Source organism: Dendrobates tinctorius, unplaced genomic scaffold (genome assembly GCF_039654945.1).
Source record: "Dendrobates tinctorius isolate UK_male_01 unplaced genomic scaffold, ASM3965494v1 ptg000456l, whole genome shotgun sequence".
Taxonomy (NCBI): domain Eukaryota; kingdom Metazoa; phylum Chordata; class Amphibia; order Anura; family Dendrobatidae; genus Dendrobates; species Dendrobates tinctorius.
In genome coordinates, this window is record NW_027362118.1 from 541,104 (window position 1) to 613,192 (window position 72,089).

The window sequence follows — 72,089 nt, forward strand, 5'->3', positions numbered from 1 at the left end:
GGATTCTGCCAAAAGATGCAGATTCCCCACGGAAAATTCCGCAACGTGTGCACATCCCATTGTTGTCCTGTGATGTTAGGTCTGATCCAGGGTTGTGGTCTTCAGGAGGTCTGAGGAGCACATTCCTTCATTGATGGAGCAAGACATAAATCCACGCGACACATTCATTCCAGCTGTCACAGGTCGTCAGAATTTTGTAAGCCATTAGTATCTAAAAAATAAACCGTGAATATTGCCTAACATTACAAAGATATTTTTCCTCTGGAAAATCTACCATCGCCTGTCCCATCAGTGGTGACAGCAGCAGTCAGACCCTCAGAGAGGAGCAGCTTAAGAAAGAAAAAACAATTATGGACAAAAAAATACAAAACATACAGCTGGTCCGGCTGTACGGGCTCCATGGAAGTGCGGGTCTGGTCTACTGGTGAGGACTTCCCTGCAGGTAGTTCCCCCAATAAACCGCAAGGTGTGGACACAGCCCGATACAGATCCAACTGCGGTTACTGGATTTTTCGGAGAAAAATAAGGAAAAAATATTTTTTAATAAAATGGTGGTGCTTCTTAAAATCCATGCGTCTTATTGCTTATCGGGGGGTGGTGGCTGCGATGAAGCGGTGTCCCAGGGTCACTGCTGGAGGAGGCAGGAGTGGGGTGATTCTGCAGATCGCAGGCAGGGATGAGGGGGTGCTCCGATGTGCGGCGCTGGTGCGGGGGTCTCCGGTGGTTGCTGGCCACTGCTGCTGGTCTCTCCAGTGCCCAGCGGTGCTGCGTGGGAGTCCAGCGTTGCCCGGAGTTCTGCCAACACTTTGCGACATGCCAGAGCCCCGATACTTCCACGTTTCCCTGTGCGTGGGCAGTGGACTCCGATAATTTGTATGCCGCCGCAGTGGCGGCGCATGCGCAGACGGTGATCTCGGGACCAATATCTTGAGAGAGATTTCAGCGCTGAGAGCTCATCTCTCGAGATCTTGGTCCTGAGATCATTTTCTGCGCATGCGCCGCCGCCGGCTATATTCCCGGAGTACACAGCACACGCACAGGGAAACATGGAAGTACTGGGGCTCTGGCATGTCGCAAAATGTCGGCAGAACACCGGACACCCACGCAGTACCGCTAGGCACCGGAGACACCCACAGCAGCATCCAGCAACCGCCAGGCACCCGGACACCCCCCTCATCCCAGCTTGCGGCCAACACCCACAGCATCGGTAAAGCATGTACGCTTTGTAAGACGCACCCCCATTTTTCCCAAAATTTTTTTGGGGAAAAAGTGCATCTTACAAAGACTAATGTCACACCGAGCTTTATCATTCTAGAAATGAAAATTCAACTCGTATCTGTCACACTATTTTATTACAAGTCAAATAGTTAGAACTAAAATATTTAAATCTATGCATACATACAAATGAATGATAATGAGTTTTTTAGAAATCAAAACAATGAATTAACCCCTTTACCCCCAAGGGTGGTTTACATGTTAATGCCCGGGCCAATTTTTACAATTCTGACCACTGTCCCTTTATGAGGTAATAACTCTGGAACGCTTCCATGGATCCCGGTGATTCTGACATTGTACTTCATGTTAGTGGCAAAATCTCTTTGATATGAAATTTGGTGAAAATTTCGCAATTTTCCAACTTGGAATTTTCTTAATAAGTAACATTTCCCACATGTTTACTTTACATCAGCACAATTTTGGAACCAAAAATGTTTTTTGTTATGAAGTTATAAGGGTTAAAAGTTGACCAGCGATTTTTCACTTTTACAACACCATTTTATTTTTAGGGACCACATCACATTTGATGTCACTTTGAGGGGTCTATATGATAGAATGGTGTCACTTTTGGGTATTTTCTAAAAACTGCACCCATCAAGGTGCTCAAAACCACCTTCAAGAAGATCATTAACCCTTCAGGTGCTTCACAGGAATTTTTTGAATGTTTAAAAAAAAAACAAAAAAACATTTAACTTTTTCACAAAAAAAATTACTTTAGGTCCAATTTTTTTAATTTTCCCAAGGGTAACAGGAGAAATTGGACTGCAAAAGTTATTGGGCAATTTGTCCTGAGTACGCTGATAAGTGATATGTGGGGGGGAACCACTGTTTTGGCGCATGGCAGAACTCAGAAGGCAAGGAGCACCGTTTGACTTTCTCAACGCAAAATTGGATGGAATTGAGATGGGGCGCCATGTCACATTTGGAGAGCCCCTGATGTGCCTAAAAAGTGCGAACGCCCCACAAGTGACCCCATTTTGGAAACTAGACCCCCCAAGGAACTTATCTAGATGTGTGGTGAGAACTTTGAACCCCCATGGGCTTCACATAAGTTTATAACGTACAGCCATAAAATTAAAATTCTTTTCACCCCCAATTTTTATTTTCCCAAAGGAAACAGGACACCAATAGTTAGTGCAATTTGCCCTGAGTATGCTGATACCCCATATGTGGGGGTAAACCACTATTTGGGCGCATGGCAGAGTTCAGAAGGGAAGCAGCTCCATTTGACTTTTTTTGGCTGGAATGGAGATCGGACCCCATGTTGCATTTGGAGAGCCTCTTTTGTGCCTAAACAGTGGAAACCCCCACAAATGACAGTATTTTGGAAACTAGACCCCCCAAGGAACTTATTTAGATGTCTGGTGAGCCCTTTGAACCCCCAAATGCTTCACAGAAGTTTATAACACCTGGGTGTGAAAATAAAAAAATTATATTTTTTCCACAAACATGATCTTTTAGTCCCCAATATTTTTATTTTTCCAAGGGTAACAGGAGAAACTGGACCCCAAAAGTTGTTGTCCAATTTGTCCCGAGTAGACTGGTACCCCATATGTAGGGGTAAACCACTGTTTGTGCGCATGGCAGAGCTCGGAAGGGAAGGAGCACCATTTGACTTTTTCAGGGAAGAATTGGCTGCAATTGAGATCAGACGCCATGTTGCGTTTGGAGAGCCCCTAATGTGCCCAAACAGTGGAAACCCCCAATTCTAACTCCAACCCTAACCCCAACACACCCCTAACCCCAGCTCTAACCGGAAAATGGAAATACATTTTTTAATATTATTTTTCCCTAAGGGGGTGATAGCGGGGGGTTTGATTTACTATTTATGGCGGTTTTTATTTTTGGCAGCTGTCGCACGCTAAAAGACGCTTTTTATTGTAAAAATAGTTTTTGCATCACCACATTTTGAGAGCTATCATTTTTCCATATTTTGACCCACTGAGTCATGTGAGGTCTTATTTTTTGCGGGACGAGTTGACGTTTTTATTGGTATCATGTTCGGGCATGTGACATCTTTTGATCGCTTTTTATTCTGATTTTTGGGACCCAGAATGAACAAAAACCAGCATTTCATGAATTTCTTTTGGGGGGGTGCGTTTACACCGTTCCACGTGCGGTAAAATTGATAAAGCGTTTTTTTCTTCGGGTCAGTACGATTACAGCGATACCTCATTTGTCTTTTTTTATGTTTTGGCGCTTTTATGTAATAAAACCAATTTTATATAAAAAAATAATTGTTTTTGCATCGCTTTATTCTGCGAGCTATAATTTTATTATTTTTTCGCTGATGACGCCGTATGGCGGCTCGTTTTTTGCGGAACAAGATGACGTTTTCAGCGGTACCATGTTTATTCATATACTTTCTTTATCGCACGTTATTGAACTGTTTGTTCAGTGGTATGATGATAAAGCATTGTTTTTTTGCTTTGTTTCTTTTTTTTTTAAAGGGGTTTACCAAGGGGGTTAACTAGGGGGACAGTTTTATAGGGCGGGTCGTTACGGACGCAGCGATAGTAAATGTGTGTATTTTTATTGCTTTTTTTTCCCAAAAAGTGAATTTATTAGGGATTTTTTTTTTATAAATTAATTTTACACTTTTTTTTTTTTAACTTTATTACATTGTCCCGGGGGGACATCACTGTCATGTGTCTGATCACTGATCTGACAGGCACTGCTGCAGGCTTCCTCCGTGCCTGCACTCCGCAGGCACTGAGGAAGCCGCCTCCCTGCAGGCCCCCGCGGCCATATCGGATCTGGAGGCTTGCAGGGAGGAGGACCCTCGGAGCGACGCAGAACATAGCATCGCTCCGGGGGTCTCAGGGAAGCACGGATGGAGCCCTCTCCCTGCACGCTTCTCTCCTATGTCCCAGTAAACTGCGATCATGTTTAATCACAGTGTGCCAGGGGTTAATGTGCCGGAGGCGGTCCGTGACCACCCCTGACACAGTGCCGAGTGTCAGCTGTGATAATCAGCTGACACCCGGCCGCCATAAACGGCGCTCCCCCCGTGAGTGCTGCTGATCGCGTTAAATGTACTATTCCATCCTTGGGACTTACTGTAAGTCCCAGGTCAGATGGACGGAATAGTACATCTAATGTAGGAAAGGGGTTAAGGCACATTAGAGATTAATGAGAAAAAAAAAACGTTTTGTACCAAAGTCCCCTGTTCTTTAGCTGAAAAAAATGTATTGAGGTACTTAACACAAAATTCCTCTCTCATTGAATCCACTATAGGACACGAGGATGGGTAAAGGGAAGAGGACCTGTTGTGAATTCTCTCGCTGGCTTCCCTCTGGTGATTACTGAAGATAGTGGAGCTGGTCAGATTGACAGAGGGGTTGCGAGTTCTTTCTGGATTTCCTCTGGTGGTTTCTGGAGGTAGTGGAGCTGATCTGATTGACAGAGGCTTGCCACCTGATAATGAGGAAGACGACTAGAGATCTGGAGTTTCTGATTGGGATTTAAGATAGCTGACTCCCTCTATCCCTGCTGGTGATTTTCTTCCTGTGCCTCCTGAGGTCTGATGTCTCCTGCTCTTTCCCTGCATGTTCAGCCAAGTGGTTTATTTGCTATTCTGTTTACATTTGATCTGGTTTTGTCTATCTCAGTTTTGTGTGGGTCAGCCAGCTCCGGCTGGGGCTGTGCTGAATCACCGCCCATATGTTACTGCATGTGCCAGGTCTCTTTTGCTTTGCTTTCAGAATATACCAGAGTGCTGATATAGTGGGGGCGAAGTTGTGCGACTTCAGTGTTTTTGTGCATCAGAAGTGTTGGACTTTTTGCAGGGTTTTTTGCGTGATTTCAGACAGGGTCTTTCCTGTCTAGTCAGTGTGGGCCCCATCGTTTGCACAGTCTATTTTTCTGCCTGCGTTTGTGTTTTCATCTTGTGTCATCAACAATATATGTTTGGGGGCTAGCTATTCCTTTGGGGTCTGCTCCAGGGCAGTTTAGATTTCCCCTTTCTTGCTTTAGGCTTAGTTAGCTCTCCGGCTGTGCTGAGGCGTCTAGGATCATCGTAGGTACGCTCCACGGCTACTGCTAGTTGTGTGGATAGGATCAGGGGTCTGCAATCCGCTTAGTTACCAACCTCTCTGGTTTTCTGTGGTTTAGCCTGGGCCTGCTATCCTCCTCGGTGACCCATTCATAACAGAATCACCAGCCTAACTGTAGACTCTACGGTACTCTAAAGAAGGAAAGAATTAAAAAAAAAAAGTGTCAGAATTTTTTTTTCATATATTTTTTCCTTTTTTTCTGGGCCGTAAGAGGATATTTTTTGTCTCAATGGAGACTAAGCAATTGTCCTATCATGTTGAGCAGCTCGCTGCTGAAGTGCGGGGAATTTCTGCCTATCTCGCTCAATCTTCTGCTGTTGAACCAAAAATCCCTACTCCTGATGTGTTTTCTGGGGAGCGGTCTAAATTTCTGAATTTTAAAAATAATTGTAAATTATTTCTTGCCTTGAAGCCTAACTCCTCGGGGAGCTCGGTGCAGCAGGTTAAAATTGTGATCTCCCTGCTGCGCAGCGATCCCTAGGATTGGGCTTTTTCTGACACCTGGAGATCCTATTCTGGCTAATGTGGATACATTTTTTCAAGCCTTGGAGTTGTTGTATGATGAACCTAATGCTGTTGATCAAGCTGAGAAAACCTTATTGGCATTGAACCAGGGTCAGGATTCTGCAGAGTTATATTGTCAAAAATTCCAAACGTGGGCGGTCCTTACTAAATGGAATGACGATGCCCTAGCGGCTCTCTTTCGGAAGGGTTTGGCAGAAACCGTAAAAGATGTTATGGTGGGATTTCCTGTCCCCTCTGGTCTTGACTCCATGTCATTGGCCATTCAAATTGATCGGCATTTACGTGAACATAAAACTACACGAGAGGCGTTGCCGCCTTTCGAACGAACTTCTGAACCCATGCAATGTGATAGGGTTTTGCCTAGGGCGCAACGTCAGGAGTTTAGAAGGTGTAATAAGTTGTGTTTTTTCTGCGGTCACGCCTCTCATACTATTGCTGTCTGCCCTAAACGAGAAAAGCGTTTTGCTCACACATTTGCGGTGGGCAGTGTACAACCTAAGTTCCTTTTGGCGATTACCCTGATCAGCTCCTTGTCTACATTTTCCGCTAAGGCTTTTGTAGATTCAGGAGCAGCTTTGAATCTGCTGGATTTAGACTTTGCTAAGCGTTGTGGTTTTCCCATGATACCCCTGTGGACTCCTATCCCTTTGAGGGGTATTGATGCTACTCCTTTGGCGGAGAATAAACCTCAGTTTTGGACCCAGGTGATAATGCGGGTCATCCCAGACCACCAAGAAAATTGAAAATTTTTGGTGTTGCACAATTTGCATGACACTATTGTTCTGGGTTTCCCTTGGTTGCAAACTCATAATCCTGTTTTAGATTGGAAATCTGTGTCTGTGGTGAGTTGGGGTTGTCAATGTGTTCTTAGTGACACTCCTGTTTTCTCCACCTCTCCCCAGTCTCATGATATTCCTATTTGGCTGATTTTTCTGATGTATTCAGTGAGAGTAAAGGGGGTTTTACACTAAGCAATATCGCTAGCAATATCGCTAAATTGTCACTGGTTTTGTGACGTTATAGCGATATTGCTAGCGATATTGCTAGCGATATCGCTATGTGTGATACTTACCAGCGACCGGCTCCCCCGCTGCTCATCGCTGATCGCGCGAGAATGTCCGGCTCCATTTCTCGTCGGGCGCTTCCTGCTGTGACGTCCAGCGACGCGTGGAGGCGGGCGGGAGGACGCAGGATCGCTGTGTGTGAATGGTAAGTATCGTGCGCTGCGTCGCTGCTGCATCGCTGTGAGATCTTTCTGTATGAAAGCTCACTAGCGATCATTTAGCGATGCACCAGCGATCCTGACCGGGTCGGATCGCTGGTGCATCGCTAAATGTAAAAGGGCCTTAAGTCTGCGTGTTTGCCTCCTCACAGGAGTTATGACTGTGCAATTGAGTTAATGCCCGGGTCTAAATTTCCCAAGGGTCGGCTTTTCAACTATCGGTACCCGTACATGATGCTATACGATCTTATATCAAGGAGTCGTTGGAGAAGGGTCATATTAGACCATCCTCTTCACCTTTAGGTGCTGGCTTTTTTTTGTGGCCAAGAAAGATGGTTCATTAAGGCCATGTATGGACTATCGTTCCCTTAACAAGATCACTTTTAAATATCAGTACCCGTTACCCCTGATTTCTGATTTATTTTCCAGAGTTAAAGTGCCTGTTGGTTTGCCAAGCTTGACCTCAGGGGGGCGTATAATCTTATTCGCATAAAGCACGGGGATGAATGGAAGACAGCATTTAATACTCCAGAGGGACATTTTGAGTACCTGGTGATGCCTTTTGGGCTAATGCCCCTTCTGTCTTCCAGTCTTTTATGAATGATATTTTCCGGGACCTTGTGGATAAGTTTTTGATCATTTGTCTGAATGATATTTTGATCTTTTCCAGTGATTGGGATTCTCATGTGGAACATGTCCAGATGGTGTTCCGGATTTTGAGGGAAAATTCTCTGTATGTTAAGGGATCAAAGTGCCTCTTTGGTGTACAGAGGATTTCATTTTTGGGATTCATTTTGTACCAGTCTGCTATTGAAATGGACCCGGCCAAGATACAGGCCATTTATGATTGCGTTCAGCCTACTTCTTTGAAGGCTCTCCTGAAGTTTTTGGGTTTTGCTAATTTCTACCGTAAATTTATAAGTAATTTTTCTGGTATTGTTAAACCACTGACTGATTTGACCAAAAAGGGCGCTGATGTGGTGAATTGGTCTCCAGAGGCAGTTTTGGCATTTCAGAAGCTTAAGCGGAGATTCACTTCGGCTCCAGTTCTACGGCAACCTGATGCCTCACTCCCATTTCAGGTGGAGGTAGATGCTTCTGAGATTGGTGCAGGAGCCGTTTTGTCCCAAAGAGATCCGGTGACTTCTAAGATGAATCCCTGTGCCTTATTTTCTCGAAAGTTCTCCCCATCTGAACGCAACTATGACGTGGGGAATCGGAAATTGTTGGCCATGAAATGGGCATTTCAAGAGTGGAGACATTGGCTGGAGGGAGCTAGACATCAAGTTGTGGTCCTCACTGACCACAAGAATTTGATTTATCTTGAATCAGCCAAACGCTTGAATCCTAGACAGGCTAGGTGGGCCTTGTTTTTCACGCGTTTTAATTTTGTGGTCTCTTTTCTTCCGGGCACTAAGAATGTTAAAGCGGACGACCTTTCTAGGAGTTTCTTTGCAGATTCTTTTGATGTGACCGAGCCTACTACCATTCTAAATGAGGGTGTAGTTCTTTCCGCCATCTCACCCGATTTGAGACGTGCCCTGGAGGAATTTCAGGAGAACAAACCTGAACGTTGCCCTATGGGGAAATTGTATGTCCCTGACCAGTGGAGGAAAAGAGTAATGTCTGAAAATCATTGCTCCGCATTGGCTGGTCATTCAGGTATTTTTGGTACCAGAGATTTGGTGAGTCGGTCTTTTTGGTGACCTACCTTATCTCGTGAAGTCAGGAATTTTGTGCAGTCCTGTGGGACTTGTTCTCGGTCCAAGACCTGTTCTCATTCTAGTGGGTTGTTGATGCCCCTGCCGGTGCCCAGGAGGCCATGGACTCATATCTCAATGGATATTATTTCTAATCTTCCTGTCTCTCAGAGAATGACTGTTATCTGGGTCATCTGTGATAGATTTTCTAAGATGGTCCATCTTGTACCACTCCCAAAGTTGCCATCTTCTTCTGAGTTGGTGCCCTTGTTTTTACAACAGGTGGGTTCGGTTGCACAGGATTTCTGAGAACATTGTGTCGGACAGAGGAGTCCAGTTTGTTTCCAGATTTTGGAGAGCTTTTTGTTCCAAACTGGGAATTCAGTTATCTTTTTCCTCTGCATTTCATCCTCAGACCAATGGGCAAACTGAGAACACAAACCAGACTTTGGAATCCTATTTGAGATGTTTCCTATATGCTGATCAGGATGACTGGGTCTCATTTTTGCGCTTGGCCGAATTTGCGCTAAACAATAGGGCTAGTACTGCCACTTTGATGTCGCCCTTTTTCTGTAACTTTGGGTTTCATCCTCGATTTTCGTCAGGGCAGGTGGAATCTTCGGCCAAGTGTGGATTCTGTGGTAGAGAGAATGCAGCAGATTTGGGACCAAGTGGTGGATAAGTTGTCCCACTCAAGAAAAAGGCCAACGGTTTTCCAACTGGCATAGGACTTTTGGTCCCAGGTTTAAAGTGGGTGATATGGTTTAGTTGTCTTCAAAGAATATTCCTATGAAGGTTGCGTCTCCAAAATTCAAGCCAAGATTCATTGGACCTTATAAGATTTTGGAAATCCTTAATCCCGTTTGGCTCTTCCAGTTACGTTTAAGATTCATAACGTGTTCCATAAATCCTTGTTGAAGAGGTTTGTAGAGCCAGTAGTTCCAATGGTGGCACCTCCTGACCCTGTATTGGTTAAAGGTAATTTGGAGTATGAGGTAGAGAAAATATTGGATTCTCGTTTGCTAGACGGAGACTCCAGTACCTGGTCAAATGAAAGGGTTATGGCCAGGAGGATAATTATTGGGTCTCTGCTTCTGACATTCATGCCGAAAGATTGGTTTGTGCTTTTCACCGGGCCCATCCTGACCGGCCGGGTGGCGTGGATGAGGGTTCGGTGACTCCTCCTCAAGGGGGGGTACTGTTGTGAATTCTCTCTCTGGTGATTACTGAAGATAGTGGAGCGGGTCAGATTGAGAGTTCTCTATCTGGGCTCCCTCTGGTGGTTACTGGAGGTAGTGGAGCTGATCTGATTGACAGAGGCTTGCCACCTGATAATGAGGAAGACGATTGGAGATCTGGGGTTTCTGATTAGGATTTAAGACAGCTGACTCCCTCTATCCCTGCTGGTGATTTTCTTCCTGTGCCTCCTGAGGTCTGATGGCTCCTGCTCTTTCCCTGCATGTTCAGCTAAGTGGAACATTTGCTATTCTGTTTGCATTTGATCTCGTTTTGTCTCTGCTTTATGCGGGTCAGCTAGCTCTGCCTGGGGCTGTATCACCGCCCATATGTTACTGCACGTGCCAGTTTGTTTTGTCCCCTTTTATATTGGTCTCTTTTTGCTTTGCTTTCAGAATATACCAGAGTGCTGGGCGAAGTTGTGCGACTTCAGTGTTTTTGTGCATCAGACGTGTCGGATTTTTGCAGGGTTTTTTGCGTGATTGCAGACAGTGTCTTTCCTTTCCTGTCTAGTCAGTGTGGGCCCCATCGTTTGCTCAGTCAATTTTTCTGCCTGCGTTTGTGTTTTCATCTTGTCTCACCAACAGTATATGTTTGGGGGCTAGCTATTCCTTTGAGGTCTGCTCTGGGGCAGTTTAGATTTCCCCTTTCTTGCTTTAGGCTTAGTTAGCTCTCCGGCTACTGCTAGTTGTGTGGACAGGATCAGGGGTTTGCATCCGCTTAGTTACCAACCTCTCTGGTTTTCTGTGGCTTAGCCTGGGCCTGCTATCCTCCTCGGTGACTAAATTTTATCAAGGACCTAGGTGGGCCCTGTGCCATATATAACAAGTCCTAGGATGACCCCCAAAAAAACCCATAAAACAAAGCCCCGAAAAAATAGAGAGAAGCATGACAGTACAGAGAGTATGTACAGCAGATAAGGTAAAGGTGAGAAATAAATATTGGACAAAGGAAATGAAAAGGTGGTAGACCCCCAAAGGACCAACCCTAGCAAGCCACAAGAAGTGGAAAGAGGGGACGGGAACTTCGGAGATCTTAGACTCATCTATCTGACATCGGAGGGGTGCTGGGTCACACCAATTTTGGCAGAACACGGATGGTGGAGGCACCAGCACTCCACTTGGTGGAGAGAGGGCACATGATGAATTGCCATCTAAAGAGGTCACTACTGTGGAGGGCACGGTGAAAGAAGATGGAGGAAACCCCCAACACCTAGAAGAAAACAAAGAAATTTATATAAGAAAAATCCTGCCTAAATTGTACAAAAAGCCATGGCCGCCCCTCCCAATATTCACACCGTGATCTAATGCCCATCAGCAACAATGTACAACCTGAACATGAGGTTATTACTTTACATTCTGATAAGCCTGTATGAAGCCCACTACCACGTCACAGTTACCAAAACAGGGGGCCCTAGCTTTGAAGGGAATCTGTGTTCCCATTTTTGGCCTATAAGCTGCGGCCACCGGCATCAGGGGCTTATCTACAACATTCTGTAATGCATTCTGTAATGCTGTAGATGAGCCCCGGATGTAACCTGAAAGATAAGAAAAAAAGTCAGATTATACTCACCCCGGGATCCGGTCCGATGGGTGTGGCGGTTCGGTCCGGGTCCTCCCATCTTCATGTGATGCCGTCCTCCTTCTTACTGCTGCAGCAGCGCAGGCCCTCTCTGACCTTTCCCAGCGCCTGCGCACTGCAGTAATTTACTCTGCCCTCAACAGGGCAGAGCAGTACGCCTGCGCAGGAGCCGCAGCAGAAGTAAGAAGGGGAACGTGATCACATGAAGATGGGAGGACCCGGACCGGACCGCGACACTAACCGCCCCCGGTGAGTATAATATAACTTGTTTTTCTTATCTTTCAGGTTACATCCGGGGCTTATCTACAGCATTACAGAATCTTTTAAAGGTGCGACCTTGGTTACAGTGGCAGCGCCCCTGGCAGGAAGAGCGGTAGCGCACTTCCTTCCCTAGGCAGACTCCAAGCACGCAGTCCCATGCAAGCAATATTACCCCCTTCTCCCGAGGTAGACACCCCTCCAGCATGCGCATGCAGCCCCATGCAAGCAACATCACCCCCTTCTCCCCAGGCAGACCCCCCCCCTCCAGCCCCATGCAAGCAACATCCCCCTTCTCCCCAGGCAGACCCCCCCCTTCAGCATCCAGCCTCATGTAAGCATCACTCCCTTCTCCCCAGGCAGACACCCCCCTCCAGCATCCAGCCCCATGCGACCAACATCACCTTCTACCCAGGCAGACCCCCCTCCAGCATGCACATGCAGCCCCATGCAACCAACATCAACCCCTTCTCCCCAGGCAGACCCACCTCCAGCAACATCACCCCTTTCTCACCAGGCAGACCCCCTCAAGCATGCACATGCAGCCCCATGCAAGCATCACCCCCTGCTCCCCAGGCAGACCAACCTCCAGCATTCACCCCCTTCACCCCAGGCAGACCCCCCTCTCCAGCATGAACATGCAGCCCCATGCAAGCAACATTACCCCCTTCTCCCGAGGCAGACTCCCCCTTCAGCATGCACACGCAGCCCCATGCAAGCAACATCACCCCCTTCTCCCGAGGCAGACCCCCCCCTTCAGCATGCACACGCAGCCCCATCCAAGCAACATCACCCCCTTCTCCACAGGCATACCCCCCTCCAGCATGCGCACACAGCCCCATGCAAGCAACATCACCCCCTTCTCCCCAGGCAGACCCCCCTCCAGCATCCAGCCCCATGCAAGCATCACGCCCTGCTCTACAGTAAGACCCCCTCCAGCATCCAGCCCCATGTAACCATCACCCCCTGCTCCCCAGGCAGACCCCCCCCGCTCCTGCATGCACATGCAGCCCCATGCAAGCAACATCACCCCCTTCTCCCCAGGCAACCCCCCCGCTCCTGCATGCACATGCAGCCCCATGCAAGCAACATCACCCCCTTCTCCCCAGGCACCCCCCCGCTCCTGCATGCACACGCAGCCCCATGAAAGCAACATCACCCCCTTCTCCCCAGGCAGACCCCCCCTCCAGCATGCACACGCAGCCCCATGCAAGCAACATCACCTCCTTCTCCCCAGGCAGACTCCCTCCAGCATGCACACGCAGCCCCATGCAAGCAACATCACCTCTTTCTCCCAGGCAGACACCCTCCAGCATGCACATGCAGCCCCATGCAAGCAACATCACCCCCTTCTCCCCAGGCAAACCCCCCCTCCAGCATCCAGTCCAGCCCCATGCAAGCATCACACCCTGCTCTACAGTAAGACCCCCCTCCAGCATCCAGCCCCATGTAACCATCACCCCCTGCTCCCCAGGCAGACCCCCCTCCAGCATGCACATGTAGCCCCATGCAAGCAACATCACCTCCTTCTCCCCAGGCAGACCCCCCTCCAGCATCCAGCCCCATGCAAGCATCACGCCCTGCTCTACAGTAAGACCCCCTCCAGCATCCAGCCCCATGTAACCAACATCACCCCCTGCTCCCCAGGCAGACCCCCCCCCCGCTCCTGCATGCACATGCAGCCCCATGCAAGCAACATCACCCCCTTCTCCCCAGGCAACCCACCTGCTCCTGCATGCACATGCAGCCCCATGCAAGCAACATCACCCCCTTCTCCCCAGGCACCCCCCCGCTCCTGCATGCACACGCAGCCCCATGAAAGCAACATCACCCCCTTCTCCCCAGGCAGACCCCATCTCCAGCATGCACACACAGCCCCATGCAAGCAACATCACCTCCTTCTCCCCAGGCAGACTCCCTCCAGCATGCACACGCAGCCCCATGCAAGCAACATCACCTCTTTCTCCCAGGCAGACACCCTCCAGCATGCACATGCAGCCCCATGCAAGCAACATCACCCCCTTCTCCCCAGGCAAACCCCCCCTCCAGCATCCAGTCCAGCCCCATGCAAGCATCACACCCTGCTCTACAGTAAGACCCCCCTCCAGCATCCAGCCCCATGTAACCATCACCCCCTGCTCCCCAGGCAGACCCCCCTCCAGCATGCACATGTAGCCCCATGCAAGCAACATCACCTCCTTCTCCCCAGGCAACCCCCCCCCCCGCTCCTGCATACACACGCAGCCCCATGAAAGCAACATAACCCCCTTCTCCCCAGTCAGACGCCCCCTCCAAAATGCACACGCAGCCCCATGCAAGCAACATCACCCCCTTCTCCCCATGCAGCCCACCCTCCAGCATGCACACGCAGCCCCATGCAAGAAACATCACCCCCTTCTCCCCAAGCAGCCCCCCTCCAGCATGCACACGCAGCCCCATGCAAGCAACATCACCCCCTTCTCCCCAGGCAGACCCCCCCTCCAGCATGCACATGCAGCCCCATGCAAGCAACATCACCCCCTTCTCCTCAGGCAGACCCCCCCTCCAGCATGAAGCCCCATGCAAGCAACATCACCCCCTTCTCCCCAGGCAGCCCACCCTCCAGCATGCACACGCAGCCCCATGCAAGCAACATCACCCCCTTCTCCACAGGCAGACCCCCCTCCAGCATGCACACGCAGCCCCATGCAAGCAACATCACCTCCTTCTCCACAGGCAGACCCCCCCTCCAGCATGAACATGCAGCCCCATGCAAGCAACATCACCCCCTTCTCCCCAAGCAGACCCATGCAAGCAACATCACCCCCTTCTCCCCAGGCAGACCCCCCTCCAGCATGCACACGCAGCTCCATGCAAGCAACATCACCCCCTGCTCCCCAGGCAGACCCCCCCCCCCGCTCCTGCATGCACATGCAGCCCCATGCAAGCAACATCACCCCCTTCTCCCCAGGCAACCCCCCCGCTCCTGCATGCACATGCAGCCCCATGCAAGCAACATCACCCCCTTCTCCCCAGGCACCCCCCCGCTCCTGCATGCACACGCAGCCCCATGAAAGCAACATCACCCCCTTCTCCCCAGGCAGACCCCCCCTCCAGCATGCACACGCAGCCCCATGCAAGCAACATCACCTCCTTCTCCCCAGGCAGACTCCCTCCAGCATGCACACGCAGCCCCATGCAAGCAACATCACCTCTTTCTCCCAGGCAGACACCCTCCAGCATGCACATGCAGCCCCATGCAAGCAACATCACCCCCTTCTCCCCAGGCAAACCCCCCCTCCAGCATCCAGTCCAGCCCCATGTAACCATCACCCCCTGCTCCCCAGGCAGACCCCCCTCCAGCATGCACATGTAGCCCCATGCAAGCAACATCACCTCCTTCTCCCCAGGCAACCCCCCCCCCGCTCCTGCATGCACACGCAGCCCCATGAAAGCAACATAACCCCCTTCTCCCCAGTCAGACGCCCCCTCCAAAATGCACACGCAGCCCCATGCAAGCAACATCACCCCCTTCTCCCCAAGCAGCCCCCCCTCCAGCATGCACACGCAGCCCCATGCAAGAAACATCACCCCCTTCTCCCCAAGCAGCCCCCCCTCCAGCATGCACACGCAGCCCCATGCAAGCAACATCACCCCCTTCTCCCCAGGCAGACCCCCCCCTCCAGCACGCACATGCAGCCCCATGCAAGCAACATCACCCCCTTCTCCACAGGCAGACCCCCCTCCAGCAGGCACACGCAGCCCCATGCAAGCAACATCACCTCCTTCTCCACAGGCAGACCCCCCCTCCAGCATGAACATGCAGCCCCATGCAAGCAACATCACCCCTTTCTCCCCAAGCAGCCCCATACAAGCAACATCACCCCCTTCTCCCCAGGCAGACCCCCCTCCAGCATGCACACGCAGCCCCATGCAAGCAACATCACCTCCTTCTCCCCAGGCAGACTCCCTCCAGCATGCACACGCAGCCCCATGCAAGCAACATCACCTCTTTCTCCCAGGCAGACACCCTCCAGCATGCACATGCAGCCCCATGCAAGCAACATCACCCCCTTCTCCCCAGGCAGCCCCCCCTCCAGCATCCAGTCCAGCCCCATGCAAGCATCACACCCTGCTCTACAGTAAGACCCCCCTCCAGCATCCAGCCCCATGTAACCATCACCCCCTGCTCCCCAGGCAGACCCCCCTCCAGCATGCACATGTAGCCCCATGCAAGCAACATCACCTCCTTCTCCCCAGGCAACCCCCCCCCGCTCCTGCATGCACACGCAGCCCCATGAAAGCAACATAACCCCCTTCTCCCCAGTCAGACGCCCCCTCCAAAATGCACACGCAGCCCCATGCAAGCAACATCACCCCCTTCTCCCCAAGCAGCCCCCCCTCCAGCATGCACACGCAGCCCCATGCAAGAAACATCACCCCCTTCTCCCCAAGCAGCCCCCCCTCCAGCATGCACATGCAGCCCCATGCAAGCAACATCACCCCCTTCTCCTCAGGCAGACCCCCCCTCCAGCATGAAGCCCCATGCAAGCAACATCACGCCCTTCTCCCCAGGCAGACCCCCCCTCCAGCATGAACATGCAGCCCCATGCAAGCAACATCACCCCCTTCTCCCCAGGCAAACCCCCCCTCCAGCATCCAGTCCAGCCCCATGCAAGCATCACACCCTGCTCTACAGTAAGACCCCCCTCCAGCATCCAGCCCCATGTAACCATCACCCCCTGCTCCCCAGGCAGACCCCCCTCCAGCATGCACATGTAGCCCCATGCAAGCAACATCACCTCCTTCTCCCCAGGCAACCCCCCCCCCCGCTCCTGCATGCACACGCAGCCCCATGAAAGCAACATAACCCCCTTCTCCCCAGTCAGACGCCCCCTCCAAAATGCACACGCAGCCCCATGCAAGCAACATCACCCCCTTCTCCCCAAGCAGCCCCCCCTCCAGCATGCACACGCAGCCCCATGCAAGAAACATCACCCCCTTCTCCCCAAGCAGCCCCCCCTCCAGCATGCACACGCAGCCCCATGCAAGCAACATCACCCCCTTCTCCCCAGGCAGACCCCCCCCCTCCAGCACGCACATGCAGCCCCATGCAAGCAACATCACCCCCTTCTCCTCAGGCAGACCCCCCCTCCAGCATGAAGCCCCATGCAAGCAACATCACGCCCTTCTCCCCAGGCAGACCCCCCCTCCAGCATGAACATGCAGCCCCATGCAAGCAACATCACCTCCTTCTCCACAGGCAGACCCCCCTCCAGCATGCACACGCAGCCCCATGCAAGCAAACATCACCTCCCCCTCTCCCCAGGCAGACCCCCCTCCAGCATGCACACGCAGCCCCATGCAAGCAAACATCACCCCTCCTCCAGCTCGTGCATGAACATCCATTTACCTGCCATGACACCGGCAGCTTCCTGTCTGCTGCTCTGCTCTATGGAGGAGGAGGAGGCCCCGCCCCTTCTGGTCACATGGGCATGACGTCAGCACAGCTCCATGGCGACTTGGATTTAGCCGCCCTCTACCTTTTTTTTTTTTTTTAAACAGCTGCAACCGGAAGTAGAAGCGGCTCACTTCCGGTATCGATCTTGTGGAGCGACAGGAGCAGAGCTGTCATCGGAGGAGGGAGCAGCCGACACCCCGCAGAGGACAGAAGGGAGACGGTGTGTGGGGGGGCAGAGCCGGAGCTGGCGCGTTGGGGACGGGGGTAGAGCCGGAGCTGGCGGGGGGCGGACGGGGGCAGGGCCGGAGCTGGAGGGGGGCAGGGCCGGAGCTGGAGGGGGGCAGGGCCGGAGCTGGCGCGTGGCGGACGGGGGCAGGGCCGGAGCTGGCGCGTGGCGGACGGGGGCAGGGCCGGAGCTGGCGCGTTGGGGGCCGGAGCTGGCGCGTGGCGGACGGGGGCAGGGCCGGAGCTGGCGCGTTGGGGGCCGGAGCTGGCGCGTGGCGGACGGGGGCAGGGCCGGAGCTGGCGCGTGGCGGACGGGGGCAGGGCCGGAGCTGGCGCGTGGCGGACGGGGGCAGGGCCGGAGCTGGCGCGTGGCGGACGGGGGCAGGGCCGGAGCTGGCGCGTGGCGGACGGGGGCAGAGGGTACGGGGTTCCAGACTTGAGTGACACCCACCCTGGCGCAACTTGAAGTCTCCCTTGGGCCACAGGCTATTGGGTACTATATCCAGCACCTCCTTGAGTATGCTTGCACCGGTTGTTCGAGGCTCTTGAAGGGCAACCAGCATGATGGATTCTTCTTGGGTCAGAGGTGGAGAAAATGTCATGTCAATTTGTCTCATCAGGTGGGGTGGGCTGGTCTCCACCATAAACTGAAACAGGATGGAGTGTCCTGGCTGTGTCCACACGCTCAGGGGCTTGTAAAGCCCCCATCACACATAGCGAGATCGCTGCTGAGTCACAACCTTGGTTACCCGCTGCCTGCATCAGCACGCTGGTAACTAAGATACAATGCGGGTAACTAAGCCACGTGCGTCGCTTGTTACCCGCGTGTCGCTGGTACTGATCGCTGGTGAAGCTGCCTGTTTGACAGCTCACCAGCGATCATGTAGCGACACACCAGCGATCCTGACAAGGTGATATCGTTGTCGGGATCGCTGGTGAGTCGCTATGTGTGACGGGGCCCTAAGCTGGGAATGTCTGACTTGACCTTCAATCCCCACACAAGACAGTGTTCTGATAGGCAGGTGGGGTCGGGGAGTTCCACATGCCTCATCAGACTGCACCAGTGTCCACAAGGAAAGATATGACAACCCCCGGAGATTTGAGGTATTGGGTCCGCTGATGGAGTTTTACATGTCAGGTGCGTGATGTCTTGTGGACCTGGCTTGCCTCTGTCCTATAGACAGGGTTCTTCACTGTTTTCTGTGTTTCTTGCTTGGCCTATTCCCCTGCGTTTTGTCCTGGGCTGCCGGGGTGCTGTGCACTGGTTCCGGAAGTGACCAAGGTTGCCACAGTTGTAACACCTGATGGGTCTCCCGTCCCTGCAGGGTGGGTGCTCTTCCACATCGGTGGCCACCATAGGAGGGGCTGTCTTCCGCACTCCTGGGTGGGACTGAATTCTTCTGGCTACTGCGAGCAGGGCATCTACGGCTATTGACCTGTACTCAGGCCTGGTCACTATCAGCAGCTTCTTGATTGGTTCTCTTCGTCCAAGGCTAAAAGCCTCTGCCAACATTTGTCTGTGTATCTGATCATGAATAGTGAAGCCTAAGTCTTGGAATACTTGCCTCGCTCTGCCATGAAACTTGTCTACAGACTCTGTCTTGGCCTGGCTCATGTTATGTAGGCTAAGTGCTTGTCTGGCTTTGGCCTACTCTCTGAGCAGCTCAATTAGCTTTGATCCTGACTTCCAGGAGTGCACATCTAATTCTGATGGAAGCTTGAAGTGTTCCTTCATGATTGGCCAGAGTGTTTCACCTGCTTTTAATTCCATTATGGACCAGAGATCAATCCAGATTGCAGATATGTTTGCTGGCTCTGCTGCATTCTTCAGTAAAATGGCATGGGGTCCATATCTGGGTCTGGCAGATTTTTCAGAATACTGAACACCTGACTAGGGGTGAAGGGCACATAGTGTAAGAGTTCTGGCTCTATCTGCCCCTGCCTACTTGGTGTCTGTGGGTTTCTTCACCTAGTACTGGGCAGCATGTATGATGTCCCCTCTTCATATTCATCAGAGGAGAAACTGTGACATTGTGTGGGTGCTCCCCCCTTCTGAGGTTGCAGGTCTGCCTGGCACTTAGGATCCTCATTGTAAGACCCAGCAGCTGCAGACGCTGATGACTTGCACCTCCCTTCTGCTAGCTGTTGTATTGGGGGGGCACCTGTGGTGTTATGTGTAGGGAGTGTTTCACTATCTTCTCCTGGTATCAGCTGGCTCTTTAGAGAGGGTGCCCTGTGGCGATAAGGACACCTCATTTTCTGGATTTGACACTGGCCCAGCTGGTGACAATGAACTGAGAGGTGGGAGAGAGGGTGAGGAGCAGGGAGGGGTAGAGGAGAGAGTGGAAAGGTGGGGAGATGAAAAAAGAAAGAGGGAGGAGAGGAGGAAGGTGATAGAAGAGGAGGGGAGAGAGAAGACGAGGGGGATGAAGGAGGATGAAAGACAGGGAAAAGATGAGGGAGGAGGAAAAATAGATGAGGGAGGGGAGGTAAGAGAGGGAGGAGTGGAGAGGGAAGGAGCAGCGGACTCCTTCCCCTTTTCTGCAGTCAGAGAAGGCATGCTTGGACTTGTGCCTTCTCCCAGGGGGGGGGGGAGCGGGGTGCCTCACAGACGGCACAGCTTAGAATTCCGCTGAAAACACTTTTTTCTCTCTTGTACACGTAAAAATAATCCTTTCCTGTTCACCTAACTCTCAGTACTTCTATGCTGTAAATCCGCTGCCACTTTATAAAACGCGGACTTCAATTCAGCTCAACTAACTAACTTCCCTTTTTTCTTCTCAATACATTATGCCATGCTGCAGCTTAAAAGCTGCCCCTGTAAATCTACATACTTAACTTTCTGAATAACACTTACTATGTCTATTCCAAAAACTTAAAAAAAAGGTGATTAAAACTTCATAACCCTTTTTAAACTTGCTTAAAAAGGAAAGGAAAAAAGCAAAAAAAAAACCCAAAATATTTATAAAAACTTCAAAAGGAAATGGAAAACTAATAAAAACTCAGAAAATGGAGAAAAAAGAAAACAAAAAGAATAATCAGGAAGTTGGTAAAACTTGGAAAGAACACTCCAAAAAGAAATAAAAAATCCAAAATTCAGTAAAACTTCCAACAATAAAATGTCCGTGCACAAATGGAGGATACACACACTTCCCCTTTCCTCTGCCTGCGTCTCTCAGTAAAATCTTCTGAGAACAATGGAAACAAAAGAGCAAACTGAGACAATGGTATATATTCAACAACCCAGCATTCCCAAAAATTCTCACACTACAGTAAAAAAAACTTCCACCAAATGCAAGATAAAACAAGGGAAAAGCAGAGTACAGAACAAATGTGACAATATGAAAAATATCAGAGACGCACCCCACGGGCAAAAGAGGAAGTGTAAAAGGAAAGGAAAAAAACTTTCTGCTTCAGATCTTCATGGAGAACAGCAGTGAATTTATAGGTTGATGCACATGTAGACGTCCGGGGAGAAATCGAGGCCCTCTTTAGTGACACGTAGCACAAGCAGCTCTGGTAACCGACAACTGCCAATCACACTGGGTGTACTGCGCTCGGTCACCCGGGAATGTTAACACACTCGTCCCGCCGGTAACAGGAATCAGTGATAACTCCCACAAAATTGCCACCATCTGTACCTGGCCGGCCTCTCCTGTCCTTCCGATGTACAGGTGAATCGGTGGCAACCTGTCAAGTGATTTGGCTTGCGATATCTCCCCCAAACTAAACACCACCACGTGCCTGGCGATCTGGGTGCTCCTGTCCCTTCCGATGCATGGGTGTATATGTGATAGCTTGATAGGAGACTCGACTAGTGATATCTCTCTAAGCCCCCACAACTCATACCTGGATAGGCCTCTCCTGTCCTCCCTGTGTACAGGTTTATTTGTGAGGACTTAGCAGGGGAAGTTGAATCTCTCAGATATCGGTTTCCCAGCAACCACATGCACAATCAATCACCGTTCCACCAGCTTTCTCCCGGATCTAGACACAAACAGGACACAAAGCAGACACCTTGGCTTATCCCAGGGTTTGGATAAGGGTGTGGACTTTTACACTACCTGGGAATGCGGTGGTGACCACACCTGACCCGCTAGAGGTACAGACCCGGACTGGGCACAGGGGACATTCATGTAAGATAACCAGATTTTCTTACCTTATGGAGTTGCGCAAATCTCCGTCCCCATGAGTCAAGGCCTTAGTCGGCACCTCCGTCTCTCTGGTCAACAGGGTCCCCGTGCGTTTTGTCCACAGCCCCGCGTCTCTGCGCCAGATGATATGGAAATTTGGATAGATATATCTCTGTGTGCTGCGGCCTGTCCTAATTAGAACAGTCTCATTGAGCGCTCAACAGAAAAGACACCCTAAACACCTTGTTAGCAGTATCTCCAGTCTGCTGGTTTATTGCACATATATGGTTTTTTCATTACATACAGAAAGGAGTGGTTAGTCAATTAACATAAGGCTTGTGTTTTAATGCTATTGGCTATTTGAGTAAATTAACTTATATGGCAGTGTCCGACATGAGGGTGATTTAGCATCATTTGATTTACTCTTATGCATTGTCTTGCAATGTCAGCAAACCTCCGATATCAGCTAGTGCATCTGGTCCAACTTCCTCCTTTCCCATGGCTGGCTGATATATCACAAGACAATGCTACCACGAGACTATGCTGGTTCTCCAGACTGGCTCATGGGGTTAGTAGGTCATTTTCAGCAATTGATTATAAGGTTCAAGATAGCTATGAAAATGTGTCTATCAGTATATAAGGATATATGCAAGTGAGATCTGTATGAAATGTATATATTTCCATCACAGCTGGAGTGTGGTGGACAGGAGATAAAACATAACCTTTAGTAAGATAGTAGGATAAAAACAACTTTGTGTCCCCCAGAGTGAGTGAATATAAATGTTTGGGTGAAGTCACAAATAAAGGGGCGTGAGGAGCACAGCCCGATCAGGAGGAATGATTCCCACTTGCAATGGCTGAACTGCAATCAGCAAGTCCCAGAATCTCACGTTGTGGATCTGGGAGAATCCCACAGAACCCCGCAAACAACGACTGACAGATTCTGGCTGCATATAACAGTAATGACTGGAATCTGGATGACATTAATAGAGTTACCACCCAAAATATGCCAGAGCAATAAGTGAGGAAAGGCACAAGCTCAGCAATTCATGAAGGGGGTGCGGGAGGAAAAGGAGATCCTGGGTCCAGGATGCTCCATATAGGACAAGGGGAAGAAAATGCCCTACAAGACCCTAAATGGCTAACAGTAATCTCTCCCCAAGACTCCCCCCTGACCGTCCACAGCTCCCCCTGTGCTAAACAAGCCCTGCACCCCCCATGGAAGGGCCCAAAGCGTTTCTTCCAAGCTGAGTCATCAGGGGACTTAAGGCCCTTTTACATTTAGCGATGCACCAGCGATCCGACCCGGTCAGGATCGCTGGTGCATCGCTAAATGATCGCTAGTGAGCTTTCATACAGAAAGATCTCACAGCGATGCAGCAGCGACGCAGCGCACGATACTTACCATTCACACAGCGATCCTGCGTCCTCCCGCCCGCCTCCACGCGTCGCTGGACGTCACAGCAGGAAGTCTCAGCAGGAAGCAGGCGACGAGAAATGGAGCCGGACATTCTCGCGCGATCAGCGATGGACAGCGGGGGAGCCGGTCGTTGGTAAGTATCACACATAGCGATATCACTAGCAATATCGCTATAACGTCACAAAATCAGTGACGTTTTAGCGATATTGCTAGCGATATCGCTTAGTGTAAAATCCCCTTTATCCTTGTGATAGGAGGTGAGGTGCCATAGTGCTGAGCTAAAGGGGGGGTATGAAATACATACCATAGTACTTCCGGTGGTTGAAACGCACGCCAGGATGCCATAAAGGTGCGTGAGCCGCAAGGAAAAAATCTGCGACACTCAAATGAAGGCAGACTACTAATTGTGTCCCATGAGGCAGAGGCGTGCACTCCACAACCTAGTGTTTCCAGTAAGTGGAACGCAAGCCAAAATAACTTGTGGTTTCTTGAACCACATAGAAGTAGAATATGCAACCGATTTGGCTTGATGACGCGCGGTCCACAGCCTTTTATTTCCGGCATGTGGAACGCACGCTAATGCCACATGCGGCATGTGGAACGCACGCCAATGCGGCATGTGGAACGCACGCCAACGCCACATCCGGCTTTGATGGCATCTTCCCTTTAAACTGCCTTGGTTTTTTTTTGCAGCCGCTCCTGTGCCGTCCCTGCGGTGTACATCTGTTAGGCTAAGTGCACACGTACCGGAACTCTCGCGGAAATTACCGCGAGAATTCCGGAATTCCAGTCCGCGGGAAAATCACATTTTAAATTCCCGCGATTTTCCCGCGGAAAAACTAGCAGTTTGCAAGCGTAATTAGCTTGAAAAAAGCTAGCGTTTTCCAAGCGATCTGTAGCATCGCTTGGAGAACTGATTGACAGGTTGGTCACACTCATCAAACATAGTGTTTGATGAGTGTGACCAACTTTTTACTACTGAGGCTGCCTATGCGGCATCAGTAGTAAAATATAGAATGTAAAAAAAAAATAAAAAACGGTGTTATTCTCACCCTCCGACGTCCCGCGCATCCGTTCCCAGTAATCCTTTGCGAAAATGCCCGCGATGACGTCAGTTCTCGCGGGATCGCGACGTCTCGCGGTAATTCGCGATGACGTCGCGCGAATGACCGCGAGACTTCGCGATCCCGCGAGAACGGACGTCATCGCGAGCATTTTCGCAAAGGACTACTGGGAACGAGAGCGTGAAGAGAAGCGGGAAGGCTGCGCAGGACGTCGGAGGGTGAGAATAACAATATTTTTTATTTTAAATTCTATTTTTTACAGGGATATGGTACCCAAAGCCCGGAGGACAGTCTCCTCTCCTCCGGACCATGGGTACCATCCGTAATTGTTCTGCTTACTTTCCGCATGGTGTGCACAGCCACATGCGGGAAATAAGCGGAACAATGCATTCCTATGGGTGCGGGATCGCCGCGATTCCGCAAATTAATGAGCATGCTGCGGTTTTTACCGCAAAGCGATTCCGCCGCGGTAAAAACCGCAGCATTAGCACAGCATTGCGGAATCCCATAGGAATGCATGGGATGCTTATTTTTCGCGTTTTTGCGGCAAAATCGCGCGGTTAAAACCGCCGCGGAAACGCGGAAAAACGCCACGTGTGAACTCAGCCTTATGGTTCCAAAAAGAGTTAATTTGTAAAAAAAAAAAAATGTTTCACTTGTTAAAAAATAGTAAAACGTGTCTTCTGCTTTGTTTTTCTTTTTACAAGAATTATTGGAGCCAATTTTTCATTAGAAACGTTTTAATGTCGGCTTTTTCTTGAGTTTTTCTTGTTATATAGGAAAGTCTAAGGCCAGAAATAAACCCCATAAATCACTGTACATGGAGACTTTGGGATCAGATCATTTCTGTCCGTTGTGTTTGTGGAAACAAAAAAATCTTTTCTAAAAGCTTCAAACTTCTGTGTATGACTCAGAGCTGAGATCTAACGTGATAGAAGATTCCAGTGCGGGGAAGACGGGAAACCTTCATATAGACGGCCGGTGGGGATGGAGGCAGTGACCGACTCTGGCCAAATCTGTTTCTAGAGCCGCAGTAGAAGATGAAGATGTCGTCCTCATCATGAAGGAGTTATTTCTCATGTCGCGTGTAATGAATATCTCCTGCAGTATTGCTAATGCCGATTCCAGTGTCGGTAATGAGACGAGAATTAGCGTTATGGAAGATGAGTCTATGAGGAACGTGTTCAGCTGCCGACTCCGAGGAGGAAACTGCTTGTTGTCTGTGGCCTAAATATATAGGTTTTATTAGTAGATGTCAGGGAAGAAAACTAAACCCTGTAAGATAATAAATCTCCTCATATGTTTCCCTTATTATCTCCAGTAATTGTATTATTACACAGGATTATTATGATGTTACATTGGATCATCTTCTTCTCATTCAGGTCTCTACAATATCGGATCCTCTCAGGGAAGATCTTCTACAGAAGAGAATTTTCCTGATTTACCCATCAAGGATGGATATGGACAGAGACAAGATGGCGGAGAGGATGTTACACCTCACCCTAGAGATCCTCTTCCGTCTCACTGGAGAAGTGAGAGATTCTGATGACGTCACATTACATTATTCTCATCTATGGGAATAACAGATGGACAGAACTGGAGAGGTGAGGACTCTGGAAATGTCTGTAGTGAGATTTATTAATGTGTCCCTCCATTACCAGGATTACACAGTGGTGAAGAAGACCTCTAGTGATCGCTGTCAGGACCCTGTGTCTGAGGGATGGGGAAGACCCCTGAGCCCAATCACGGGGCCTCCACCTCACCCCCTGATCCATGAGGCCATCAATGACCAGAAGATCCTAGAACTCCTCTACAAGATGATTGAGCTGCTGACTGGAGAGGTGACACTGCTGGGAATGCTGGGACATTATACAGTAACACTATGAAGGGATCGGGGGGATGATGGTATCATTGTATGTGTCAGGTTCCTGTAAGGTGTCAGGATGTCGCTGTCTATTTCTCCATGGAGGAGTGGGAGTATTTAGAAGGACACAGCTATCTGTACAAGAACGTCATAATGGAGGTTCCCCAGCCCCTCACATCTCCAGGTAATAGACAGGACTAAATACACACGGCCTATAATTATCTGTATGTAGAGAATGAATTCAGTCCCTGTATGTGTTTCCTCCAGATCTATCCAGTAAGAGAACAACACCAGAGAGATGTCCCCGTCCTCTTCTTCCACAGGACTGTAACCAAGAAGATCCCAGTGCTCCTCAGGATCATCAGGTAGATGGAGAGAAGGTGTCAGGAGATCTCCCCTATGATGTGTAGACGGCTGTGAAGGTCTTGTGCTCAGTCTTGTTTTATCCTCCAGTATTATATGTTTTATACTTGTGTAATGAGAACGGTGGAGATGGCAGGATTAGAGCTGATCATAGATGGGACTTCTCCATCTGTCTGTGACTTTTACAATATTTGTTTCAGTGTGAAGATCTGACCCATATTAATACTACAGAGACATATGTGAGAGAAGATGAGTGGTGTAAAGAGGAGATTCCCACATATGACTACCCAGGTGAGTAGTAACCACTGAATGCAGAGACGTCACAGATTCCTCTCAGTCACCGGCTGTGGCTGCTTTATCGGTGGTGTAGTCCGGCCGTATTACCATGATCACCATTTTGCCTCTAGACCACAACATTCACCCAAAACTGTTCAAATGACTTTGGGCATTGAAAGCCCTTTTCAATAGAACTTACAACCTGGAGGATCATCCTACCCACTGGGATTAGTGTGAAGGTGATCCCTTAAAGCGAGATCTATATGATTGCTTGTACCTGACCCAATATAGGCTGAGTGTGCGCTTCAAGAGTCACACCGAACACAGATTTAGATGTCTACTCCTTTCTCAGCAAAGGCTTCTACACAACTGAAGTTTATTCTTATGACAGAGAGACAGGAAATGGGTGTCGCACAATCTTCTGAGGAGCCAGTGTCAGTCTATGATAGGTCCATTTCAGCTTCACTTCCATATATGGTATCCAGTATCTCAGCTTCTGCATTCTAAGGATTCCTTCCAGGGTGTTGTCTGAAGACACAGACGCCATCTTGGTACACCATATGTGAACTGACTTGTATAAGGGTTAATAATTGATTTCATTAGCCATTCTCTCCTTCACATTAGGAGACGCTGACCGTTACCTGCCCAGATCTGTAACTATAAAGCCAAATGACAGCGTACGTAGAATGTGCTGACAAGATAGAAAATCACTTGAAGAAAAATCTTATGCTGGGCCTGTAAGAGAAAGCGGAGGGTAATGATGCTGCTGGCTTCCTAGATCACTGAGATCTTATCGGATGAATCTTCTCTCCCTTCTGTGCTGCTGAATGTCTCATGGTCCCTACAAGACCAGGTCCAGTCTTTCTGGCCAAACTTCCCTTTTATGAGCGACACCAGTAAATGTGCAGTGAGGCCAAGTGTGGATTTCTGTCCAATAACAGCAGAGTTTCCCTTTATCCTGACATTTCAGTTTGTATTAAAACCAACTAACTTCAGGGAGGATTGTGATAATCTCCAGGACAAACATTCCACCTGTGCCCTGATAGATCTCTAAGCTGTGCGTGGCCGATGGCTGTAATATACATTTATTCCCGCCTGCAGGAGATGTGTTGGCTCCAGCCCTGGTGTCATGGATTCACTCCACGTCATACATTACATTGTTTTTGATCCTAAGGAATTCAGATTACTGCACAATCTCTCCTGAAATGGGGAGCAATATTATTTTCTCTAATCTTCTGCTCAGGATCCATAGTAGCTCCAATGGTCCACCATAAATGAGGGCAACTCTGGTTTACTGTTTAATCTGTATTTGTAGCTTTCAGTTAATGAAATTCTCGTGCTCTGTGGTGGGGCTGTGGGCGGGGCTTCATGTGGTGCTCTGATTACATATTCATCTGTATTGGCTTATGACAGGTCACTGATCCCTCACTGACCTGCCCCCCATTTTTATATAATAATCTTTATATAGCGCCAACATATTCCTCAGCGCTTTACAGTTTAACAGTTTCAAAACACAAGTCATAAGTAACAATGTTAACAATACAATAATTAAAGCAAAATAAGGCACCCCTGCTGGTGAGAGCTTACAATCTACAATGAGGTGGGGGAGATACAAAATACTGGTGTGTATTTACAATGGTGTATTTACAATGATGGTCCAACCATCTTGTGGGAGTGAGGAATGGATGGAGATAGTGAATGGGATACACACGCACACTTACACATACAATGACTTTGAGTAGTGAACGTGATAGGCCGCTCTGAACAAATGTGTTTTAAAGGAACGCCTGAGACTATGCAAATTGTGGATAGTCATTTCTTGGGGTAGAGCATTCCAAAAGATTGGCGCAGCGCGGGAGAAGTGTTGGAGTCAGGAGTGGGAGGTACTGATTAGTGCAGATGCTAGTCGAAAGTCGTTTGCAGAGCGCAACAGTCAGGCCGATAGACAGAAATTAGGGAGGATGGATGACCCTGGCTGCTGCATTGAGGATGGACTGGAGAGGGGATAGTCGAGTAACTGAGAGGCCAATTAATAGAGCATTGCAGTAATAATAATCTTTATTTTTATATAGCGCTAACATATTCCGCAGCGCTTTACAGTTTGCACACATTATCATCACTGTCCCCAATGGGGCTCACAATGTAAATTCTCTATCTTTGGAATGTGGGAGGAAACCCACGCAAACACGGGGAGAACATACAAACTCCTTGCAGAGTAGCAAATAGCAACGGCGATAAGGGGCATCCCTGACGAGTTCCTCTGAACAACCCAAACGACTCCGAGGTCTCCCCGTTAATCCTAATGTACCCCTTTGGATCCGCGTATAATAATTTAATCCAGGAAATAAATCTATGTCCGAATCCCATTAACTTCAATACTGCCCATAGATAATTCCACTCTACCCTATCAAATGCCTTTCGTGCATCCAGCGAGGCCACCACCCTTTCCCCTACATTATCTGCCGGGAGTTGTACATTAAGAAAGAGTCTACGTAGGTTAATGGCGGTAGATCTATTTTGTAAAAAACCCGATTGGTCTGGATGTATCAATTTTTGAACAACCCCAGACATTCTTATCGCCAACATTTTAGCTAATATTTTAACGTCTGACGTCAATAACGAGATGGGTCTATAGGATTCAACGGATGAGGCATCTTTCCCCTCCTTAGGAATAACCACAATTACGGCCTCCCTCATAGACCTCGGCAAAGCCCCTCTCTCCGCTGCATCTTCAAATACCTCCTTAAGTTTAGGTGCTACGACCTCTATTAGTTCCTTATATGCTTCTCCCGGGATACCGTCAGAGCCAGGTGACCTATTATTTGCCAATGACAGAATAGCCTTCTCCACTTCCTCTACAGTAAATAATTCTTCCAGATTCTGTTTATCAGTATCATCTAACTTAGGTATCTCTATCTCTTGTAAGTATCTATCCATTTCTTGTTCTCTAACCCCCAATTCTGAGGTATATAATTTTACATAGTATTCCCGGAAACATTCCAATATCCCAGAGGTGGCGTTATGAGTTACCCCATCCTCCTTGACAATTTTATATATCTGTGTGGACCCTTTCTGCGCCGCAGATATCACTGACAGTAAGTGTCCCACCTTTTCCCCTTCGTCATAGAACAGTGCTCTCTGGAATGCCCTTTTCTTGTCTATCCCTTGTAAATATAACTTATTTACTTCTTCTTGTGCTTCTTTTAATGCCTTTTTAGTGGCGATACTGGGCCTACATATCATTTCCTCCTCTGCCCTGCTCAATCTGTCTGTAGTCTCTTGGTTTACCTGTCTCGTTTGTGTCTTACGTCTCGAAATATCTCGTATGAATAGTCCCCTTAAATATGCTTTCATGGTATCCCACACTATAAGTGAGTCAGCAGAACCTTCATGTAATTGGAAGAATTCAATAAGATCTTTTTTAATAATTTCCATATTAAGACATTTGAGCCATTCCGGATGTGTTGTCCCCCCTACTCTCCTCCTTTTTCCCACTCCCAGTCTCAAACTAACTTCAATTGCCTTATGGTCGGAGATAACTCTCTGTAAATATTCCACCGTCCCAACTATTCCGTCCATGCCCCTGTTACCTAATGCTAAGTCTATGCGCGATAAGGCATGATACGAGGACGAATAACACGAAAAGCATTTGTTCCCCTCATTCCGCACTCTCCATAAGTCTATCATACCCATCTCACTAACATATGTCCCGAATGGAGTCATCCTATCCTTCCTGGGGTTAATTCCCCCGATTCCCACACGATCCCAATACTCGTTCATGACATTGTTAACGTCCCCTAATATTAACACCGGACATTCCCCTCCCCTACCTGTCCACTCAAAAATCTCTTGTAGTTTCTTTTTCGAATATGGGGGTGGAATATAAAGTGCCACTATAATCACACATACACCAGAAATTCGGCATCTCAGGGAAACAAACTGCCCATCCCTATCTACGTAAGATTCAATTTCCTCGTAGTGAGCATGAGAATGTATCAGTACAGAGACTCCCCTCGCGTAGGCCGAATACATAGAGTGATAGGCCCGGGTAATCCATTTTTTCTCCAGCCATTTTTCTTTTCCTTTAATCAAGTGAGTTTCTAGTAAACACGTAATAGCTGGATTGTACTTTCTAATTTCTGCCATGACTGCCGCTCTTTTACTTGGATCTGAAACCCCCCTCACATTCCAACTTAGAATTCTTGTATCACCACTCATTATGTCCTATGAACATCAGTTCTAGTCGGTCTCTTGTAGTCCCTTTATCACATTGCAGTATGAAAACTCTCCCACAACATATCCCCCCCGCCCCCCCTCTCCCCTCCTTCCCCGTATAACAGATTCTCTCTCTCCAACGAGAGAGGGTGCAACTGGCACCTAGCTACTGTGAGCCCTCGAATAGCCACTGAACCTCCTTCACTTGGGCGTACATCTCTCCCACCGTCACATACAAACATGCCCAATAGGCCACATAACTTTTTCTAACATGGATAATTCAATAAACATAAAAGAAAAAAAAAAAACCCAGGATCTACGACCCAAAAATAGATCTGAGTACCCAGGCGTCGCGGGGCACAGATTCAAAAATAGAGAAAAAATGTCCGAAAAATTCTTCTTCAGCCTTTTCCTTCTTTCTCAGCCCTTAGTTTGGAGTGGTTGATTTCCATCCACTTGACGGCCTCCTCTGGGGTTGGAAAAAACTGAACAGACCCCAAAGCTGCTACTCTCAGTTTGGCGGGATATAACATAGAGTACTTCACTCCCAGCACTCTCAGTCCTTTCTTGACCTCGCCAAATTTCATCCGCATTTTCTGAACCTCTGCTGAATAGTCCGGATATATTTCAATACGGCGTCCATTAAATATGAGGTCCTCCTTCTTCCTAGCCTCCCGGAGGATAGTCTCTCTATCTCTGCAGTTAAGTATCCTGGCCAACATTGTACGGGGGGCACTACCCGGAGGGAGGGGTCGCAGGGGAACGCGGTGTGCTCTCTCTACCGCAAACACACTGGAGAGTGTGTCTCTGCCAATTTTAGATAGGATCCATTGCTCAGTAAAGTCAGTGGGGTCGTTACCCTCTACTTTTTCCGGGAATCCCACAAATCTAAGATTGTTTCTCCTAGATCTATTTTCTAGATCATCTTGTTTTAAGTGCACTTCTGAAATCTTTTGCGTGTGCTGGTTCTGAGTTTTCTGCATTTTATTTACAGTGTCCTCAGTGGTGCTCACTCTCTCTTCCACAGCACCCATCCTAGCATCCGCCTTGTTTAGTGCCTCTTTAATTCCAATAATTTCTTCCTTAATATTATCAACCCGGCTGCTCAACTTAGTCAGTGTTTTTTTACAGAACAATACCACCAGAAAGACATCTTTTAAAGTTGGTTCCCCTTCAGGGCCCTCCTCATCAGCTTCACTATCCTCCTCTTCAGATGCACACTCAGAGACAGTGACTCCCCCTCCCCCCTCCTCCCTGCTTTCAGCCTCTCCTGCAGCTTCGTTGCTCATTCTCTCTCCCTCCAGCACAGTACCTTCTCCGGTGCCCCCCTCATCTTCCCTTGCAAAGCGCTGCAGCTTCTGGATAATTTGTGACCTTCTGCCATAGTTCTCAGTCAGTCTCTGTGCCTCCTCCACTCTCCCGGCGCCATCTTGTGCAGCCACACTGCCGTCCTCCCCGACGTCTTTCTGCCTCCTCCTCCCCATCTCCGCACTCTTCTTCACTCCTGGTGTCTCCACTCGGCCCTCGGGCACCCACCACAGCAGTAAGTGTGCACGGGTCTCTGTTATGTCGGCCTATTAAGGATTATTCTTCAGAATGACAGTGGAGCTCCTCAGCCTCACGTCCTCTCACATCCGCGCCAGGCCACGCCCCAGTCGAGAGCGGGTTTCTTTAGTAATGGAGTAACGATGGCTTGTTTGAAGGAGAATGGGAAGATGCCCGAGGAGAGGTTAAAGATTGTAGTTAGGTGAGTTGTGATGACTGGAGAGAGAGGGAATGGGGTCGGTCGTGCATGTAGTCGGACGAGAAGAAGACAGGAGTCTGGAGACTTCTTCTGTGATGGGATCAAATGTGGAAAGTGAGCCATGGGAATCACAGCACTTGGTGGTTGGGTGCAGATTTCCTGACGGATATTATCTATTTTTTCTGTAAAGTGGGAGGCCAGGTCATCAGCACAAATGTCTGTGATAGGGGCTTGTGCTTTCGGCCTGAGGAGGGAGTGAAAGGTGTCAAAAAGTTTCTTGGGGTTGTTGGCTAGTGAGGAGATCAGGGTGGTGAAGTAGCTCTGTTTGGTGAGGTGAAGGGCAGCGTTATAGGTTCTTAACATAAATTTGAAGTGGATGAAGTCTTCTGGTGTGCAGGTTTTTCTCCATAGGCGTTCAGCACTCCTAGAGCATCGCTGGAGAAGTTGAGTTTGCGATGTGAGCCAGGGCTGTTTCACTCTGTGCTTGGAGGTTCTGAGGGTGAGGGGAGCTACTTGGTCAAGGGTGCTTCTAAGAGTGTCATTGTAGTGATGAACAGCCAAATCCGTACAGGAAAAAGAGGAGATTGGGGACAGTGATGAGTGTAGTCTCTAATAGATGCTACTACGCAGGCGCCGCCATCGCCGGTGACAATTTGCTGGATGTAATTTTTTTCTATGCCTCACAATAGCCACAATATAATAGGCATTATCACCAATAATATCAATGCTATTATATGCATTATGTAATAATGGGGGCAGGTCAGTGAGGGATCAGCGACCTGTCATAAGCCAATACAGATGAACATGTAATCAGCGCACCACATAAGTCTCATTGACAGTTACAGGAATCGTTTGATCGCAGTGATTGCCTCAAAAGGTTGTGCAACAAAATATTAATCCTTTCACGCCAGAACCTGTTTTTGCCTTTGTGACCAATTATTTCAGCTCTGACCTGTGTCACTCTATGAGGTCATAACTCTAAAATGCTTCAAGGAATCCTGGTGATTGTGAGACTGTTTTCTTGTGACATATTGTACTTTATGATAGTGGTAACATTTATTTGATATGACTTGCGTTTACTTGTTAAAAAAGGAAACTTGACAAAAATTTTGAAAATTTTGCAATGTTCACATTTTTTAATGCTCTTAAATCAGAGAGTCATATCGCACAAAATAGTTAATAAATTAACATTTCCCACATGTCTACCATCAGCACAATTTTGGAAACAATTTTCTTTTGTTAGGAGATTATAAGGGTTAAAAGTTGACCAGCGATTTCTCATTTTTACAGCAAAATTTATAAAACCATTTTTTTAGGAACCACCTCACATTTGAAGTGAGTTTGGGGGTCAATATCAGGGCTGTGGAGTCGGTAAGCCACAGTTGCGACTCCGACTCCTGGATTTTATCAGGCTCCGACTCAGGCTCCGACTCCGACTCCTTCATAAATGGCCAATTCATAACAACAAATTTACTGTTGTAAAATATTAAACATCGTGCTTATTCAGTTTCTCACCATCATATAAGTAATCAGACCACTTAGAGCAAAAACTACATTTATTAGAATACAATTAGAATATAGCAAATAACTTTTATAAACTTTTCTAAACTGTAAGTAAATATGCAATAAACACTTTTATGCAGTTAATACGAAGAAATCTATAAATTTGTCCTCAGAAAAAGTATTGCCTCTGTCAGATCCTCCTTCATGGATGCCCTCAAATCTGATCTAATTATTTTGAGAGCAGAGAACAACCTCTGTACACTAACTTGTGTTGGTGGCAAAGCAGTAACCACTCGGGCAACATCTCTGACAATGTCAGGATACAGAGGAATCGCTTGTTGCACTGTTATTTTTGATGAACGGTCAAATTTCTCAATTTCTTTTAGTGCACATGAAAAATTCTGCTGAAATGTACTGGCTGTGTTCCTTGATGGGGATGACTCTTCTATGCGGGAACGCTTTGCACGGTCCTTGTGATCCAAATATTTTTCAAAATTAAATTCTTCATCAGTTGATGATGAGGGTGAAGATGTGGCAGGACGACCAAATTCTTCTTGTTCCTCCTGACTGTTCTGCAACCCTTTCATCCTTACTGCTATTTCAAACAGAGCTTCTTTTCCTTTACTTAGCTGTTGATCATCTAGAAGAATCCGATGCATTGGGTCTACATAAACAGCTGCCAAAAGAATGTTATTTTGTAATAGTAGCTCCTCTCTCCGTTTCATTGATGTAGCAATGCCACTTGCAATTAACCCTCCTCTTTGGGACAGGCGAAACATCAGGTTCTTCCACTCCTTTAAGAAAATACCTGGAGTTAAGTCCTCTGCTTGTAATTTTTTAGTCACTGTAAATGGGTGCTCTAGCAATTTTTCCAGCTCAGTCACATGATTCCACTAACTTTCATTTAGCGTCAGTTAAGGGTTAGCCATGTCTACAAGAAAGGTTTTCAGTTCAACCAAGCGCTGAATCATTAAGTAAGTACTGCCTCATCGTGTGGCTTGATCAATAATTGCCCCTTTTCCAGCACGTCTCTTCAAAATTGAGTCAACTTTAGGGGTTCTGGCAACAGTAGCCAATTTTCTCACCTTGCCAATCAGTGCAGCAGCATGTCCTTCTTGCAGACTGTCTCTTATAGCCAGCTGTAGCGTATGCACAACACCGCATGTGATGAATGAAAGAACATATTGACACAGTTTCAACAAGATCATCTAAACTATCATGTTGCTGTTCATCTGAAGCAACTTCAGTTTGCTCCTCAGTTACAATACTGTGTTCCTCTATTTCAAACATTTCTGTGTCTGTGGACCCAGAATGTTCTTCTAGCTGCTGGTCACCATCATTACTCTCATTCATTAGCTTAATAGTACTTATCATATTTGAAGCATTGTCAGTTACGACAGAAAGAACTTGCTCTTTTTTAAGTTCATAGTCTTGCAGAACCTTTTCCACCAAGACCTGGAGAAACTCACTGGTGTGATGAGCTTTGGTGTCTTTTAAGGCCAATGTCTTGGTAACTATTTCATTTTTGTCACAAACAAATCGGACATTGATGGCAAAATAGTTCACTCTGTGACGTGTGCAGGCATCCATTTTAAGAAACAGAAAGCGTCCCTTGAGAGTTTTTTTAAGTTCTTCCTTTTGTTTAAAAGCTTCTTCGATTACTAATTTTCTAATACTCTCTCTCTCCAGAGAAACACCAAGCTTGCGGGCCATTTCCCCATTCAGACACATAAAAGCTGGTCGTGAAAATAATGAAATAGGCACACTATCCTTTACAACAAGCTCTATGATCTGTTTTTTAAATGTATCTACTGTCATTGTCACAGTAACTTTGTCACTGACAAAATATCTTGCAACTGATGGCTGCAAAGTTCTCTGCTCCTTTGTTTGGCTGGAAGAGCTGGGCACTGGTTCATTGGTTTGGCTGCAGTCTTTCTCATCCACTGCTTTCAGTACTTCTGGATGAAAGCGCTGTAAATGTCTCTTTAGATTAGAAGCTCTGGTAGGAGCATTTTTATCTTTGCCTGAATATGCACTCATCTTGGCTTCACAGCATTTGTTTTCGTCTGGATCATTTGTCATACACAGACAGACATAATGTTTTCTATCTTGAGTGATGGTGAAATGTTCAAATACAGCTGATTTAATGTGATGCTTCTTTGACATTCTCAGGTTTTTAATGTTGCATTCACAATCCAAATGACAATTGTTTTTCCTAAAAACAATTGTACAAAATTATTGCCAGGTCGTACAACTGATATAGTGGTCAGTAATACTGTTATTATTCCTCATGTACTCACAGTTAACTGATGCAAAGTTTGTTGAAAGGATAATACTTCTTACAGTCTTCCTCTTCTGAGTAGCAGGCAGCTGTGAGATGCTTGGAAGACGCACACCTAGTATGATCTAGTCTAGAGGAGGAGCTTTACTACTAAGAATTTGCAACACATTTTCACTTTCAGTTTCATACATTGTAAGTAGGGGGGTTGGGGCAGCATGAGGTTAACCAAGTATAAGATTAGATAAGGGCAGTGGAGAACAGTGACACACAAGAAGTAAGAAATGTCTCTATTTCCAGCAGAACTGCTTATCACTGTTGTTCATAGTTTGATAGAACATATATATTTGAGTAACATTTATAAAATTCATATGAAAGTTCAATTATGAAATATTAATACATTTTTTTTAAAGCTGGAGTCGGTACATTTCTACCGACTCCGACTCCAACCAAAACTAACTCCGACTCCACGACTCCGACTCCACAGCCCTGGTCAATATGACAGAAAATACCCAAAAGTGTCACCATTTACAAAAAAACTGCACCCCTCAAGGTGCTCAAAACCACATTCAAGAAGGTTATTAACCCTTCAGGTGCTTCACAGGAATGAATGGAATGTGGAAGGAAAAAATAAACATTTCTATAACAAGAAATTTTCCTTTAGACCTAGTTTTTTTTACTTTCGCAAGGGTAACAGGAGAAGATGGATTATACATTTTGTTTTGCAATATCTCCTGAGCATGCCGATGATACCCCATATGTGGGGGAAATCTACTGTTTGGGCACACTGCAGGGCTGAGAAGGGAAGGCGCGCCATTTAACTTTTTGAATGTAAAATATGCTGGGATAATTAGTGGTTGCCATGTCGTGTTTGGAGAGCCCCTGATATGCCTAAACAGTGGAAACCCACAAGTGACCCCATTTTGGAAACTAGACCCCCCCCAAGGAAATGTGTGATGGGCATTTTGAGCTTCCAAGTGCTTCTTAGAAGTTAATTACGTAGAGCCGTGAAAATAAAAAGTCATGTTTTTTCCACAAAAAATGATCTTTTCGCCCTCCATTTTTTTTTCCAAAGGGTAACAGGAGAAATTGGACCCCAAAAGTTGTAGTGCAATTTGTCATTGGTGTGCGCCAATTCAAGAGCACTAGGGACAGCGCTACTACTGGGCATTGTTCCCTGAGTTGGAGACATTTCTCCAGAAGCGCTATTTGTCCTTCTTGTTGTACTGGTCCTTGTGTGTGAGGATGGACCAGAATCACTGCTCATTTCTGAGCTATCACTGTCGCTGCTACTAAAGCCCTCGAAATCCACATCGCCATCTGACCCTGCACTTTCTTCACTGTCAGAACATAAAAGTGCATAAGCCTCCTCTGCACTATAATACTGACGGACCATTTTAACCATTTAACCCTAACAGTAACCCTAACTTTAGTCTGACTTTAGCCTAACAGTAACCCTAACAATAACCCTTACTTTAGCCTAACAGTAACCCTAACTATTGTATTAACTGTAACCTGCCTAATCTGTTTTTCTATTGACAGATGAAGTGAATGCCATTACTCCAGATATATCATCATCCATTCACAGCAAAGATCTGTCATCTGATCCTATGAAACAGGTCCCATCTTCTGATTCATTACTGATTACTAAGGAAAATCAAAGTCACAAAAGAGGCATTAAAACACAAACTGCTCCTAAAGCAAAGAAGCCATTCTCATGTTCACAATGTGGGAAATGTTTTAACCACAAAAGGAATCTTATTAGTCACCATAGAACTCACACAGGGGAGAAGCCTTTTTCCTGTTCAGAATGTGGGAAATGTTTTAACCACAAAGGGAATCTTGATGCACACCAAAAAACCCACACAGGAGAGAAGCCTTTTTCATGTTTAGAATGTGGGAAATGTTTTACTCAAAATTCAAGTCTTGTTACACATCAGAGAATTCACAGAGAAGAGAGGCCATATTCATGTTCAGAATGTGGGAAATGTTTTAACCGGAAATCACAATTGGTTGATCACCATAGAACTCACACAGGTGAGAAGCCACATTCATGTTCAGAATGTGGGAAATGTTTTACTCAGAATTCAACTCTTATTGCACATCAGAGAATTCACAGAGAAGAGAAGCCATATTCATGTTCAGAATGTGGGAAATGTTTTAAATGGAAATCACAATTGGTTAATCACCATAGAACTCACACAGGGGAGAAGCCTTTTTCCTGTTCAGAATGTGGGAAATGTTTTAACCACAAAGGGACTCTTATTAGTCACCACAGAACTCACACAGGGGAGAAGCCTTTTTCCTGTTCAGAATGTGGGAAATGTTTTAACCAGAAAAGGAATCTTGATGAACACCAAAGAACTCACAAAGGAAAGAAGCCTTTTTCATGTTTAGAATGTGGGAAATGTTTTACTCAGAATTCAAATCTTGTTACACATCAGAGAATTCACACAGCAGAGAAGCCATATTCATGTTCAGAATGTGGGAAATGTTTTAACCGGAAATCACAATTGGTTGATCACCATAGAACTCATACAGGGGAGAAGCCTTTTTCCTGTTCAGAATGTGGGAAATGTTTTAACAATAAATCAGATTGTGTTAAGCACCAGAGAGTCCACACAGGACAGAAGCCTTTTTCCTGTTCAGAATGTGGGAAATGTTTTAACCAGAAATCACAATTGGTTAATCACCATGGAACTCACACAGGAGAGAAGCCTTTTTCCTGCTAATGTGGGAAATATTTTAACCAGAAAGTGCTTCTTGTTAGACGTCAGAGCAGTCACACAGAGGAGAAACCTTTTTTATTTTCTTAATGTGGGAAATGTTTTACTTGGAAATCAACTGTTAATAAACATCAGAGATGTCACATAGGGGAGAAGACTTTATGTTCATATTGTTGGAATAGTTTTAGCCAAAATTGAATCTTCTTAAATGGGTTGTCTCTTGTCATTCCTCATGTTTGCTGACAAAAGGATAAAACTAAGTTTTATTAATTCCAAATATAAAACTATACCCATAATTCATCCCCTGAAGGTTAGTCAATAGGTGACTAATAGAAAAAACATGTACCCCACAGTTCAGTACAGTACATAGGGTGAGGTGATGTATACACACTCACTCTCCAAGCCTCTCATTTCTATGGGTTTCATCGTCCTCACCAAAGACGACTCCTCAGGAGACTATTTAATATTGACCTATATTCAAACGAGACTAGACAAAAAAAAAAACTAAAATCATTTATCATGTTATCCAAAACAGTCAGAAAACTAGCCCCATATTGGCAGATCCCAGAACTCAAACTATATACTTTGTAAGTTTATAAGTCACTCCAGTGTCAGGAATAGATAGTATGTGACAATACAGTATAATTCTTGTGTTTTTCTCCTATAGGGACTTCCCTAGTTTGGTAATGTAACTGCTGTTAATTAGTAGTGCAGACAAATTGTCCTAGACTAAACTCAGTCTTCAGACGGCCCAATATGTACCACTAAGGGAAAACTTACCTGCTCCAAAGATCATTAGCAGCTTCTAACTAATGGCCATGCTGCGGTCTGTCAGGGAATGAGTGCAATATCGTTATAAAGACTAGGGATATGTGCAATCATAATGTCTGGCAGATCTGTGCCATTATTTAGTATGAATATGGAAATTATCTCTGAAAGGTAAGTGTTCCCTGAGCGGTATATACTGTATTTTCACATACTATCTATTCCTGACACTGGAGTGACTTATAAACTTACAAAGTATATAGTTTGAGTTCTGGGATCTGCCAATATGGGGCTAGTTTTCTGACTGTTTCGGATAACATGATACATGATTTTAGGGTTTTCTTCATCTAGTCCCGCTTGAATATAGTTCAATATCAAATAGTCTCCTGATGAATGAATCCAATGAATATTCATTTCTCTTAAGTAGCGGCACACGTGACCGCCAGCAGCAGCAGGAAGCCGGTGGCTGACACTGCGCGCTACTGAAGAGTAATGAATACTCACCGCTATCTCTGATGAACAGTCCCGGTGAGCACTCCGGCAGCTGTGCAAATAACGCTATAACAACGCATTCCCATGCAATCCTATGGGAATCCGCAATTGCTGTGCCCATGCCGTGGATTTTTCCGCTGTAGAATCGCATCGCAGTAAAATCCGCACCATGTCCATTAATTTTGCGGAATCTCGGCGATTCCGCTGCTATAGGATTGCATTGAAACGCTCACTTTACACATGTGGCTATGCCCACTATACGTAAAGTGAGTGCTTCATGTGCGGATGGTACCCAGGGTCTGGAGGAGACTTTAGTCCATGCCCTGTGCCATATTTCTGTACAAAATAGAATTAAAATAAAAAAAATGGATATCTACCCTCTGTCGGCCCCCAGCGATGCTGCCAGCAACTTCCGTTCCCAGGGATGCATTGCGCGAATGAGCTTTGTGACGTCACGGTTGCGTGACAGCTACGTCATCAGAGGTCATTCGCGCAATGCATCTCTGTGAACGGAAGTTGCTGGCAGCGTCGCTAAGGACCTGGAGGACTTTGGGGGCTGACAGGGTAAGTATACACATATTTTTTTATTTTTAACATTCTATCTTTTACTACTGATGCTGCATAGGCAGCATCAATAGTAAAAAGTTGGTCGCACTTGTCAAGCACTATGCTTGACAAGTGGGACCAACCTGTATCACTTTTTCAAGCGATGCTTCAAATCGGTTGGAAAGCGCTAGCATTATGGAAGCTAAAAACGCTTGCAAAATCCTTGTGTTTTGCCGGAAAACGCTTGCAAATTCCGCATGCATTTTACCCACAGCAGGGAGTTGTGGAAATGCTGCAGACAATTTTGCAGCATTTCTGCAGCGTGGGCACATAGCCTAAAACACTTGCTGGCATCGGAGCAGGATGCTGTGAGGGAGCCCTGGGTAAGTAAGTGTAATTTTTTTTTTTTATATTTTCTGATGGGGCCATGCATAACAGGACTGGGATGGGGCCCTGCATACCAGGATAAGGATGGGGCACTGTATACCAGGATAGGGATGTGACCACGCATACTAGCATAGGGATGAGGGTGATCATTTCTGCCAGGATAGGGATGAGTGATCCATGCATACTAAGTAAGGATGAGATGGCCATGTGTATCAGGATGGGGGTGAGGGGACCATACATACCAGGATAGGGGATATTAAGTACAGAATTGACCACACTTTTTGCGTTAATTTTTTTCCTAATTTCCTGCTCTAAAACCTAGGTGCATCTTTTAGTCCAAAAAATACGGTATATATTTTTTTTTTCAAAGGACTCATTCCTCATGTTTGGCCTCATTAAAATAAAAACACTCATACTCCGCTGGCGTGCCGGCTCCACTTCAGCGGTGTCGAGACTCCCTGTCCCGGGGCTTATGTGAGGTTGTCACATCACACGAGCCCTGCACCCAATCAGCAGCAGCTTTCACTGTTCCTTCACACGTATTGAACATCAACAGGAGGCCAGGGCTGCGGCTGCTCTCTGACGGCCTCATGATGCTTGATTTGTCTGAAGGTGGGGACAGTGACGTCAGCGCTGATTGGGCACAGGGCTCACATGATGTAAAAACCTCAAAAGAGCCCCAAGAACACAAGTGCCGACACCACTGAGACGGTGCCAGCATGGGAGGTTTGGGTAAGTGTTTTTATTGTAACAGGACCAAACATGAGGAATGAGAAGGGGTTGTCCAACTAGTTGTCAACCTCTTTATCAAAAATCCCACACAGGGAAAAGTCATTATTATACCTAGAGCGTGAGAAATGAATTACAGGAAAATCATTCTTTGTTGACCTTCAAAAATAACTCCGACGAGGAGAACCTATATATATTATTCACAAATTGTACAAGAACATGATGCACGCGGCGTGCGTTCAAGGATGGAATATTGTATGGAAGTTTTATAGGATAAATTCAAGGATGAATATTATATGGGAGTTTATTCGGACTCCCATGACAGCACCACGAGAGAGGGGATCCGCCCTTCGGGAACAGGAAACCTACAGATACAAAAGGGCGGCACCTCTCCCACGCATCAGTTGGTTTCCTGTTCCTGAGGGGACGGGATCCTACAGACCAGATCCCAGGCCGGCCGGTACAGGTAGCGAGGGGGTCTCCTACCTCGGCCTGGTGCGGAGCTCCTGGAGGATGCCACTGTGGCCCAGGATGGGTGGCACGGCGGTAGTGGATACAGCAGGGAGCGGCATCCGGAGGAGGTCCGTCTCCATATGTGCGCCGCCGCCGGTAAGTATGCCCCCCGGGGGCTCCCAGCTTCGGCGGCGCGATCGCGGTGGATTGAGGGGGGCCGGCGCAGCTGCAGGGCGCTGGGGCCGGGGAGTGCTCCATGGTGGAGCTCCCCGCGTGACTTCAGGTCACGTCGGAGTCGCGGTGACGTCGGGGCGGAGCCTTGGGGCGCTTCCGGGTCAGCGGCGCCACTGCGCAGGCGCGGGGACCCAAGATGGCGGCGCCCATCGGGAGGACGCCGGTAAGCGCCGGTTCCCCTGCCCAAAGCGGCGCCAGCTGGGGAGGGGGGCCCTATTAGGGGGGAGGGCACGGCAAGAGGAAATCTGTCCGGAGGAGGGGTATATAGGCAGGACCCTAGATGGGTGCCTTGCCTTGGCCACATTATTGCAAGCTAGTAATGGAGAGCAATCAGGAGCAGCAGCAACGGCGGCAACAGCGACAATCTTCACTGCCGCCCCTGGATGATCTTAGGCAGGTCAAACAGAAGAAGAAAGAGGCTCGTGACAGTAAGGAGCATCCAGGACGAAGTGACCAGTCCAGTCATAAAAGCTCCTCTAGGCGGTCAGGAGCAGCGACTGAGAAAAATCCCCCTCATTCTCCGGTACTTGATTGTGGCACTGGTAAGTGATCTTTGTGAATGTTCACTCAGTGACGGGGCCTCCTTCTGTGTTTTATTCTAGGGGAAGAAAGCTACGAGTAAAACCAGACACAGGGAATGCGCACTCTGTGCATGCCCGTTACCAGATTCATGCCCCAAAAAGTTATGTCCCCCCTGTATCCAGCAGACAGTGGCGTAGGAGTCGCCCGCAGTAGCGGCGTGTTTAAGGGATATAGTAAGGGCAGAGATGAAGGAAACCCTAAAATCCCTGTCCCAACCAGAGAGTGTAAGGGGTGAGGACCTGGTGGAGTCGGATTCCTCGACAGAGTGGAGGAGAAGTAAGGGCTCCCATATTTCATTTCCCTCGTCCTCAGAAGAAGAGGACTCTGGTCGGTTTTGCCTGCCGCTCGACCTAGTAGACAAATTGGTAAAAGCGGTCAGAGGAACAATGGAGGTGGAGGAGCCGAAGCCTCAATTATCCATGCAGGATGTGATGTTTGGGGGGGCTGGAGCAGAGGAAGCGTAGGGTCTTCCAACTAAACGAAAAGATCCAGGATCTCATCCGCAGAGAGTGGAAAAAGCCAGATAAAAGAGGGTCGCTACCACCAGCCCTCAAGCTTAGATATCCCTTTGACTATTCAGCAATGAATACTTGGGACAAGGCCCCCAAATTAGATGCAGCTATTGTGAAAGCATCGAAAAGATCCTCGCTACCCTTTGATGACATGGGGTCCCTTAAAGATCCTCTAGACAGGAAGGCAGATACCTTCCTTAAAAATACCTGGGAAATGGCAGCCGGTTCCTTAAGACCAGCAGTAGCATCGACTTGCACGGCCAGGTCCATGATGGTCTGGTTGGACCAGTTAGAGTCGCAGTTAAAACAAGGAACATCTAGACAGGAAATCCTTGGGGCCCTACCAATAATCCAGGATGGCGCAGCCCTCCTAGCAGATGCCTCGGCTGATGCAGTCAGAATGGCCGCCAGGGCAGCAGGACTCTCTAATGCGGCTCGGAGAGCCCTGTGGCTGAAGTACTGGCCGGGAGATATTCAGTACAGGGCGAAACTCTGTACTATCCCGTGTGAGGGGGAATATTTATTCAGAGCAGTCCTGGACGAACTACTGGAGAAGGCCGGGGATGATAAAAAGAAATTCCCAAATCTTTTGTCCCCATCTTACCGACGTCCATTTAATAGAAGGAGATTCGGTCAAGGGAGAAGGCGTAACCCTTCACCTAATAGAGACCGTCCCAGATGGGAGGATAGAAGGAGAAGAGGTACGGGCTTCATGTTCAGACGCTCGTCGAGAGAGCGAAAAAGACAGAACCAATGACTAGCAATTCCTGTGGGGGGTAGACTGTCATCCTTCCTCCCAGCATGGCTACAGGTCACCAATAGTGACTGGATGCGGAATGTGATATCCACCGGACTCAGGTTGGCGTTCACTCAAGTCCCACGGGATACCTTTAAACCAACACCCTTAACGTTCTGATAGAGGTTCCAGAGTCTGAGAGAGGAAGAGGATTCTACTCTCCCTTATTTCCTAATCCAAGAGCCGGATAAAACATTCACAACGATTATTTGCATTTCCTTAAAGAATTTTTGGTTAAACGCACCTTTAAAATGTAATCCATTAGTTCTACAATAAAGATGCTGTTTGAAGGGTGGTTTATGGTGGTAGTGGACTTAAAAGACGCATACTATCATGTGCCCATCCACGCAGATTTCCAGCAGTTCCTGAGAGTGGCGGTATCAATAGACGGTATAATCCGTCATTATCAATATAGAGCCCTTCCCTTTGGTCTCTCAGCAGCTCCCCGGGTATTTACAAAAATAGTGGCCGAAGTTATGGCTCATTTATGGGAAGTTGACATCTTAATTATCCCATACTTGGATGATTTTTTGATTGTGGGAAATTCAGTGGACCATTGTCTATCTCAGATAAAAAAAGCTAAGTCCAGATTAGAGAACCTCGGATGGATAATAAATTACGAGAAGTCCCGATTTCAGCCCTTAAAGGTCCAGAAGTTTCTAGGCTTGCTGTTAAATTCAGAAACTCAGCAGTGTCTGTTACCCGTAGATAAATTAGAGCAGCAGGTTCTTCGGGCAATCGATAGACCCTCCATGACCCCCAGGCAGGCCATGTTCCTGTTAGGCTCCCTAACCTCATGTATCCCAGCGGTCAAGTGGGCACAATTCCACACTAGGGCCCTTCAGAATGACGTCCTGGTTAATAGCAGAACCTTAGAGGGCTTCTTGCAGGGTCAGGTATTGCTAAGCCCCTCAACTATTACATCTCTTAGGTGGTGGCTCGATGTCGGAAATTTAGCCTCGGGGGTGCCCTGGGTGATACAGATAACCCGCGTAATAACCACAGACGCTAGTCCTTGGGGTTGGGGGGCCCATATGGGGGACATAGTGGTACAAGGACAGTGGGACTCTGATGCTGAGATCTAATCTAACCAGAGGGAGCTGCTGGCGATTGAATTGGCCATTAAAAAACTCATTATGTATCTACAGGGCCATCATGTGAGGGTACTCTCGGACAACCAGGTAGCGGTAGCCTATGTCAACCACCAAGGTGGAACCCGCTCCAACGCCCTGATGCGGATAACGGAACGTCTCCTTCAGATAGCAGAGAAAAATTTTCTATCTTTAACCGCGCTCCACATCAGTGGAAAAGAAAGCATGAAGGCAGACTTTCTAAGCTGCAGGGCCCTAAGGCAGGGAGAATGGGCCTTAAACTCAGACATCTACAACCAGATTGTCCGCAAATGGGGTCAACCGGAGGTGGACCTCTTTGCCACCAAGGAAAACAGGAAGGAAAAACTTTGTTCCCTAAATCCCAGGGAAAATCCACTGGCCGTGGACGCCCTCATAATAAAATGGGACTTCTCGCTTGCTTATGCGTTTCCGCCTTTGAATCTTCTACCTCTGGTAGTGAGGAAGATCAGGGAAGACAGGGCAAGAGTCATATTGATTGCCCCCTTCTGGCCCAGAAGGACCTGGTTTGCATGGTTGAGGACCATGTCAGTAAGCGATCCTTGAGTACTGCCGAACCTTCCAGATCTCCTCTACCAGGGGCCAGTCAACCACCCACAAGTAGCGGGACTCCGTTTGACGGCATGGTGTTTGAGAGGACACTATTGAGGGATAGAGGGTTCTCAAAAAATGTAATCGATACACTCCTAAAAAGTAGGAAACAAACCACCACAGGTATATATGCTAGAACCTGGAGGCGATTCCTGTTCACCTGTGAGTTTAATATCAGGGATGGAATACCCGTAAAACAGATTCTAGAATTCCTCCAGAGGGGTCTCGAGTTGGGCCTTTTCACTAGTACATTGAAAGTACAAGTTTCAGCTTTAGGGGCCCTATTTGCATGCGACATTGCCGGTAACCATTGAGTAGCGAGATTCATTAAGGCAGTTACCAGATCGAGACCCATACTCAAAGATAGGTGTATGCCTTGGGACTTAAATTTAGTCTTGACAGCCATGACAGAGAAACCGTTTGAACCTCTGGATTCTGCTTCACTAAAAATGATATCACTTAAGACAGCCTTTTTGGTAGCAATAACATCTGCACGTAGAATAATCGACATACAGGCACTTTCCAGATTGCCCCCTTACACAGAATTCTTACAGGATAGAGTAATCCTAAGGCCAGACCCGACATACCTTCCCAAGGTAGCATCTCATTTTCATAGGACACAAGAGATAGTTCTGCCTTCCTTCCTCCCTAATCCAACCAATCCTAAAGAACAAAAACTTCAGGCTCTAGATGTTAAGAGATGCCTACTTAAATATTTAGCAGCCACAGATCCTTGGAGGAAGGAGAACGCATTATTTTTATCCTTCCAAGGTCCCAGGAAAGGGTATAGAGTGTCAAAGCGCACATTAGCAAGGTGGATTAGGGAGGCTATCTCTCTTGCCTACACAGCAGGTGGCGGTCCGGTTCCATAGAACCTGAGGGCGCATTCCACTCGTGCCATGGCATCATCCTGGGCAGAGAGATCGGGAGTATCAATTGACCAGATATGTAAGGCGGCCACCTGGTCATCTCCTTCCACCTTTTTTAACCACTATCGGTTAGACATGGGTGCCTCCTTAGATCTCACCTTCGGGCTAAGGGTGCTGCAGGCTGTAGTCCCTCCCTAAATTAGTTTACATCTCTGTAATTCTCTCGTGGTGCTGTCATGGGAGTCCGAATAAAGTATTAAGTTACGTAACGGTATTTTTCGGAAGCCCATGACAGCACCCTTAGTTCCCTCCTTGTTCACGTATAAGGGTGCACCCCTTTAGAGGATGGTTTTCGCGAGTTCACCTTATGTGGGAGATGGTTTAAAGAATTGTAAATAGGATAGATAGGTTGTATATATTGTGTATATGTGGTGTACTAACCATGGTAGCCTCTCAAGCTCTGTAATCCAACTGATGCGTGGGAGAGGTGCCGCCCTTCTGTATCTGTAGGTTTCCTGTTCCCGAAGGGCAGATCCCCTCTCTCGTGGTGCTGTCATGGGCTTCCGAAAAATACCGTTACCGGTACGTAGCTTAATACTTTTATAGCATAAATGAAATACCAACAGAAAATAAACGACTCAAAACAAATATTTTTCAGTAAAAATAACTCCTCTTTATTAGGTAAAGTATAAAAGAATTGCGCCATTTTCCGATACTTGTCGCGTCTTCATTTTTCATGATTTTGGGTTGGGTGAGGGCTTATTTTTTGTGTGCCGAGCTGACGCTTTTAATGAATACCATTTTGGTGCAAATAAGATCTTTTGATCGCCCGTTATTGCATTTTAATGCAATGTTGCGGCGATCAAAAAAACATAATTCTGGTGTTTTGGCTTTTTCTAATTATGCCGTTTTTAGCGATTGGTTTAATATGTGCATGTTTTATTTTCTTTGTATTGTTTTATTTTGAATGGGGTGGAGGGGTGATTTGAACTTTTATATATTTTTTTTCTATATTTCGAAATACTTTTTTGCAACTTTTGGCATTGCGAAGACATACAGCATTGTATCTTAATTAACCAGATGACTATTTTTAGCAAAAGAAGAATAGTAGAATGTTATCTGTATGTTGGCTTTCAAATGTAAGTGTAGATTTCTGGTTGGTCAAGAAAACAGACTTTTGTTTGTGTAAGCCCGTAATATTGACTTTTATTGTGCGCTTATCCTTGATCACTAGTGATGATTGCTGATATGCTAATTTATACATTGTGTTATGGAGCCAGTTTGTTGACTTCTAAAGCAGAGAGGGAAAAACTATGCAAATAGTTTAAATAATCAAGTAATGCTACTTGATCTCATCTCCATTCTTACCCTTCATGTAAATACTGAATGAGGGACACTTGTTAAGTCTAAAAATAGGTTACATGCCTCTGTATAAAGAGACTGAGAGAGAGAAACAGCCAGAGATTCTGCCAAGACATCCATACATCTTAAAAGGACCAGAGACAGGACAGCAGCCATTTTACAGCATGACTCCATTACGAGGGACACTGATGTATCATTCTATAGGAAACAACCTAGGGGTTTTCAGCCTGAGTTGGAAGAATACAGATCTCCATTGACCATCACTGAACCTTGGATACATTTGGAGAAGCCAGATTGTGATCCTCAAATCAACTGGCCTTGTATGGACTGTCGTCTTCCTACGCTTGTCATTACCTCCTCTTTGTGTGCGTGCCACAGGTGAGGTAGTGACCCTGGAAGATTTGTAGTCACAGCTGCTACCACCCTGGCAAGTCAGTGGAAGGGTGAGACTCAGTAATGTGCATCATCTTGGGTACTGTGCTGGGACTGTTCTATGTGTTATCTGCCTGTTTTGTGGTACAATAAAGCATTGCCACTCTGTTTTACCCTCAGCCTGTGTTGCCTGAATAACATTTTGCCCATGTTATAAGGAGAGCTGGAGTTCGGCAGGACGATCCATGGTCCATGCGTTTTCGGCTAGTGGGGGCGCTCATAGCAATTCGGCAGTGACAACCATAGACTTAAGCTGGAGGCCAACGCATCGGTGACCCACAATCATGACGGGGTCACTGAAGGGCGGGATTTCCGGCACGCTTGCTGACGTGCCAGAAAAGATGTGGGCTCAGCGCTGGAGCCCACATCAAATGAAGGGAGTTTGACAATGGCGTACATTTACGCCTGATGTCAGAGAGGGGTTAAAGGGGATTGTTTGGTAAACATGTATACTTACAAGTAATTACAAAAATAACAGCTTCTAATGTTAAATACTATATAGTTAGGACAAGAAAATATTATTTGTGTAAACCATGTGTAGATATAAAAATACAGGCAAATGGAGCTCCATCTAGTGACTGTGCAAAAGTGCCATCATAGAGTAAAATGTATCCTAAGAGAGTGTCACTGTCAAGGTGGAAATGAGATTAATGAGAAGGTGACGATCTGATCGCAAGCCTTGTGATTTATGCTGGCTTTTAACCTCACTTGTATGGACTAAGTGAATAAAGAATTATATTTCACTATATCGTGGAGCTGGACATTTATCTTCATTACTTTATATGGAGGTTGTGCGTGGCATATACAGGGGTGAGCTGGTATATGGAGGTTGTGCGTGGCATATACAGGTGTGAGCTGGCATATGGAGGTTGTGCGTGGCATATACAGCAGTGAGCTGGCATATGGAGGTTGTGTATGTGAAGCAATGGCTGGGGAGACTACGGTACACAAGATGATGTGCAAACAACACTGTTAATTTATGGACAGGCAAGGAATGAAGTGATAGAGACGTGTAAGCAGAGGTATGCAATGACACAAGACAATTTACAAGAGTGATAATTTTTTGCTGGGCCATCAAATAGCATGGTGCTCCAATTATTACAGAACAATATATTTTCCAACAGGCAAAACACAGTAAACGCAGTATGATGCTACTTTAACTATAGCCTCACTGGCCTCTGCTACGCAGGCCACAGCTGCCGTGCTCTGTCTATTGCAGCCTATCCTAAGCCCTAACATATACACACAAGGGGTTACACACAAGGGGTTAAAACTCGCAGTCGCAGTAACGTTGAATCCTCAGTCTAGTCTCGGGGTCCCCCAGCAGTACTGTAAGATGGTGCGCACGTCTTTCTGGAAACTCTGAAACGTAGTCTACTTGCTTGAGGGTCCTGGAGATGCTCCTTGAAAATGACATTCCTTTCTTGTATTTCTTCGTGGCTCCTCACAATAACACAGGACAGCCACCTTTGTTATCCCCAGAAGAGTCTACACAATCTCATAAGTTTAGTCAGACACAGTCTGCGTGTCTTTTCACAGATCCAGGCACGCCAGCTTCCTGCAGCAGCTTCAGCTCAGCACACATGTACAGGAAAACAGCCCTCCCCTCTCCAGTGCTGGCAGAACAGCACACACAGTCTTTTGCATGGGAGACAGAATGTACCTGTTATGAATGGGTCACCGAGGAGGAAAACAAGACCAAGCTAAGTCACAGAAAACCAGAGAGGTTGGTAACTACACGGATTGCAGAACCCTGAGCCTAACCACACAACTAACAGCAGCCATGGAGCATACCTACAATGATTCTAGATGCCTCATCACAGCCGGAGGACTAAATAAGCCAAAAACAAGAAAAGGGGAAATCTAAACTGCCCCAGAGCAGGCCCCAAAGGAATAGACAGCCCCCACACATGTATTGACGGTGAGACAAGATGAAAGCACAAACAGGTAGGAAAATAGGCTGAGCAAATGATGGGGCCCACACTAACTAGTAAGGACAGGAAAGGAAAGATACATTCATGCCAAAAAAAACCTGCAAAAATGTCGAATACTTCTGATAGCAAAAAATACCCTGAAGTCACTAGACTTCTCCCACTATATCAGCACTCTGGCATATTCTGAGAACAGAGCAAAAAGAGGCCAATCTAATAAGGGACAAAAAGCAAACTGGCACATACAGTGACAAAAGAATGGAACTTCAGCACAGCCCCAGCCGAGGCTGGCTGACCACACAAAAAACTGAATAGACCAAACCAAAACAAATGTGAACATTAGCAGAGAACACTTAGCTTGAGAAGGCAGGAACTGAACTGGAAACCAAGACCTCAGGAGGCAGGAAAAAAATCACCAGCATGGGAATAGGGAGTCGGCTGTCTTAAATCCAGTCTGAGACTCCAGATGTCCAATCCTCATCCTCATTATCAGGTGGCAGGTCTCTTAATTAGATCAGCTTCATTACCTCCTGCCACCACCAGAGGGAGCCCGGAAAGAGAAATCACAACTCCTCCGTCAGCACAACCAGCTCCCTCACCAGAAACCAGAGGCAGACCAGAAAATGAGTTTGCAACTGTACCCCCCCTTGAGGAGGGCTCACCGAACCCTCATCGATGCCACCAGGCCGTTCAGGATGGGCCCCGGTGAAAAGCACGAACCAATCTATTGGCATCAATGTCAGAGGCAGAGACCCAAGAATTATCCTCCTGGCCATAACCCTTCCATTTGACCAAATACTGGAGTCTCCGTCTAACCAAACGAGAATTCAATATTTTCTCTACCTCATATTCCACATTGCCTTTAACCAATACAGGGTCAGGAGGCGCCGCCACAGGAACTACTGGCTCAACAAACCTCTTCAACAGAGACTTATGAAACACGTTATGGATTTTAAACGCAACTGGAAGAAACAGGATTAAGAATCTCCAAGATCTTATAAGGATCAATAAATCTTGGCTTGAACTTTGGAGACGCAACCTTCATAGAGATATTCTTTGATGATAACCACACCATATCACCAACCTTAAACTGGGGACCAATGGTCCTATGCCGGTTGGAAAACCACTGGGCCTTTTCCTGAGAGAGTGACAACTTATCCACCACTTGGTCCCAAATCTGCTGCATTCTCTCTACCACAGTGTCCACACCTGGGCAGGTTGAAGATTCCACTTGCCCTGAAGAAAATCGAGGGTGAAACCCAAAGTTACAGAAAAAGCGCGACATCAAAGTGGCAGAACTAGCTCTATTGTTTAGCGCAAATTCGGCCAAGGGCAAAAATGAGACCCAGTCATCCTGATCAGCAGATTTAAATCATCTCAAATAGGACTCCAAAGTCTGGTTTGTTCTCTCAGTCTGTCCATTGGTCTGAGGATGAAACGCAGAGGAGAAAGATAACTGAATTCCCAGATTGGAACAAAAGGCTTTCCAGAATCTGGAAACAAACTGGACTCCTGTCCGACACAATGTTCTCAGGAATCCCATGCAACCGAACCACCTGTTGTAAAAACAAGGGCACCAACTCTGAGGAAGATGGCAACTTTGGGGGTGGTACAAGATGGACCATCTTTAAAAATCTATCACAAATCACCCAGATAACAGTCATTCTGTGACAGACAGGAAGTTCAGAAATAAAATCCATTGAGATATGGGTCCATGGCCTCTTGGGCACCGGCAGGGGCATCAACAACCCCCTAGAACGAGAACACGGTTTAGACCGAGAACAAATCCCACAGGACTGCACAAAATTCCTGACGAGATAAGGCAGGCCACCAAAAAGACCGACTCACCAAATCTCTGGTACCAAAAATACCTGGATGACCAGCCAATGTGGAGCAATGAACTTCAGACATCACACTCTTCCTCCACTGGTCAGGAACATACAATTTTCCCATAGGACAACGCTCAGGTTAATCCTCCTGAAATTCCTCCAGGGCGCATCTCAAATCGGGCAAAATGGTAGAAAGAACTACCCCCTCACCTAGTATGGTAGTAGGCTCGGTCACAATAAGAGAATCAGCAAAGAAACTCCTAGAAAGGGCGTCTGCCTTAATATTCTTAGTGCCCGGAAGAAAAGAGACTACAAAATTAAAACGCGCAAAAAACAAGGCCCACACCTAGCCTGTCTAGGATTCAAGCGTTTGGCCGACACCAGATAAATCAAATTCTTGTGGTCAGTGAGGACCACAACTTAATGTCTAGCTCCCTCCAACCAATGTCTCCGCTCTTCAAATGCCCATTTCATGGCCAACAATTCCCGATTCCCCACATCATAGTTACATTCAGATGGGGAGAACTTTCGAGAAAAGAAGGCACAGGGATTCATTTTAGAAGTCACAGGATCTTTTGGGGACAAAACAGCTCCTGCACCAATCTCAGAAGCATCTACCTCCACCTGAAATGGAAGTGAGACATCAGGTTGCCGTAAAACCGGAGCCGAAGTGAATCTCCGCTTAAGCTCCTGAAATGCCGAGACATCCTCTGGAGACCAATTCAGCACATCAGCGCCCTTCTTGGTCAAATCAGTCAGTGGTTTCACAATACCAGAAAAATTAGCTATAAATTTACGATAAAAATTAGCAAAACCCAAAAACTTCTGGAGAGCCTTCAAAGAAGTGGGCTGAACCCAATCATAAATGGCCTGTACCTTGGCCGGGTCCACTTCAATAGTCGACTGAGACAAAATAAATCCCAATAATGAAATCCTCTGTACACCAAAGAGGCATTTCGATCCCTTAACAAGCAGGGAATTCTCCCTCATAATCCGGAACACAGTCCAGACATGTTCCACATGAGAATCCCAATCACTGGAAAAGATCAAAACATCCAGATAGATAATCAAAAACTTATCCACAAAGTCACAGAAAATATCATTCATAAAGGATTGGAAGACAGAAGGGGCACTAGTGAGCCCAAAAGGCATCACCAGGTACTCAAAATGTCCCTCCGGAGTATTAAACGCCGTCTTCCATTCATCCCCGTGCTTGATGCGAGTAAGATTATACGCCCCCCTGAGGTCAAGCTTAGTAAACCAGCAGGCACTTTTAACTCTGGAGAATAAATCAGAAATCAAGGGTAACGGATACTGATATTTAACCATCATCTTGTTGAGGGAACGATAGTCAATACAAGGTCTTAATGAACCATCTTTCTTAGGCTGGTTTCACATTCGCGTTAAAACAACGCTGCGCACTGCGTTGGTAAGCCCCGCCCCGATCCGGCTCCCTGCCCGCCCCATCCGGGATCACCGCCTACTATCGCATTTGCACGCATGCGATCGGCGCACCCTATCTTTAGCATAGGGTGCGCAGATCATGCGCTGCCAGTGTGAAAGTAGCGTGCTGCGCACCTTTGACGGTGCGCTGTTCGCGCCGAAATGCAGCATGTTGCATTTTGGCGCGCACAGCGCACCGTCAAAAAAGCGCAGCACGCTACTTTCACACTGGCAGCGCATGATCTGCGCACCCTATGCTAAAGATAGGGTGCGCCGATCGCATGCGTGCAAATGCGATAGTAGGCGGTGATCCTGGATGGGGCGGGCAGGGAGCCGGGGCGGGGCTTACCGACGCAGTGCGCAGCATTTTAACGCGAATGTGAAACCAGCCTCAGCCACAAAAAATACCCAGCAACTAAGGGTGAAGAGGATGGTCTAATATGACCCTTCTCCAACGACTCCTTAATGTAGGATTGCATAGCATCATGTTCGGGTACTGATAAGTTGAAAAGCTGACCCTTGGGAAATTTACACCCAGGCATCAACTCAATTGCACAGGCATAACTCCTATGAGGAGGCAAAGACGCAGACTTACTCTCACTAAATACATCAGAAAAATCAGCCAAATAATCAGGAATATCATGAGACTGAGGAGAGGTGGAGAAAACAGGAATGTCCCTAAGGACACAGTGACAACCCCAACTCACCACAGACACAGATTTCCAATCCAAAACTGGATTATGAGTTTGCCACCAGGGAAACCCAGAACAATAGTATCATGCAAATTGTGCAGCACTAAAAATTTACAATTTTCTTGGTGGTCTGGGGCAACTCGCATTATCACCTGGGTCCAGAACTGGGGTTTATTCTCCGCCAGAGGAGTAGCATCAATACCCCTCAAAGGAATAGGCGTCCACAGAGGTATCATGGGAAAACCACAACGTTTAGCAAAGTCCAAAACCATCAGATTCAAAGCAGCTCCTGAATCTACAAAAGCCTTAGCGGAAAATGTGGATAAGGAGCAGATCAGAGTAATTGCCAAAAGAAACTTAGGTTGTACACCGCCCACCAGAAATGTGTGTGCAAAACGTTTCTCTCGTTTAGGGCAGACAGAAATAGTACGAGAGGCGTCTCCACAGAAAAGACACAGCTTATTATTAGAGTTGAGCGACTTTTGTTTTTTTAGGGTCGCGTTTCGTTTCGTGAAACCCGACTTTTCCAAAAGTCGGGTCGAGCAAGATCGTCCGATTATAGGGAAAAGTCGGGGTCGTCCCGAAACACGAAACCCAATGTAAGTCAATGGGTAATAAAAGTCGGCAGTGAGAGGAGGACAGGAAACACACCTACAGTGCCCATTTGAATGCCAAAAGCATCAATTCTTCTTACTTAAGCTTGTCAACCTTAATTAACTTCATAATACAAGTTACGCACTGAAAAATGGGGGTTATTTGGCTAAAGTTGTGGGGGGAGGGCTGGCTGCAGGTTTTCATGTGCCCTGGGCGAAAGAGCGCCCCTTTAACACATACCACAACTCATCATGCTCCGATACGGCAGATAAATAGCGGTATAGTACAATGAAAAATACCTCACTTTTTACATCTCAGGACGAGGCCCATCTATTTCTCCATACAGAATCATTGGTCCCATATAATGTTTGAAACAGTATATGATGAGCTCCACATAATGCTACAGTATATGTTGGTCCCCATGGATGAAGCTCCACTGTCTTATGGGCCCAAATAATGCTCCAAACATAATGGGCCCCATTTCTAATGCTCTAGTGTATAATGGGCCCTGTAAATGCTGCTCCAGTGTCTGATGTCCACCTTTGGAATGTTCCAGTGTATGGTGGGCCCCATCTATCATTCTCCAGAGTATAGTGCTCCCCAAAAATTGCTGTCCCAACATTGAAAACAATCAAATAAGTCTCCTCGCTAGGGAATCCCTGTACTTGTCTGGACAGGTGCTGTAGCTTGCTTAACAGCTCGCCAGCCGTTCTCACGCCCAGTATGGATTGCACGTGATTGCACAAAGGTTAGAAAGGGTACCGTATCCCTGGATAACATGTATGGATAGCGTACACATTCAAAATATATGTCTCAGGAGGCAGGCTCAGACGGTGTCAGGCCCAGTATGGATTGCATGTGATTGCACAAAGGTTAGAAAGGGTACCGTATCCCTGGATAACATGTATGGATAGCGTACACATTCAAAATATATGTCTATACAGCATGAGGCAGGCTCAGACGGTGTTAGGCCCAGAATGGATTGCACGTGATTGCACAAAGGTTAGAAAGGGTACCGTATCCCCGGATAACATGTATTGATAGCGTACACATTCAAAATATATGTCTATACAGCATGAGGCAGGCTCAGACGGTGTTAGGCCCAGTATGGATTGCACAAAGGTTAGAAAGGGTACCGTATCCCTGGATAACATGTATGGATAGCGTACACATTCAAAATATATGTCTATACAGCATGAGGCAGGCTCAGACGGTGTTAGGCCCAGTATGGATTGCACGTGATTGCACAAAGGTTAGAAAGGGTACCGTATCCCTGGATAACATGTATGGATAGCGTACACATTCAAAATATATGTCTATACAGCATGAGGCAGGCTCAGACGGTGTTAGGCCCAGTATGGATTGCACGTGATTGCACAAAGGTTAGAAAGGGTACCGTATCCCTGGATAACATGTATGGATAGCGTACACATTCAAAATATATGTCTATACAGCATGAGGCAGGCTCAGACGGTGTTAGGCCCAGTATAGAATGCACACGTGATTGCACAAAGGTTAGAAAGGGTACCGTATCCCCGGATAACATGTATGGATAGCGTACACATTCAAAATATATGTCTATACAGCATGAGGCAGGCTCAGACGGTGTTAGGCCCAGTATGGATTGCACGTGATTGCACAAAGGTTAGAAAGGGTACCATATCCCTGGATAACATGTATGGATAGCGTACACATTCAAAATATATGTCTATACAGCATGAGGCAGGCTCAGACGGTGTTAGGCCCAGTATGGATTGCACGTGATTGCACAAAGGTTAGAAAGGGTACCGTATCCCTGGGTAACTTGTATGGATAGCGTACACATTCAAAATATATGTCTATACAGCATGAGGCAGGCTCAGACGGTGTTAGGCCCAGTAAGGATTGCACGTGATTGCACAAAGGTTAGAAAGGGTACCGTATCCCCGGATAACATGTATGGATAGCGTACACATTCAAAATATATGTCTATACAGCATGAGGCAGGCTCAGACGGTGTTAGGCCCAGTATGGATTGCACGTGATTGCACAAAGGTTAGAAAGGGTACCGTATCCCTGGATAACATGTATGGATAGCGTACACATTCAAAATATATGTCTATACAGCATGAGGCAGGCTCAGACGGTGTTAGGCCCAGTATGGAATGCACGTGATTGCACAAAGGTTAGAAAGGGTACCGTATCCCCGGATAACATGTATGGATAGCGTACACATTCAAAATATATGTCTATACAGCATGAGGCAGGCTCAGACGGTGTTAGGCCCAGTATGGATTGCACGTGATTGCACAAAGGTTAGAAAGGGTACCATATCCCTGGATAACATGTATGGATAGCGTACACATTCAAAATATATGTCTATACAGCATGAGGCAGGCTCAGACGGTGTTAGGCCCAGTATGGATTGCACGTGATTGCACAAAGGTTAGAAAGGGTACCGTATCCCTGGATAACTTGTATGGATAGCGTACACATTCAAAATATATGTCTATACAGCATGAGGCAGGCTCAGACGGTGTTAGGCCCAGTAAGGATTGCACGTGATTGCACAAAGGTTAGAAAGGGTACCGTATCCCCGGATAACATGTATGGATAGCGTACACATTCAAAATATATGTCTATACAGCATGAGGCAGGCTCAGACGGTGTTAGGCCCAGTATGGATTGCACGTGATTGCACAAAGGTTAGAAAGGGTACCGTATCCCTGGATAACATGTATGGATAGCGTACACATTCAAAATATATGTCTATACAGCATGAGGCAGGCTCAGACGGTGTTAGGCCCAGTATGGATTGCACGTGATTGCACAAAGGTTAGAAAGGGTACCGTATCCCCGGATAACATGTATTGATAGCGTACACTTTCAAAATATATGTCTATACAGCATGAGGCAGGCTCAGACGGTGTTAGGCCCAGTATGGATTGCACGTGATTGCACAAAGGTTAGAAAGGGTACCGTATCCCCGGATAACATGTATGGATAGCGTACACATTCAAAATATATGTCTCAGGAGGCAGGCTCAGACGGTGTCAGGCACAGTATGGATTTGACGGCCCAGATTACACAGCGGAGGAGCAGGGAGAGGTAAAGATTGCAAATGCTGGGGCCCTGCCCAAGCAAGGGGGGCCCACTCGTGGGCGTCGGTACTGGCACTGGGCCCCTCATAGTACAGCGGTGTGTCTGACGGCGGGTGTGCACCACCACCGTCAGAGACACTTGATTGCACTATGAGGGACCCTGTGCCAGTGCCCGCGCCCAAGAGTCGGCCTACCCACCTGTCCAGGGCAACGGCACTCGCACGGTGTCGTGCGGTAGGTGGTGACCCCGGCCATGGGGGGGTAGGCAGCACAGTTAGGGAGTTTTAGAAAGTGGCATATGTTGATGTTGGACATTCAGCTGATGCAAAAGCGAAATAGGTGAAGTACCAGGAAGAGGTGGACCAAAGCAAGCCATTTTTCTGTCACCCTATGTGTCATCAGGGGAAGGTGGGACAAAATCCTTGGAAACCCATGCGTGGTTCATTTTAATGAAGGTTAGATCATCCACATTTTGGGTTGACAGACGGGTCCTTTTTTCTGTCAGGATTGATCCAGCTGCACTGAAGACTCTTTCCGATAGCACACTTGCAGCTGGGCAAGTGAGCTCCTGTAAGGCATATTGGGCCAATTCAGGCCAGGTGTCCAGTTTAGCGGCCCAATAGTCAAAGGGGAATGACCTGTGTGGGAGAACATCGATATGGGAGGAAAAGTAGTTTGTAACCATAGTTGACAACTGCTGTCTCCTGTCACTTTCCATCGATGCAGTATTACCAGTTGTGTGAGCGGTATTTGAAAAATCAGTCCACAACATTGTCATGAAACCCCTGTCTCCAATGCCACTTCTGCTGTGTGCACCACGAACACCTCTGCCAAGCTGCCCCCAGCCCGTACGGCTCGTGTGAGAACCATCACCGCTGCTGTGTGCTGGGAATGCCTCAAGCAACCGATTTACCAGAGTTGCTTGTTTATTAGCCAATATTAGGTCAAGGTTCTCCTGTGGCATGATGTTTTGTAATTTGCCTTTATAGCGTGGATCCAGGATGCTGGCCAACCAGTAGTCGTCATCGTTCATCATTTTGGCAATGCGGGGGTCCCTTTTTAGGATCCGCAAGGCATAATCTGACATGTGGGCCAATGTTCCCGGTGTCAATGATGCACTGCGAGTGCTGGGTGGAGGAGCACTTTCTGGCAAATCCACATCCCTCCAGTCACGCACAAACCCTGTACCAGACCTTGCCACGCCAACATTTTCACTTGCCCCACGAGATGCATCCTCCTCCCCTAAGTAATCATCCCCATCATCCTCCTCCTCCTCTTCTTCCTCCACCTCGTCCAGGAGAGGTCCCTGAGCAGACAATGGCTGAATGTCATCAAGGATTCCCTCCTCCTCTTCCTCCTCATCAACATTGGCTGCAGACGCCTGCTCCTTAAGGTGTGTCAAAGTTTGCATGAGCAGACGCATAAGTGGGATGCTCATGCTTAGGATGGCGTCGTCTGCGCTTACCAGCCGTGTGCATTCCTCAAAACACTGAAGGACTTTACAAAGGTCTTTCAGCTTCGACCACTGCACGCCTGTCAACTCCATGTCTGCTCTCAAAGTGCCTGGCCGTGCATCCTCCCACAAATGCATTATGGCCTGCCTCTGCTCGCACAGCCGCTCCACCATGTGCAGGGTGGAGTTCCACCTTGTTGCAATGTCGATAATGAGGCGGTGGTTGGGAAGGTGGAGCAATCGCTGCAGCTTCTGCATACGAACGGAGTGTACAGGCGACCGGCGGATGAGCGCGCACAGTCTTCGCACCTTCTGGAGCAGGGCTGTTAACTCCGGATAATTTTTGAGGAAGCACTGCACCACCAGGTTCAAGGTGTGAGCCAAGCAAGGTATGTGGCTGAGTTTTGAAAGGGCTATGGCTGCCACAAAATTACGGCCGTTATCACTAACTACCTTGCCTGCCTCAAGATGTACACTGTCCAGCCATGACTCAGTTTGTCGCTTCAAGTACTCTGCCAGCACCTCGGCGGTGTGTCTGTCGCCCAAACACATCATCTGCAACACAGCCTGCTGACGCTTTCCACTAGCTGCTCGATAGGGGGACACATCGTGTGCAACAGTGGCAGCTGCAGATGGAGTGCTCGTACGACTGCGCTCTGTGGACGAGCTTTCGCTTCTGGAGGAGGAGGAGGAGGGTCGAACGCCTACAGCCAACTGTTTCCTATACCGTGGGCTAGGCAGCACTGTCCCACCACCGCTGTCCCCTGTGGACCCTGCATCCACCACATTAACCCAGTGCGCAGTGATGGACACGTAACGGCCCTGGCCATGCCGACTGGACCATGCATCAGTTGTGAGGTGCACCTTTCCGCTCACTGACTGCTTGAGTGCATGGACAATTCGGTCTTTCACATGATGGTGGAGGGCTGGGATGGCTTTGCGAGAGAAGAAGTGGCGACTGGGTAGGTCATAGCGTGGTACTGCATAGGCCATGAGTTCGCGGAAAGCTGTGCTTTCCACCAACCGAAAGGGCATCATCTCCAACGAGATTAGTTTGGCAATGTGGGCGTTCAAACCCAGTGTACGCGGATGAGAGACTGAGTACTTTCTTGACCTACTCATAGTGTCTGGGAGGGTGAGCTGGACTTGAGAGCTGCATATGGTGGAAGTAGCGGTGGACAGGGCGGACTGAGAGAGGGTTGATGATGGTGATGGAGTTGGTGTTCTTTCTGATGGCCTAGAATCAGTCTTTCATTGATATAACAGTGGGATTCCCTGACTGCTGTGGTCTTGCAACGACACCTCAACATTTGCTGCTGTGCTAACCGGTGGACTTACAGTGGGGGAAACAATGTAGCGTTGCTGACTACCTTCGTTGTGATCAGTTGCACATGTGGCACTTGAGGTTTGGTGTTGTGTCCACGCTTGCAAGTGCATGCTGGTTAAATGTCTAAGCATGCAACTGGTATTCAAATTTTTCAGATTTTTCCCTCGGCTAAAGGTCTTTGCGCACTTCTTACAGATAACCTTGGCCTGATCATGAGGATTTTGTTCAAAAAAGTGCCACACTGCACTCTTCCTACTTTGGCAGACATTTTGCGGCCTAGCACGCTGTGATCTTTTGACCCTCTGGACAAGCTGTCCAGCAACTCTTTTGATGTTTGGAACCTGTCTTTGGAGTGCTCCGGGCCTGCCAGATAACAGCTGTTGCGATGTCGATGTCTGCTGTGGATGCTCCTCATCTGAGCTATTGGAAGCAGCACCCTCTTCCCCCAATGGATGCCAATCTGGGTCAACAACTGGGTCATCCATCACCTCCTCTTCTATGTCATGTGCACCTTTCTCTGTGTCACCGTGTATGGTGGTATAGTGTGCGGGAAGGGGCACCTGAGTCTCATCAGGGTCAAAATCTGGCTCTGTACACTGCGAGGACAATGTCGTGCTCTGAGTGAATGTACCAGCAGAATTATCCATCAGCGGCTGTGCATCAGTGCACTCCATGTCAGATTCATCTTGGCCTGAGTAATTCACCATTTCACTTGATAATCCAGGCATGCTATGTGAAAACAGCTCCATGGAGTAATCAGTAGTATGGCCTGCGTCATCCTTCAATCTTGGTTGGGGTGAAGGACACAAGGAAAGGTGTGGTTCATGAACATGAGCCTCCAATGACGACTCAGTGCTTTTACTTTTTACAACTGAAGAAGAGGAGGCGATAGAGCTGGAGGCTGAGTCAGCAATGTAAGACAAAACTTTTTCCTGATGCTCTGCCTTAAAAAGCGGTTTGCCAACTCCTAGAAAACTAAGCGTTCGAGGCCTTATGTAGCCAGACGATGACGCAGGGTCAGCACCTCCTGCATTCGGTCCTATTTTGCTCTTGCCACTACCATCAGATCCACCACCAACACCATCATTACCAGCTGCCAACCCCCGCCCAATTCCACGGCCTCTTCCACCAGCCTTCCTCATTTTTGGTAGAAATGTAGACAAAATCCAAAAAAAATATAGTAATGTAATACAAGGTACAAGGTGTCTATAGGACAGGGGAGATTTAGAATTTCTGTACACACTTGTGGACAGTGGACACTTTTGGATTGTGTGAGGCCCACTGATATCTGAGCGCTATGTGACACGCTCGATGGCACAGCTGCCTGTGACAAAAGTGACGAGAGGATAATGGAGATTTTGAATCTCTGCGCACACTTTTGGACACTGGACACTTGTGGATTGTGTGAGGCCCACTGATATCTGAGCGCTATGTGACAGGCTCGATGGCACAGCTGCCTGTGACAAAAGTGACGAGAGGATAATGGAGATTTTGAATCTCTGCGCACACTTTTGGACACTGGACACTTGTGGATTGTGTGAGGCCCACTGATATCTGAGCGCTATGTGACACGCTCGATGGCACAGCTGCCTGTGACCAAAGTGACGAGAGGATAATGGAGATTTTGAATCTCTGCGCACACTTTTGGACACTGGACACTTGTGGATTGTGTGAGGCCCACTGATATCTGAGCGCTATGTGACACGCTCGATGGCACAGCTGCCTGTGACCAAAGTGACGAGAGGATAATGGAGATTTTGAATCTCTGCGCACACTTTTGGACACTGGACACTTGTGGATTGTGTGAGGCCCACTGATATCTGAGCGCTATGTGACAGGCTCGATGGCACAGCTGCCTGTGACAAAAGTGACGAGAGGATAATGGAGATTTTGAATCTCTGCGCACACTTTTGGACACTGGACACTTGTGGATTGTGTGAGGCCCACTGATATCTGAGCGCTATGTGACAGGCTCGATGGCACAGCTGTGACCAAAATGACGAGAGGATAATGGAGATTTTGAATCTCTGCGCACACTTTTGGACACTGGACACTTGTGGATTGTGTGAGGCCCACTGATATCTGAGCGCTTTGTGACACGCTCGATGGCACAGCTGCCTGTGACCAAAGTGACGAGAGGATAATGGAGATTTTGAATCTCTGCGCACACTTTTGGACACTGGACACTTGTGGATTGTGTGAGGCCCACTGATATCTGAGCGCTATGTGACACGCTCGATGGCACAGCTGCCTGTGACCAAAGTGACGAGAGGATAATGGAGATTTTGAATCTCTGCGCACACTTTTGGACACTGGACACTTGTGGATTGTGTGAGGCCCACTGATATCTGAGCGCTATGTGACACGCTCGATGGCACAGCTGCCTGTGACCAAAGTGACGAGAGTATAATGGAGATTTTGAATCTCTGCGCACACTTTTGGACACTGGACACTTGTGGATTGTGTGAGGCCCACTGTTATCTGAGCGCTATGTGACACGCTCGATGGCACAGCTGCCTGTGACCAAAGTGACGAGAGGATAATGGAGATTTTGAATCTCTGCGCACACTTTTGGACACTGGACACTTGTGGATTGTGTGAGGCCCACTGATATCTGAGCGCTATGTGACACGCTCGATGGCACAGCTGTGACAAAAGTGACTAGAGGATAAGGGAGATTGGATTGCTTTTAAAAAAGCAGTTTGCGAAGCAGTGGGTAAACAGCAATGCCAGCGTGTCAGGAAGCCTTAAAAGGCAGCCCAACAACCAACACCACTGATACACCACAATATAGCCTCCCCTTGCACTGCACACACAGTGACTTGTGTGTTGTGCAGCCCAAATCGCTAGCAGCAGAAGCAGTTTTTTGGTCTTCTTCCCTGCCTAACGCTCTCCCTACAGAATCAGCAGCAACCTCTCCCTATACTAAGATCGGCAGAAGTAAGATGGCGGTCGGCGTGCACGCCCTTTTATACCCCCTGTGACGCCCACCAAAGCAAGCCAATCACTTGCATGCCCTTCTGAAAGATGGTGGTGACCCGTGCCTAGGTCATCACGTTGCCCACAGTGTCCGTGGATCCTGATTGGCTGAAAAAGAGCGCAAAACAAACTTTTGAAACGCGACTTTGGCGCATAAGTCGCCGACCTCGTGGCCGACCTCATCCTAGGGTCGGGTTTCGTTTCATGAAACCCGACTTTGCCAAAAGTCAGCGACTTTTGAATTTTTTCGACCCGTTTCGCTCAACTCTACTTATTATGCCTTCTAAACTCCTGACGTTGCGCCCTAGACAAAACCTATCACATCGCATAGGTTCAGACGCTTGTTCAAAAGGTGGCAGCGCCTCCCGTGTAGTTTTACATTCACGTAAACGCCGATCAACTGGAATGGCTAATGACATAGACTCATCAAGACCAGAGGGAACAGGAAATCCCACCATAACATGTTTTACGGTCTCTGATAAACCCTTCCGAAAGAGAGCTGCCAATGCACCATCATTGCATGTAGTAAGGATCGCCCACTTTCGGAATTTTTGACCATATAACTCTGCAGTAGAGTTGAGCGAAACGGGTCGAAAAAATTCAAAAGTCGCCGACTTTCGCCAAAGTCGGGTTTCATGAAACGAAACCCGACCTCAGCGTGAGGTCGGCCACGAGGTCGGCGACTTTAGCGCCAAAGTCGCGTTTCAAAACATGCTTCAGCACCCTTTTTCAGCCAATGAGGAAGAGCGGACACTGTGGGCAACGTGATGACATAGGCAGCGGTCCCCACCATCTTTGAGAAGGGCATGCAAGTGATTGGCTTGCTTTGGGGGGCATCACAGGGGGTATAAAAGGGTGTGCACGCCGACCGCCATCTTACTTCTGCTGATCTCAGTATAGGGAGAGATGCTGCTGCTGCAGATTCTGTAGGGAGAGCGTTAGGCAGGGAAGAAGAAAAAAAATCAGCTGCTGCTAGCGATTTTGCCAGTACAACACACCAGTCACTGTGCAGTGCAAGGGGAGGCTATATTTTGGTGCATCATCTCTGTTGGTTATTAGGCTGCCTTTTAAGGCTACCTGGTAGCTGCATTGCTATGTGCCCACTGCTGAGCAAACTGCTTTTTTCAAAGCAATCCAGATTTTGTTTTGTCCTTGTGAGTTACTGAGCGTTCATTTTTCACACACCGTACAGCGGTGTACGCTCCTCTCTCAGTACCGTGTAATGGCTGTTATCACGGCCACAGTGAAGCTGTGTGTGACTCTGTAAGGATAAGTCGAGGAGTTGTTCCATTCTTACAGACCTCCACATTATAGTTTTGTCTGTTTTTCAAACAGTGTAGTCTATTTGCTGTTTGATTACATTCAAAACTATAGAGCGACAGCGTGTGTCAGTCCGTATACTAAAAAAACACGGAGCTTGACAATTTAACACACCGGACAGCGGTGTACGTGCACGCTGCTCTCTCAGTACCGTGTAACGGCTGTTATCATGGCCACAGTGAAGCTAAGGGTGTGACTCTGTAAGGATAAGTCGAGGAGTTGTTCTGTTCTTACAGACCTACACTCTAGGGAGATTCCAATCCTGCCCTGTTGTGAGTTCATTTTTCCCTTCAACACTGAGGCCCGATGAACTCCCTCTTCTGGTAAGGAAAGGTAGTGAGCCTGATTATCAGGCATCTGAGCCTAATGATGATGACTGGCTGAGTGGAGTTACTGACTGGATATAAGGCTGTCGACGCCCTCCTGTCCTGCGGGTGATTTCTCTGTGGGATCCTTGGAGACCAGTCTGAACTCCTGCTCTTCTAAAGCTAAGTTTTCTGCTCTACTTTTTGCATTTGTGCTTTGACTTCGTTTTTGCTTTGTTTTTCTGGATTTCTGCCATTCCCTGCTGGGGTGAGCTGAATTCCTTTAGCTCTGTCCTCTGAAAATACCTGAGTGCTGATTTAGTTTTTGAAGCCTAGCTGCTTCAGGGCCTTTTTCCATATCAGCTGGTTGGCTTATGTCTTTTACAGGGTTTTGGCAGATTGCAGATAGCAACCTTCCTTTCCTGTCCTGTTTAGATTAGTTTGGGCCCCATCTTTTGCTCAGCCTATCTTTCTATCTGTGTGAGTGTTTTTTCATCTTGCTTCACCGTCATTATATGTTGGGGGCTGCCTTTTGCTTTGGGGTCTGCTCTGGGGCAGTTTAGATTTCCTTTTCTGTCTTTAGGCTATTTAGCTCTCTGGCTGTGATCGAGGGGTCTAGGGCATCGTAGGAACCCCCCACGGCTACTGCTAGTTGTGTTGATAGGTTCAGGGGTCTGCAATCTGATAGTTGCCAACTTCTCTGGTTTTCTGGACGTAGCTCCTATTTTTGTGTCTGCCTCCTACGGTAACTCTATCATAACACTGCCCTGTCCTATATAACATTTTTCACACCTGCCAAATTCATCCTGTCATACAGCGGTGTGATATACACTGGGCCTGACACAATACATCAGTGTCCAGAAGTGTGTAAGGACATTCCATTTCTCCCGTCCTATATAACATTTTTCACACCTGCCAAATTCATCCTGTCATACAGCGGTGTGATATACACTGGGCCTGACACAATACATCAGTGTCCAGAAGTGTGTAAGGACATTCCATTTCTCCCGTCCTATATAACATTTTTCACACCTGCCAAATTCATCCTGTCATACAGCGGTGTGATATACACTGGGCCTGACATAATACATCAGTGTCCAGAAATGTGTAAGGACATTCCATTTCTCCCGTCCTATATAACCTTTTTCACACCTGCCAAATTCATCCTGTCATACAGCGGTGTGATATACACTGGCCTGACACAATACATCAGTGTCCAGAAGTGTGTAAGGACAATCCATTTCTGCCATCCTATGTCACATTTTCACACCAGCCTAATTCAGTCTGTCATACAGCGGTGTGATAAACATTGGGCCTCACACAATACATCAGTGTCCAGAAGTGTGTAAGGACAATCCATTTCTCCCGTCATATATCACATTTTTCACACCAGCCAAATTCAGCCTGTCATACAGCGGTGTGATATACATTGGGCCTCACACAATACATCAGTGTCCAGAAGTATGTAAGGACATTCCATTTCTCCAGTCATATATCACATTTTACACACCAGCCTAATTCAGTCTATCATACAGCGGTGTGATATACATTGGGCCTCACGCAATACATCAGTGTCCAGAAGTGGTAGGAGAATTAAATTCTCCCCTGTCCTATATACACCTTGTACCTTGTTTTACAGTTCCATATCGTTGGTGGAATTGTGGGTACATTTTTCAAAAAAATGAGGAAGTGTGGTGTAAGAGGCCGTTTTAGTGGGCGGGGGTTGCCAGCTGTTAATGATGGTGTTGGTGTTGGATCTGCTGGTAGTGGCAAAAGCAAAATAACACCTAATGCAGGAGGTGTTAAGCCTGCGTCATCGTCTGGCTCCACAAGGCCTCGAAGGCTCCCTTTTCTGGGAGTAGGTAAACCGCTTTTAAAGCCAGAGCTTCAGGATCAAGTTTTGGCCTACATTGCTGACTCGGTGTCATGGTATGCCTAGGTTACTTTAGGCAAAAACCCCGGGACCCCTGCGATGTCCCTCAGACTAGGGGAACCCTGTCTGTCCCTCTACCCAGGGTTTACACTGAAGGTGTGCCTGCCTGAGCCTCCACCCTGTCCCTGTCTCCTGTCCAGCCCTAAGCTGAACCCACCACCCTCCACCCAGTGAGGGGACCAGACACCAGACCCCACAAATACGTATGGACAGGGGTAAAAGAAACACCACACAGTTAATACACAAGGGAATACAATAATGTGCAAGGGCAACCAAATATATATATAACAGATTGGAGAAAGAACCACTGAGGGATATACTGCACCAGATATCAGACGCTCCAACACCACCACTGCTGACCGGTATTGCTAGCACTAGGCTAAAGCTTTAGTCGGCGACGCCCATAGTCAGGACGAACTATTTAAAGACCAAGGGCGTGGCCCAGCCCTCAGCCAGCATGACAACCTGGTTAACCCTATCCCGACTGGAACAGAATACCCAACAGGGTATTACCGCTGTCTGCCGGACACCCTGGTGTGAACAGTGTCCGACATGACAGTACCCCGCCTTCTACGAGGGACCTCCGGAACCTCACCATGTCGAGGACCTGGCTTGTCCGGATGGCGACGATGGAACATAGTAACCAGTCGATCAGCATGAATGTCAGAGGCCGGCACCCATGTCCTCTCCTCAGGACCATAGCCACGCCAGTGGACCAGGTACTGTAGAGTGCGACGCACAACCCTAGAGTCCACCACTTTGGACACCTCAAATTCCAACGCGCCATCCACCAAGACGGGAGGTGGTGGCCCGGGGGAACCATCCACCAAACCCACGACCTTCTTTAGCAATGCTTTGTGAAATACATTATGAATCTTATACACAGCCGGCAACTCCAAACGAAATGCCACTGGGTTGATCACTGCGGAGATTCTAAATGGGCCAATGAACCTGGGACCCAACTTAAGTGATGGTATCTTGAGCTTAATGTTCCTAGTAGATAACCACACCCAATCACCCACACACAGGTCCGGACCTGGCACACGTCTGCAGTCAGCCACCCGTTTGTACCTGGAACCCACCTTCAACAAGCGCTGCTTGACTCTCCTCCAAACAGACGACAATTGAGCTCCCAACTGGTCCTCTTCAGGGACGCCAACTGAGCACCCCTGACGCAAGGTGCAAAATTGAGGATGTTGACCATACACACAAAAAAAAGGAGACTCCCCAGACGATTCCTGGCAATGGTTGTTTATTGCGAATTCTGCCAGAGGAAGAAACGCTGACCACTCTTCCTGATTGTCGGAAATAAAGCAGCGCAAGTATTGCTCCAGGTTTTGGTTCATCCGCTCAGTCTGTCCATTCGACTGAGGGTGGAAAGCCGATGAATGAGATAATTTGATTCCAAGGCGAGAACAAAAAGCTCTCCAAAACTTTGCCACAAACTGCGTACCTCGATCAGACACAATGTCAGACGGGACACCATGAAGTCTGACCACCTCGCGAATAAATATCTGAGCAAGAGTCTTAGCATTGGGCAAAGACGGTAAAGCAACGAAATGTGACATTTTGGAGAACCTATCAACAATTACCAAAATGACCGCGTTCCCTGCCGAGGCGGGCAAGTCAGTAATAAAATCCATGGAAATCTCAGTCCATGGCTTACTGGGCACCCCAAGAGGCTGCAAGCTACCAGCGGGACGGGAACGAGGAGTCTTGGCCCGTGCGCACGTGGTACAGGCAGCCACATATGAGGCCACATCCTGCCGGATTTTAGGCCACCAAAAACGACGCGATACCAATTCCAGGGTGCTCTTAACCCCTGGATGACCTGCCAGTACCGTGTCGTGATGTTCGCCCAACACTCTAGAGCGTAGATGTAGCGGCACAAAAGATTTATTAGCAGGTAACCCCGGCGGTACCACCTCCTGAGCCTCGGCAATCTCTGCCTCAATCTCTGTCGTGATGGCAGATACCACCACACCCTTTTGGAGAATAGGCACCGGCTCTTCACATAACTCTCCCCCAGGAAAACACCTGGATAAAGCGTCTGCCTTAACATTCTTCGACCCAGGTCGATAGGTAACAATGAAGTTGAACCGGGTGAAGAATAATGCCCAGCGAGCCTGTCTGGAGGACAGGCGCTTAGCAGATTCTAAATAAAGCAAATTCTTATGGTCGGTTATCACAGTAATCTGATGAACAGCCCCCTCCAAGAAGTGTCGCCACTCCTCAAATGCCAATTTGATGGCCAATAGTTCCCTGTTGCCAATATCATAATTACGCTCCGCAGGCGACAGCTTCTTGGAGAAGGCACACGGATGCAACTTGGCCCAAGAAGGGCCCTGAGACAGTACAGCCCCCACTCCAACCTCCGACGCATCCACCTCCACGACAAATGGTAAGGAGTAGAGTTGAGCGATACCGTCCGATACTTCAAAGTATCGTATCGGATGGTATCGGCCGATCTTTAAAAAAAGTATCGGTATCGCCGATTCCGATACCGGAAGTCCCATTCAAGTCTATGGGACTTCCGGTATCGGAATAAGAAAAACCCTTTCCTGCCCTTGTACAGCCTCTCTGGGGTCTGTACGGGCCTTTCGGGGGGCTGTGCCGGCCTGCCAGGGGGTCTGTGCAGGCTCCGGTGGTCTGTGCCGGCCTGCCGGGGGGCTGTGCCGGCCTGCCGGGGGGCTGTGCAGGCTCCGGGGAGCTGTGCCGGCCTGCCGGGGGGCTGTGCCGGCCTGCCGGGGGGCTGTGCAGGCTCCGGGGGGCTGTGCAGGCTCCGGGGGGCTGTGCCGGCCTGCCGGGGGGCTGTGCCGGCCTGCCGGTGGTCTGTGCAGGCTCCGGGGGTCTGTGCAGGCATCGTCCGATGGGACTACAAGTCCCATCGGGCGATGCCTGCTACCATGACAGTGATTGACACATTAGCCAATGATGGGACAGTAGTAGTCCCATCATCCGGCTAATGTGTTAAATGTAAAAAAAAAAAAAAAAAAAAAAAAAAAAATTACATGCTACATACATACAACATGCATACTACATACATGCTACATTCATACTACATACTACATACATGCTACATTCATACTACATAAATACTACATGCAACATACATGCTACATACATACTGCATGCTACATACATACCACATATATACTACATACATACTACATGCATGCTACATGCATGCTACATGCTACATACATAACACATATATACTACATGCATGCTACATACATACTACATGCTACATGCATGCTACATACATACTACATGCTACATACTACATATATACTACATGCATGCTACATACATACTACATACATACTACATATACTACATGCATGCTACATACATACTACATGCTACATACTACATGCTACATACTACATATATACTACATGCATGCTACATACATACTACATGCTACATACATACTACATATATACTACATGCATGCTACATACATACTACATGCTACATACATACTACATGCATACTACATACTACATGCTACATACATACTACATATATACTACATTCATACTACATATATACTACATTCATACTACATACATACTACATACATACTACATACATACTACATACATACTACATACATACTACATACATACTACATACATACCACATACATACTACATGCTACATACATACCACATATATACTACATACATACAATACATTCATACAATACATACATAGACATACAGTACATATAACATAGAGTAACATACTTACCAATACTTGTCACATTGTTCCCCGAAGCCATTGTCTATTCCGGGATAAATATTAACATAACAAACCACAAAAATACTCACCCACGATCCGAAGCAGTCCACGAGTGTGTCCCACGACGATCTTGGGTAGAGAACTGCAGCATCAGATGATGCTGCCGTTCTCTACGGGCTGCAGGAATCCAATGACGGAAGGTAGGTATCCTTCCGCACTGTATTCCTCCGCCACTTAAAAAAAAAAAAGTCCCTAGTCTCACTTTATGCCATTGCTGTGTGGGAAATTCCCACACAGCAATGGCATAAAGTGAGACTAGGGACTTTTTTTTTTTTTTAAGTGGCGGAGGAATACAGTGCGGAAGGATACCTACCTTCCGTCATTGGATTCCTGCAGCCCGTAGAGAACGGCAGCATCATCTGATGCTGCAGTTCTCTACCCAAGATCGTCGTGGGACACACTCGTGGACT

General features: G+C 47.4%; 1 protein-coding gene and 1 long non-coding RNA gene across 2 annotated transcripts; one reads left to right on the forward strand and one right to left on the reverse strand.

The window, feature by feature from the left end:
- Nucleotides 1–10,919: 10,919 nt before the first annotated feature.
- Nucleotides 10,920–17,341, reverse strand: LOC141077561 (uncharacterized). The gene is made up of 2 exons (XR_012227584.1): nucleotides 17,245–17,341; nucleotides 10,920–11,225 (listed from the first exon to the last, which is right to left on the reverse strand). It is a non-coding gene; the product is annotated as an uncharacterized lncRNA (long non-coding RNA).
- Nucleotides 17,342–25,753: 8,412 nt separating this feature from the next.
- Nucleotides 25,754–39,246, forward strand: LOC141077548 (uncharacterized). Its single transcript, XM_073564550.1, has 5 exons — nucleotides 25,754–25,975; nucleotides 26,059–26,182; nucleotides 26,266–26,363; nucleotides 26,562–26,652; nucleotides 37,920–39,246. Exons 1-5 carry the CDS (start codon nucleotides 25,754–25,756, stop codon nucleotides 39,107–39,109), a joined length of 1,725 nt encoding a protein of 574 aa, XP_073420651.1. The 3' UTR covers nucleotides 39,110–39,246.
- The last annotated feature ends 32,843 nt before the right edge of the window (nucleotides 39,247–72,089 follow it).

Excerpts from the sequence above, each read along its gene's own strand:
- LOC141077548 (XM_073564550.1), top strand. The coding sequence starts at position 25,754 with ATGTCTGTAGTGAGATTTATTAATGTGTCCCTCCATTACCAGGATTAC. Across the intron at positions 26,183-26,265 it reads CCAGCCCCTCACATCTCCAG|ATCTATCCAGTAAGAGAACA; the intron begins GTAATAGACAGG and ends TGTTTCCTCCAG. Across the intron at positions 26,364-26,561 it reads GTGCTCCTCAGGATCATCAG|TGTGAAGATCTGACCCATAT; the intron begins GTAGATGGAGAG and ends TATTTGTTTCAG.